Source organism: Hydra viridissima, unplaced genomic scaffold (assembly GCF_058129835.1).
Source record: "Hydra viridissima isolate aposymbiotic clone 2 unplaced genomic scaffold, HvirCarnegie_v1 scaffold_3, whole genome shotgun sequence".
In the NCBI taxonomy this organism is placed as follows: Eukaryota; Metazoa; Cnidaria; class Hydrozoa; order Anthoathecata; family Hydridae; genus Hydra; species Hydra viridissima.
Window position 1 is genome coordinate 1,339,573 of NW_028324302.1, and position 72,089 is coordinate 1,411,661.

Consider the following 72,089-nt stretch of genomic DNA (forward strand, 5'->3'; position numbering starts at 1 on the left):
AATGTAACCTAGCTTTGTTCAAATATCGTAAATGCAAAATGTTATGACACATAATCAAACACAGCGGCCAGAAACCTACAAATGTTGTGCATTTCCTTCAGCCAATTTATCTTATGCAAAAGACACGAAAGATAACAGTATTTAAAAAACTTTCTAGATGAATATTACTGAAATATTATAACAATTAATACAAATAAATCGATAAAAGTTTACCTGCAAACATTAGATGATGGTTTCTTGGCAGGTATTGTTTTTCCAACCATGTTTATATGTTCTTTTCCTGCCACTTTAGCCTTCTTAATTACATTCCTTTTATATCTTTCGGAATTTACAACTCCTTTCTTTCTTCTCTTTAAAGAATTGTCATCTTCATATGAATAACTCATTATTAACAAAGAAATTTGTAAGTCACAAGCAAAATGTTATTATTTTATGTTACTAATGTTTACCGCAGAAAAGGAACAAGTCCCGGACGTGTTTCCTTTCTGCGGTAAACGCAAAATTCAAACTGGTGCCATGCCTATAAAAATTATAGCAGTTTTATCCCTTTTAGCAGTAAATAGTGTGTCTTCCTTTTCAAAACTGATTTATGTTAAAAAGTCATTTTTGAATTTTTTGGACTTGTTTCCTTTCTGCAGTTTTTCCTTTTAGCAGTTCATGTATTATGACAATATTACTTGAGTAAAGTTAAGTAGTTTTATTTTTAAAAAAATAAAAAAAAAATATTTTTACGAATATTTATTGAAGTCAGAAGTGGGATAAAGGCAGCATTTAACCTGTTAAAGTCCTACCACTAATAGAAGTTTTCTTTTTCTGACACCACGATGAAATTTAAGGTTATTTGGCATTACAAAGTAAAATAATTTTTTATTATTAAGTTTGTAAAAGTAGAGTTAATGAATAAATGGGCTGCACTACAAAGGTAGATATTGGGCTTGGGCCATTCGCGCACTTTGAGATTATAACTGTAATGTAGGAGAAAAAAATTTTGATGGGAATTTGTGGGTCAGGCTTTAAATCGCTGCTAAAAAGTAGTTATATGGATTGTACAAAGCAAATATAACAGTTGAACTACTGTTTAAAAATAATGCTAAAAAAAGTTAAAAATAGGTTGCTAGAAATTTCTCAACATCTTTATCTAGTTCAACTTCAGATTTAAGTTCAACTTAATACTAGCAAAACAAACCAGAAGCAAGCACCGGTTTCTTAAGAAAAGAATCACCTTATGTTGGTTTGATTATAAAGTAATACTACCCCGTAGTCCTATTTCAATTCTTTTTAAAGTGTTGAACTGCAAAAAAGATACGATGCTCGGTGCCTAAAATTTCAAATTTATGACGAAAATATAAACAGAAGGGGTATTTTTTGCCGAAAATGTAGGTTAATGTATTTAAGCTTAAATATGTATTTAAGCTTAAATATGCATTTAAGCTTAAATATGTATTTAAGCTTAAATTTGTATTAAAAACAAACAACCATGCAAAAAAGAATGAAAGTTATTTGTAAGTCCTATAAAACAAAATATAATGATAATAGTTTGCGCGGTATACAAAGCTCATAATTCATAAAAGATCATAATCAACTTACTTTGTTATATTATTAAATTCTATAAATTCTATTTATTACTTATTATTTTTCTTATTGATTATTATTTTTATTGTTTATACTTTTTAAATTCTTTGCATTGCTGCTGCTATTATTTGTTGTTTTTATGATACTTTTAAATGCTTTTTTATTGTTAATAGTTGTTGTTATTTATTTTCTTACAAGCTGTTATTACTTAATAATAAGTTGCACATACAAACGGTACTCTCATGAAAAAAAAATTGCTCTCATGCAACAACATCTTAACGAAACTTATTTTCAATTCAGATTACCTCATTTTGAACGCATCGATTTTTATTTCGATGAAAAATCAGAAATTCAAATTCTCTTGGGCAAAAACAAATCGCCGAAGTAATACCATACGCTATCATCATTATGTTAAGAAATAAGCTCGAATTTGACCGTTTTAGCAAACTTTGCATGAGCGCGCTCGATCTGTCTACTCAAGTCATAGACAGCATTAGCATTTAAAGTATTAGAAAAACGTTTGTCAATTCTGTGGGAGATTCTATTGAAATCAAATTGAACTTAGCCAAAGGCAGAGCGAAACTTTGCCGAGAATACGTCTCTTTTTGCAATGTTTGCAAATGCAATAGTTTTACTTGTTTTATTATGTAAAGAAAAAAAATCATGCAACACTATCTAATCTTAACAATGTTGATGATGATAACAACTATGCCTCTTGATTTGATTTTTTTATTATTTATGCCGCTCGTTTTCTTGTATCACTTTGTATCAACAAGCTCAATTCATTGATATTTTGTAGATTGAATGTAATCTTGCTTGATTGAATGTAATCTTGAGAAAGGGGTTTTATTTTTATTTTACTGTTTATACTGTTAAAAAAACTGGCTAAAGAAATCTTTAGTTTTTCAAAAACAATTTTAAATAATTTATATTCCAAATAAAAATAAGATCGAAATTCATCCGTTCATTTCGAAAACATCGCAGAGATACAACCGTATTTTATTAGCGATATTTGTTTATTTGAATGCTAAAAACTTAATAAAATACCAGTTATTTGAAATAAAAAGAATGAATGAAAGAAAAAGATATTGCTTGTCATTTAGAGAATCTTGTGAGGCTAAACAAGTATAACCAATAGCAGTAAAATGCTACATTAAAATTACATTTGGAATAAGGAGTTTTTCAGTAACTGACCGGGATCTTGGTCTTGTCTTTTCTATTTCTTACTTACATAAATTTAACGAACCGTTAGTAAAAAAACTTAAGAGAGATGAAATGGAAATGAAATTTGATTTAAAAATTTTTTAAAATAATTAACATTTCCCTGGATATTTTAGAGGAAAAAATGGTGACTTTTGAAAGCAAAAATGGTTGTCCGCAACAAGATGAAACTTTAAATTAAATTTCCAGCATAAAGATGCTGCTGGAACTAATGCCATTAATTTAATGATCACGTGCATCACGTGACATCACGTGATGTTTGATTGATTTGCTGTGTTTTTTTTGTTTTTTTGAATATTTACTCAGCTAATTTGAGCTTGATATGGGCGGATATTTTGAGTTTGAACGGAAATAGTGTGAATATCTTTGTGCAGATAATACGACGATGGGCATTTTTTGAGTGTGAGAGTTGAGAAGATATTGTTTAGTGTTTGGGGAATGTATTTGGTTATGTTTGAGTACGTTAGATATTTGGGTGTTGGGTTGCCCTAAGTGTGGTGTGGGTGTGGTCCGTGCATAATTTGTGTATGGTTCGTGTAAAGGCATCCAGCACTTTAATCTTACGTTAGATTTAAAAACAAAATCTTAATACAATTAATAACAATGTAGTAATTCCTCAATGAAAATTTAAGTCAAATGATAATTATACTTACTTATGGTTCTTCTCGTTTCGTGTAGAAAATACTCTCAAATATTTAACTCGGATATATATATATATATATATATATATATATATATATATATATATATATATATATATATATATTGAGGGAGTAATATAAAATATATAAAGCATTCTTTAAACCTTTGGAGGGTTTAACACAATAAAATTTAGATTTAATACACGTCTCTAACTTTAGTTCTAAAAAAAAAAACTATTTAGCAGTATTAAGAATTAAGACCATTTAAATCTAAATAAGTTTTACTGTACACCAGAACTTTAATAATTTGAGTACATTTAGCAATACTTTCTCTTTAGAAAAACAAAGAAATTGATAAAAATCTGTGCTAAAGTATATTGCTTACCTTCGCATTCCAGATAAGTCTCCTTAAAAAAGTATCCATGCGGACATAAGCATTCAAATGTTCCATTCAAATTTGTACAAACAGAGTTTACATTTTTGCAACTCAACAAACATTCGTCAACATCTTAGAAAATAAAACAAGAGTGATATGCGTTACAGACAAATAAAACACACTTTTAATATCATTTTCAATAGCCACAATTCAAATGCTAAACATTTATTAGAGAACAGATCCTATTAATTCACACATTACACAAATTATCATTAACCATTTGAGTTTTTTCTGACTTTAATAAGCTAAACTGGTGCTACAAATGATCAGATACTCTTATTTCTGACCGATTTCCCTGAGAATGTCACCTCTATGAGGTAAGTATACAAACTTTGGATATTTACCCCATAGAGGTGGCATTCTGAAAACAAGTAAACGTAAAATGTAAAATAAAAAAATGTGCCAAAGCTAGAGAAATAGTTTTTGAAACAAATTTTTTCAAATGTAATAATACAAACTTTGGTTGTTTTTTTAGCTTCAAGATACTATTTGCAAAATAAAATGCAGAACTCAGTGGCTTTTAAAGATTTGGTTCTCAAAATGAAAAAAAAAGTAATTAATTTTTTTATTTACTTTAAGATTCTGGTTATTACAGGACTGTGCTGCACTAGATCAAAATCTTATACAATCATGCTAACCCAAAATGCTGAACTGAATATTCATTCAAAAACTTGCTGAACTGAATATTCATTCAAACATTAAACTCGCTTGGAAACAACTTTTTGATTTCTACACAAATAGCCTAATTAAAGTGTAGTTTTCTCTCGCAATCAACAAGTCACTAAATAGCAATAATTTTCTCTCCTAACTAACTGTCCTTTTTTACAAATTTTCTCCTTTATATATACCCCATGCTTTTCCCAAAATATCCTTCCACAAACCGTCATAAATCTTCACAAACACGTATTTACAATCATTATTGGTAAAAACTATTAAAGCTATTAAATCCCTAACGTCATCAAATGTTGTAGAAGTTTCCGGAATTACACTCCTCCTTGATCCTTACGGATCATCCAAATAGTAATCAAAGTATTTCGAAGGCATGCGCCGTTCCCGACCACTTCGTCGCAAAAGCATGTCGATTTCTTGGGGTCTATCTTCAGCTTCGATACTTTCCTCGTTCGTCTCTAATACATCTTTAATTGGATCTCCTTGGTTTTCAGCGTTCACTTGATTAGTTTCAACATTCATCTCTACTTCCACATCAGGGATAATGTAGGACTGAGTATCATTTCGAGGTCTAATGTGTTTCACATGACGCGGAATGCCGTTCACTTCTATGGTTTGGTTTAACGCATTCCTAGTTACCGTAGCTGGTTGCCACTTTGTATGGCACCTCGTATTTTGTGGTTTCAGCCAGACTTTATTGCCAATTCGAAATCTCTCGTTCATGACATTTCGTGCAATAAGATTCTCTTTTTTCAATCCTTTCACACCAATGGGATAGCTGTATATTTTGCCCATCGGGCTTGCACCATTTTTGTCGGCTGAGACATTGTACCAATATAGGGCTTCCGGTATCGACATTTTTGATCGTTCTGCTATTCTCTTGATCGTACGGTGGTTTCTTTCCAGAATTCCATTTCCTTCAGGGTAATAAGCGGCTCTATATCTAATTTGCACTCCCCAACTATCAAGGAAACTCCTTATCTCTTTAGTTTTAAATGTTGGCTCATTGTCAGTTAATATCTAAGACGGTGCTCCACGTTCACAAAAAACAAGACGGAGTATTCGGACTATGGCAACACTTCCGTATGAGCTCAATAATTGTCGCAACAACGCGTATTTTGAAGGTCCACAATCAATTAGACTCAAAACTTGTCAGTGCCATAATGCGTGATATCCATGGCCAATCTCTCCTAGTTTCCTTCAAGATCCAATTTCCCTTTTTCCCTCCGTATTGGCGCTGGATCTATTGACTGACATGGTTCGCAATTTTTTATCACATTTCGAACATCGTTTTCAGTAGCAGTCGGAATTGTTTTACGAACAAAGTTTAACGTTCGATTCACTCCAAAATATCCAGTTCTTTTGTGTATATCGGAAATAGATTAAGCCTTTGTAGCTGCGACTCCCATACAACTATTCCGACACTCTGACACAGTCAGTTTGTTGAGCCATCTGCTGCGAACTCTAGTTAATGCGTCGGCCAAATTATCTTTAGAAGGAATGAGTTTCACCTCGACACTAACATCGTATTCTTCAATTAGTTGTTGCAACACGCTCAGTCTTATTCGAATCAGCGTTTCACCCGTCGCTTTTGATTTCAACCTTGATTTTCCCGTAAGAAACCCAGTGGTACACAATCATGGAATCGGTAAAAACAGTCACTTTCTTCAGCTTCCACATCAGAGCCATATTCATTCCCCGTATCACAGCGTCTAATTCTCCCATGTTTATATGAACGTCAGACGTTTATTTTCGCAGCCGTGTTGCATCCTCCACAATAGTCTCCCCAACTTGAATAAGAGCACCAATCGCTAAAAAACTGGCATCAACACACACTTTTCCCTCATCACTACGCACAGCCTAATCACCACAAGCAGGCTCGCAGCGTTTCACCTCAGCAAATACTTCCTGAAGCACCCACTTAACGTTCTCATCACAAACTTCATCGTCCCAACCCGTCGTCAGACTGACAGCTTTTCTCTTCAAGAGACTACAAATCATTCGCAACCAAACACACACGGGTAAATGTCTTACCAACTGTCCACAGATTGAAAACACAACTCTCCTGGTTAACTTTTGCGAGATAGCATCAACTCGATTCCCTCTGGACCACATAAGTTTGTTACCAACCATGCGCACACACAATCCTAACACACGAACTCCATTATCATCAATCTGGTCACCTCTTTACTCTCTAAACCATATTTCAAAGAATGCCTCTTGACATAATCAAGACTCACCAAACTTTCGTCTACGAAAATGTCGTCTATATAAGCAGACGTTCCCCTCTTCATCAATTCGTCTTGATCAATGACGGCACTCACAACGGATTTCATGATCATTGGCGCAACATTCAATCCGAAACCAAGTCGTGTCAAGCAATATCTTTTATTTCGAAACACCACTGTTTGGAATGGCCAAAGAGATTTATCAGTTTTTAGTTGAAGATATGCCTTGTGTAAATCGATGATTGCTGGTTTGTTACCCATCCTTCTCCATTCTCTAAGCTTTTCGACACACACATCTGAATCTCTCGTGTATGTCTCAATGAAATCGTTAGCTTCTCTCCAGTTTAGAACAGGTCGGATTTTGTTGTCTTTGTTTCTCTGAATGACAGCCATTAAGGGAATCTGCCCTTTGGGCGGCCCCAATTCATTTTCGTCATACTCTAACAGCCATTTCCGATCAATCCAATCCTGTAGTTCGTTTTCATTGTCTGCTCTAGCGTATGGTGGAATTCCGTACTGTGCCACTTTATTATACAATCTGTTGGGGCCTTCTCCATCTCTCCATTTCCATTTGACTCTCCATTCAACACCATTAAAAATTGCTTCATGATCATTCTTTTTAATTTCGATTTTCTTGACTTTGTTCTTACTCGAAGCCGATGCTCCACAGTAACTCAGTGCGAACTTTGCTTTTCCCAAAGGAGAAACGGATACTCCTCCTAGTAATTTAATGAAACTCATTCCAAGCATCATATCAACTCTAAACGGTTGGAAATCCACTAAAATAACCTCATCACGTGCTTTAATGCCATCTACCTCAAGAGTCACGACCGCTGACCTAGTGCACTGATGAACCTTTCCTTCAAACGTTACTACCTTTTGAGAGTTTGAGTACCTACATTGATTTTTGGGCAGGAAATTTTTATTCAAAATTGTCTTCAAACACCCTGTGTCTACTAAAGCTGTCGCAACCATACCATTAACTTTCAAACAAACAACAGATAATGCGCTCTTTCCACCGATGTTCAGGTAGCGCAGATTCCTCGCTCCTGCAATCGTTTCCCTGCAGCTTCCAGCATTTCGATGCAATATGTCCTTCCTCCCCACATTTAAAACATCTAACGGTCTTCGGAGACAGGTTCTTCGCAAGCAAACAGTTCTTTGCAATTTGATTCAAACCTTTACAGTTGTAACACACTAATGCAGTTTTTGTAGCATGGCGTCTAGATTCAGCGCCAACAGCATCACTGTCAATCACATTTGCGCAGTTCATAGCAGCTCTCACTCTGGGTAACATTATATCAATCGGGTCCATCACGGCTCGAAATCTTGATGATAAGACTTCTGGCAGACCCACAACAAATGCCAAACGCACAGACTCCTCTGGTAATTTTGCAAGATAGGCTAATCGTCTTAAATCAGCCAAAAACACATCGATTTTTTCTCCGTCACATAATTTTCGTTTTGCAAACAGTTCATATGCAGTGTAGGCATCTATAGAAAACGCCGCTAATAACACAGGCTCTACTTCCACTACATCTTTTTTGACTTCCGCGGTTAAAGCATCGTACACTGCATAAGCAGCTTCTCTGAGAAGAATCGGAAAAATTAGTTCAAGCTTTAAGTTCTGAATTTCTGCAATCACTTTCGTTCGTTGAATCCAAACAGCAGCATCCGAAGTGCCATCATACGTTTCAAACATATCAAATAATCTCGTTCTTTGTTCCATGCCCGCTTAGCTTGTAGTTTTTTCTCGCAATCAAAAAGTCACTAAATAGCAATAATTTTCTCTCCTAACGGTCCTTTTTTACAAATTTTCTCCTTTATATATACCCCATGCTTTTCCCTAAATATCCTTCCACAAACCGTCATAAATCTTCAAAAACACGTATTTACAATCATTATTGGTAAAAACTATTAAAGCTATTAAATCCCTAACGTCATCAAATGTTCTAGAACTTTCCGGAATTACATAAAGTAACAAATTCTAGAGGGGATGGTATTAAATATCATTATGTGATGTATTGGAAAAACTTACCAGTCTTAAGTTACTTGCATTCATTCAAGCACTTTGAAAAGGTTGGAATCAATTAAGTGAAAGGGTTTTGGTAACGTAAATGCTATAAAATTTGTATTTGTCTGAGACATGAAGATGACAAAAATTATGATAAATTACAGTCTAACTCAAGTTCACACTCATGAACATGGTGTAATGTGGAGACTAAAACTCTTAGGAACTTAGAAAACTATTTGAAGAATATGTCTTTATAGAACGTTTGCTCTATAAAGACATATCTTCAAAGATTCAGGAAATCAGCTGGTGAGTTGTCAAATGCAAAAATATCTGGCAACATTCATAAACCAACACCCTGAATATAAGAATACTCTTATTCTGAAAATCATTCCACCAATCAATCTTTATCAATTGTTTGGTTTTGTCAACAATTTATTTATAATAGTAAAAGTAGCCAATTGCACTTCCAATTCCAAAAAGGTGCGACACTGAACTGGTAGCTAACTATGTTGATAAAATCAACTTCTTTTGTCTGGATATGAAGAATGCAAGTGTTACTAAAAAAGCCAATGCAATCTTTTTTCATATTAAGGGCTTCATCAGCCTCTGAAAAGCTTATACACTAGAACTTTCACCATCTTCTGCAAAAGTGTAAAAGGACTATTGATCATCCAGAATACCCAAAAAGACCATATATACTGTAAATAAACTATTGAATATAAAACTCCTCTCATTTAAATTTTGAAGCAAAGATTTTGATTTGTTTTATTTTCGATAAATTCATATAACAGGTTTACATGAGAGGGATGATAGGTTAAAAAATAAAAGTTTAGAAAAAACCAGAGTCATTTTATTATTTGAGTTTTCATTAAGGATTAGAAGTTATTGTTAAAAAGAAATAAAGAATTATTTAGAGATTTGTTATACTTAATTTTCATTTCCATTTTATGTCTTGAGACTGATGTATACTTTTGTATTGAGAAGGCATAGATAAGTATTCTGTTGTTTTATTCTAACAGCCGGAAAGAAAAAGGAAGAAAATAAATACAGTTTTAAAAGTAGTGGCTAACAAAACTGTAAAGTTGACACTTCCCTTATAAATATTGTTATAAACTCTTGAGAGAGTCAAGTTGACTAACCGTGGAATATTTAATGTTTTTGACTTTACACGTGTATTAAAAATACAAGCATTACTTTGAAGTTTTGCATGTATTCTTAAATTTGAATAAAATTAAGAAGCTCATCTTTTACTGATATTTTAAAAACTACTAAAAACAAAAGTGCATGGTTTTCTTTTTTACCTTGGCATTCCAAAACTGTATGGTTAAAAAAGTATCCACTTGGGCAATAACATTCAAATGTTCCATTCAAATTGGTACAAGTAGAGTTTGTATACTTGCAGCTCACAGAACATTCATCAAAATCTAAAAAAAATACAAATAAGCATATATTGCAGAAAAATAGAAAATAAAGAAACTATTAACCATGAACAATTAGACCTATTGCTAGATTTGTCTTTGAAAAACCATTTAAATCTGAATAAAAGGTTTTAATGCAAACTATATTTACAATATTTCAAAGAAACTGTCAAACAAATACACTTTAGGTAGTTTCTTTCATGCAATTCAATTACAACTAGAAAATCTAAACTTATAAAAAAAATGCAGCCATATGAAGAATATCAACTAACCTTGACATTCTCTAATTGTGTCATCAAAGTTATATCCCTGTGGACATATGCATTTAAATGTTCCATTCAAATTTGTACAAGTTGAGTTTTGGTATAAGCAGCTTACTGAACATTCATCAGAATCTAAATACACATAAAAAAAGTAATTACAACAGGCAATACAAGAAAAAGTTCATTCAAATGACTCTTCTAAGTCAACTAGAATTCAGTTATAAAATGAAAATTAGGGGAAAAAACATCTCCGAAAAGTTGAGTCTATTTAGCTTCTCGTAACTTCAGAAAAACAGAAAAAAGTTTAAGTTATCATAAATATATAAGTTTACAGAAGGATTCACATTGGCACTCCAAAACTGACTCATTGAAAAAATAACCTTGTGGACAAGTGCATTTAAACGCTCCATTCAAGTTTAGGCACGTAGAGTTGTTATACCTGCAGCTTACCAAACATTCATCAAAGTCTAAAGTTATATAAAACAACATACATTGTAAATGATTGGAGTAAGTGTTAAAAGTTTAAGCTCTTCAAAGAAGAAAAGAAGTTTGCTTTTAAGTAGAGTTTTTAAAATCTCTCTCAAACATTTTGAGTGTATGAAAATAAACTTACAAGCATATAAACATGAGAAATAAAGCTTATTAAAAATCATAGAAGTAGGGAAGAATATTTATCAACCTTGACAATCTCTGATTGTGTCATTAAAATGGTATCCCTGTGGACATGAGCATTCAAATGTTCCATTCAAATTTCTGCAAGTTGAGTATTGGTGCATGCAGCTTACTGAACATTCGTCAAAATCTAAAAGTATTCAAAAAAAGTATGCAACACAGGTAATACAAATAAATGTTCCTTGCATCCTTGCTCTTCAAAGTTGTCAAATATTATGCTTTAAAACATTTATGCTTAATTGCATTGATCTAAACTTAAATTTAGAAACACAGAAAAAAACCAAAAGAGTAATGTTGTAAGAAATGAAATTTACCTTGGCATTCTAAAAGTGTGTGATTGAAAAAGTATCCCTGTGGACAAATGCAATTAAATGTTCTTTTTAAATTTACACAAGTAGAGTTTGGATATTTACAGCTGAGCAAGCATTCATCAATATCTGAGAAAATTAAAATGATACTTGTGCAAGATAAAAGTTAAAGTAGACAATAGTTTTAAGATAGAGATGCATGCATAATAGGCATTAAGAGCAAAGTATTTATTGCATCAGCTCTTCAAAGCCAAATAGAATTTTGCTGTAAAGCAGAAGTTTAGAAAAAAAATCTTCTAAAACTTGTGTACATTAGCTAGCGTTAAGTTAAGAAACAGAAAAAAAGCTATAGTTATAATAAAGTATAGCTGTATGAACAGAAAATTAATCACCTTGGCATTCTAAAACTGAGTCATTGTAAAAGTATCCCTGTGGACAAATCCAATTAAATGTTCCATTCAAATTTATACAAGTGGAGTTTGGATATTTACAGCTTACCAAGCATTCATCAATGTCTGAGAAATATAAAGTACATACTTGAACAAGAAGTACATATTTTTGAAAAAAAGAGAAAGACAATTATTTTGAACATCAGAACTACATCTTTCAGATTCTTGATGATAATTATGCTTAAAACATTTGAAATCATTCTGCAGCATAATCAATCTTAGAATTTAAATATGCATGTTCTATGAACTGCAATTAATTTAGTTACTAAAGGTCTACTAGAGTTATTAGGTACATTTGATGGTTGATATGTTCACGTAAGCTGCATAGCAACTGCCTAAATTCTATAGCAACACAAAGTTAGAAAGTTTCAAAACCAAATATTACTTACACCAAAATTACTTATATACTGATTTATCTTACTGCCATCTGATGATGATGCTAGTTCTATATTGGTTGCTTGGTGCACCTGAGCTTTAAATTAATACTGAATTTCCTATAGCTACAAATCCTTCTTTGTTTCATAACTTACTGAGCCTTATAATAACACATATATAAGCTAAATATGTTAACAATACAACTACCGACATAGCAGGAATTTTAGTTCTTAAAGAATATTGCGAACACCTTCTGTTAATTTAGTTTTTGATCCTAACAAGTTGAAAATAGTTAGCTCAGATTAGAAGAACAATTGCAAAACAAATCATAGTTGGTTTTGTACCGCAATAATGAGAAAAGCGTTTAGATTTTTAAACATTTACTGTGAGTGTTAACCTTCCTTTAAAGCAACCAATAATGCAGTAAAAGAAACAACATATTTATGACCATTTAACTTGACCAATTGTTTCTTCTACAACAGCAGCTGATATTGAAGCATTCAATTAAATGTTATAAAACTAAGGGTGGAATGCAACAACCGAACTTCAAATTTAAAGTCGAACATCAAATCTGAAGTGGGACTTGAAAGAATGCATAAAGCGAACTTCAACTCAGACTTGAAAACCACCACAAACAGACCGTTTTCAAGTCTGACTTCAAACCAGACTTGAGAGAGCAAAAATTCTGAAGTCTGACTTTAACGGAATTCATGAAGCGAACTTGATCTGAAATCAGACTTGAAAAACGAGAACTTTTGAATTTTTAAGTCATTTTTTCAAGTCTGCTCCAGACCAATCTTGAAATCAAACTTGAAAAAAAAAAAGAAAAATTGCCATTATCATTATACTGATGCGTAACAAAACTTTACTATTACTATATAACTTATTACAACCTTTTCAAATATGAAAATTAGTAACTTGGGTATATTAACGTAAATAATTTAGAAGATTACATTGTGAAAGTAAGGTAAGTATGGGTATTAAGGCCCGGCGGGTAATAAGGCCTACTAATCCAAAGTTAGGGAAAAAATAAATTGTGAAACTTTTTTTCGACATTAAAATATTAGACTTATCTGGTTTTATCACTGGCAGCAAAAAAAAATCAGCATTTCTTTACCGCGCGTTTGACAAAGCAAGATTACTTTGTTAGTTTCGTCAAAAATTGCTTAAGTCTAATTTTTAAGATACATGTTTTTACATTTTAAAATATTTTATAAAGCTTCTATTTTTTTCAATTACATTTATTTGCATTAAGTACTTATTCGTTATCATTACTCATCATGTAATATTTATGCAAGTGTTGAAACAAAAGGATAGATTATCGATAAACGTAACAGGTTCAAAGCGAGTAATAAGGCCCACTAAAAATCGGGTAATAAGGCCCAAACACGAGGTCAGCGGTAATAATAAAAGAAATGCGCTAAACTTTCGTTTAGCGTTACAAAAGAATTTATTAAGAAAAGTAATTAAAACAAACAACTTGAAACTGACTTAAGTTTAGCGTAAATAAAAGAAATAGTTAAGAAAAGTAATTTATACAAAGAATAAACAACAAACTTTAGTGTAAATAAATAAAATTGTTAAATATTAGTTACAAAAACGTTGTTGTTCTGGAATTTATAGATTTTATACTTTTACTACTTTTGAAAAAATTTATTTTTTACTTTTTAATCAATATATAAAATGTTGTTTTTTAAAAGAAAAAATTATATATTTATTTTTATAGACTTAAATACTATTTATTAAAAAAATATATATTTAAAATATTGTCTTTGGAAATGGCAACTGCTAATGGAAAAAGTAGAGCTAATTGGACAGAAGGTCAATTGCAGAAGGCTTTCAAAGCTGTGCAAAACGGAGCATCGCAAAGAGAAGCTGCCATAAAATACAAAATTCCTCGTAGAACTCTACGAAATCACTTGTGTACAGGATCCCAGAAAAAGTCTTTAGGAAGAAAAACTACGCTTTCTAGTGAGCAGGAGCAAAATTTAGTGTCAAGAATTTTCAGGTTGTCAGACATTGGTATGCCAATAACACCAAAACTCTTGAGGGCATATGCTTTTGAGTTTGTCGAAGCAAACAATATTAATCATTGCTTCAATGTCAACAAAAAACTGGCAGGTAGAGACTGGTGTAATAGTTTCTTAAGGCGCTACCCAAAAATTAGCTGCCGAAAGGCGCAATTTATGAACCCAGCAAGGGCACAAAAAATGAATCCGTTTATTGTTAAGGACTATTTCACCAAATTAGAAAAACCAATGTCATTGCATGGCTTTTTTAATACTCCAGAAAGGCTCTAAAACATGGATGAAAAAGGAGTCAGGCTTACAGTTCATCACCAACAAGCTGTTTTAGTACAACGGGGAGCGAAGAGAGTTCATCTTGTTGCTCAGGAACATGCAGAAAATGTGACTGTAGTTGGCTGTGCCAATGCTATGGGAAGTGCTATACCTCCAATGGTGCTTTTCAAAGGTATTCGCCTGAAGAGTGAATTCAGTGATGATTTGCCTCCAGGTTCAACTACATTAATGACGGAGAAGGGGTCGATGACCATCGAATCCTTTCTTATATGGCTTGACCACTTCAATAAATATAAAACAAGTGGAGAGACTCGGTTAATTATTGATGGTGCTGCTTCCCATATTAATATTCGAATAGTTGAAAAGGCGGAAAGCTTTGGGATTCACATCTTTTGCTTACCAAGCAATACTACCCATGAATTGCAGCCCATGGACAAATCTGTCTTTAAAGCTTTCGAGTCCTATTGGGATGAAGAAGTCATGAAATATTTAAGGACACATCCAGATAGAAGAATAACCAAATCTCTATTTGGCAAACTTTTTACACCAGCATGGAACAAGTGCATGTCAATTGGGAATATTACAAGTGGTTTCAGGGCTACTGGGATTTATCCTTTTAACCCAAATGCCATTCCAGATACTGCTTTTTTGCCAAGTATTTTGACAGAAATTGATAGTGCATCTTTTAACACGTGCCTTACTGAATCTGGTCCTTCACCTGCTTCAGTCACCCAACCCAGTCTCTCAACAGTTTCAGTCGATCAACCTGAAATTAATCTTAATGCAAGTTTCAATGATTTAATGCCGAGTCCTGCTAAAAAGAAAAATATGGCTATGGTCGGTCGCAAAAAAAGTTTTAACTATGTTGCTAAAGCCCTAACGAAAGAAGATTTTCAATCTTCTACTTCTAAAGCTGTTAATAATAAGAATAAGGGCAAAGGAAAAGCAAATGTTTCTAAAGACCTGAAAAAAGATTATTCTCAATCTTCCACTTCTAAAGCTGTTAATAAAAAGAATAAAGGCAAAGGAAAACCAAGTGCAAAGAAAAGTAAGTCTGTAAGTGTGGATGTGAATGATTGGTTTTGTTTGTTATGCCAGCAAAAGTCTGTAGAAAGTATGCGACAATGTTGTAAATGTAAAGTATGGTACCACGAGGGGTGCATGGGGTATGATTCTGAAGATGAGGAAGAATTAGTGTGTCCATTCTGCGAAGAATAATGTTTTTCTTTGTAACATTTCTTTATTGAATTTTTTAATTTTCTGTTGTTATTCACTGTTGTATAAAAAATTGATTCTTTTAAAGTATATAAATATGCAAGATTACTTATTTTTTTATAAATGTGAGATAAACTATGCATTAAAAGAATGTTTCCAAACTTTTTTCTGGTTTTTCTTTATTTATTTTTTGTATTTTTTACATGGGCCTTATTACCCCCATAAGGGGTAATAAGGCCCAATTAAGGTATGCTACAAAAACATGAATAACTTTTGTTATAATTATTTCCTCAATATGCAGATAAGATTTTTACATCAAGGAATGATTAATCTTAAGCAGCAATCGAAAATATTTTTTTTAAATAAATTTTTAAAGCCTAAATGACCAAAAGTCTGTTAGGTGGGCCTTAATACCCATACTTACCTTATATCTGTCAATGAATTCATTACAGAAAACTGAAGACCAACATTGTGAAAACGCGTGTCTTTTAAAACATCCTGTAACTCGTATGTAATGATCCAACATGCAGGCCCAGATTTACCCACAGGCAGGCTAGGCACTGCCTAGGGCCCCAAGATTTAGGGAGCCCCCAAGTATCAGGAGATCCAATTCCAAAACAAATAAAAATTTGAATTGAAAACTTTTGATGAAAAATCAACAATTGTATTGAAAACAAAGTGAACGTTTTATATTTTGAGTTTGCACATAAACGTTCATAATTTCAAATTATTCATATGAAAAACATGTTTTTCTACAGGCGCCAACTCTTAAAAATTACTTTCGTAATTTTTTAGTGAAAACATACATCCCTTCCTTGTTTATTCATAATTTGTGAAGTTATAATGTAGGGTATAATCAAATTTTGAAATAGAAATCGAATTTCAACTTAATAAGTTGAAATTTGAATTCTATTTTTACAGAATAAACTAGAAACTTAGATTAAAAATGTATTTTTAAGTATAGTACCATTCAAAAATTAATGTAAGAATTTAATTAGTGCATTATTTCATTCAAAAAGTTACCAAAGCTTGATCAGTTTTTCATTAAAGTAAATGAAAATGCTACTGGATTGGAAACAAATAATTTGTCAGCAATCACTGAAACATCAACTGTAACTTATTGTGAATCATCTCTAATAAGTGCAATAACTTTAAATGATCTGAGTGCTCAAATTAATAGACAGAGTGATGCCGGACTATGGGCTGATTTGTCTATGTAGAATGTTGACTCCTGGATTCAAATGGGGCCTGAAGTCTGTCAGAATATAAATTACACATTTTTGGCTTCAAAAACGTCGAATGCAAAAAACGATCGCTGTTGCTCAAAAAACCTTTTCACTAGCAAAAAAGCCAATGGTGAAGAATTTAAACGAGAATGGTTAATATATTCACCATCGTTAGGTAGTGTGTTTTGCTTTGTGTGCAAGCTGTTTAGAGTTTCTTAGCTCGCTCTAGCAACGCATGGATTTAGAGACTGGAAAAATTCGTTTTCATCGTTAAAAAGTCATGAGAATTCACCCGAACATAGAGAAGCTTTGATGAAATATTTAGAGCGTAAAAAGAATTATAGTGTAAAAGATCAGCTGGAATCTGATATCAGAAAGGAACGAAATTACTGGTGACAAGTTTTGAAACGAGTAGTAGCAGTGATTTGTAATTTAATAGAAAAACACTTGGCTTTCAGAGGATCCAACAAAAGTTTTGGCAAAGAATCCAATGGTAATTTTGTAGGATTACTGGAGATTTTTTCGAAGTTTGACCCTTTTCTATCTGAACATTTGGAAAATTATGGAAATGTTGGATCAGGAAAAAATAATTATTTGTCAAAGACTGTTTGTGACAAAATCGTTGCACTGATGGCCAAGGATGTTTTACAGTAGATTAGCAACGAAGAAAATAGTTCAAAATATTTTGATTTACCCGTCGATTCTACACCAGACATTAGTCACAAAGATCAGCTTTGTATTATCTTGAGATATGTTAATGATACAACATTTGAACCAATTGAAAGATGTATCGATTTTGTTCAAATTGAGGATCAATCGGGTGAGAAATTAGTTGAAGTAACCATCAACTTTTTGGATTCAACTCTCAGCTTGGACATATCCAACTGTAGATTACAATCATATGACAACGCGCCAAACATGTCTGAAAAATATAAAGGTATGAAGACGAAAATTTTGAATATCAATAAGTTGGCCACCTTTTTGCCGTGTGCTACACATTAATTGAATTTAGTGGGTTCATCTGGTTTTGATTGCTGTATAGAGTCAATTAATTTTTTCGGAATAGTTCAACAAATATATAACTTTTTTTCGTCATCAACCAAACGATGGACTGTTCTAGAGAAATTTTCGGATAGGTCTGTTAAATCTGTCTAAAATCCGATGGAGTGCTCGTGGAGACTCTGTGAATACAATATCGAAACTACGAAGGCATAAAAGATTCTTTGAATGAAATTGCGGAAGATTCAAGTTTTGACTCGAATTCGACTGAGTCGAATAAACTTAGTTTCAAAATGTCTACAAGATTCAAAAATTACCCTAGACACTTGTTCAAATTTATACTCATCTCTTGGTCATTTTTTTGATAAATTAGTTGGCAATTATGTGTAATTGGAGCAGAGGCAAAAAAGTTGCTTCCAGACACCGACTACACAATGAAAAGGCAACGAAAAAACAAAAGATTTCCAGATGAATCTCAAACACCACAAACCAAATTGACTCCTAAATAAGCAATTCAAACAAGTATATTTGAAAAAAGTTTGAAAATACTCAGTGTAAATTTAAAATGACGGGCTACAGCTTATCAGAATATTTTCGCACTATTTGGATTTTTGACAAATTTAAACATATCCTATGAGGATTTAAAAACTAACGTCCAAAAAATTATCGAGCAATACAGTGAAGACATCGATGAAGCTTTGTATAATGAACTAGTTCATATACATAATTATATTAAGTTAACCTGCAAAAGTGAAGATTTACCTATAAGTCATTTATCATTATAAAAAATTATAAAAGAAAAAAAAAAAGATTGTGTTTCCAAATTCCGAAAAATTTTTAAGAATCTATATATGTTTGATGTTCACTAACTTTTCTGGAGAACGAAGTTTTTAAAAGTTAAAACTTACGAAAAATTTTTTAAGATCAGCTATGATACAAAATACATTAAATAATTTTTCATTGTTTTCAAAATTGATTTCGACAAATTGATTGAAGAATTTGCTAAGAAAAAGTGTAGAAAAAAGTTAATCTAAAGTTTGAAAATAAAACATATTTTCACATACCAAAGTCCTTTTTTTAAATTTCATTGAGTGTTAGTATTTGAAGTTGCTTTTAAAAGTACATTCTTGATTCTTGAATAAAGGATTATTATATCAATTTAGGGGCTCCAAAATTTTAATAAGCCTAGGGCCCCAAATGAGGTAAATCCGGGCCTGCCAACGTGTCATATTTTGATGCCATTGGAAATACTTAGCTGGTCGAACGTCCTAGCATTATTAAAGGCTGTTTATTAAAGCACGTTAATGTGATACAGTATAAAAGTAAATTCCATTTAGTAATAAACAGTTCCAGTTTTACAAAGAAGTGATACGTGTAAAAGGAGTAAAATAGAGTTCATGAGAAGTAGTTACAACAATATGAAGTATTTTAAAAAACTTGTTTTGAAACGTTAAAAAATGATTCGGTATGAGCTGAATTTTAGAAGAAGAAAAAGAAGAGGAAGAAGAAGAAGAAGAAATATGCCAAATCACATACCAAGGTTTATTATTGACGAAGCCAATCCTTTAGAAGTTTACAACAATCTAATTGGCGCTACTGATTTTCCAAAGAAACCTATTTAAAATTAGCTAATGACATTATTAACTACAATGTTTACAATTAAGATACCCTCTTTCATCTGTACAGCAACTGGCTATTGCATTTCCGTTTTATGCTACTGGTTCATTCCAAGTGAGTAGATATTCAAGAAACAGTTTCAGAAAATGGCACCTTCTCATTGTAGATCTTTTATTATGTTTTTAAATAAAAACATTTTATACCAACAAATGATAATATACTCAAGTAACAATAAATAAACTCTTTTAGAGAGTAATAGGAGATTAGGAGGAGCTGAAAGTTAATCAGTCAACTTTTTGAACACTTAAGAACACTTCAATTCAAATGGCTAACAAAAGATATCAGAACATAAAGTTTCCAACAGAAGCTGATTCTTTAATAAATCACCAAAAGTGATTATAAGTTTTCAAGGATATCTGGTTTTGCTATTACATACAAACTTTGAACTTTTCTTAGATAAAGAAAATATTTATATTTATCAACCATTATTTAGATTTTACTACATTTAAGGATTCCTAGGATGTATAGAAGCAATTGATGGAACACATTTTCCAATAGTAAATTCTGGTGGAGAAAGCGCAGAAATATTAAAACGAAAAGCGATTTTTTTTTTCTGAACTGCCAGGTCATTGCAGGTGCTTTAAAAGAAACTTTATCTGTTTGTATTCAATGGCCTGAAAGTGTTTAAAATTCATTTGTTTTTGCTAACTCAGCTATTAAACTATTTTTAAAAGCTCGCCAAAATATTAATGTTTTTGGTGATTCTGGCTATCCATGTAAACAATATTTAATTACACCTTTTTCTAACCCAAAAACGAAAGTGAAATCAGATACAATTACCGCTTGCGAAGTACGCACATGTTGAACGCATTTGTTGAATATTACTTTGGTATATCAAAAATATGATACACTTATTTTAACATTCCCTTGAGAACAAAACTGGAAAATTCCATAGCTATAATAATATCCTGTTTTGTGCTTCACAACATTGCCCTTCTACAAAATGATTATTTTGGAGGCAATAAAATACAAAATACCAATGAAGAATATGGTGCTGAAGCATTCACAAGAGATATATTTGCAGAAACAAAGAGAAACTTTGTCTGATTATGGATAAAGGTCTAATAACAAAATCATTATTTGCAAATATTTATACTGCATATTATTTCAAAAGAACTACATTTTATATTTCAACTAAGTATTATAAATGAAAAAAACAATTTCACTAAAAAACAAAGTGATAAACTAAAACATTCTAAAAAAATTTTGTATCTGATATTATTTGAAAATAATCATCCTCACATAGAATAATTCTGTTGTGTTGCTTTTTTTAAACTTTGTAAAAATTTTAACCGTGAAATTTTTTTTTGATAAATTTTCATTTTAATTTCATGTTCTTTTTGTTTGTATAGTTGCTTTTTCTGGAGTGAGTTTTTTTTATATTAGTTATTTCTACTTGTTTTTGCATTAGTTCTTTATCAAGAATCATGAATTTCATTATATTGCTCTTATGTATTTTTTTTAATAAGAGATTTCTGTTTAACCTTAATTTTTGTTCTTTTTCATGTGTTAATGAGCAAGATTCTATCAATGATTCAGTAAAAGATTTCTTTCTGTTTATATAAGTGGCCCAATAATTTCAGAAGACCTGTCTCCATATGTGATCTCTATTGACTTACAATTGTAAATGATATACTTACATATGAAAATGTACTGGAATACTAACATATGTAAATGGTATATATATTAGTAGGTATATATATATATATATATATATATATATATATATATACAAAATGTTATGTTGTATTAGCATTGAGAAAATTAATTTTGTTTAAAATAGTTTTCTTAGTATTAGTAAAAAAAAAAATATTATTTTCATTGAAGTATTAGAAAAAAGATAAATAAAAATACATTCTAGAATAGGATCATCCCCAAAAGGCGTCAAAATACGATTCTCTATTTTATAGAACATTTGCATGTATTTTAATTCAAATGGAATCTGTTAAAATGGAGAAATCAAGAGATATTGTCTTGATCACTTAAGTGGTACATACGACCAACCTACAACCTACGAGCACGAACTTGAAATTTTCAAGTCTCGTTTACACATTCGCTCAAGTCAATTTTTCAAGTCTGACTTGACAAAGTCGAACTTGAGATTTCAAGTCGAACTTGACTCAAGTTCGGTTCTTGCATTCCACTCTAATACAATGTAGCAATTATATTCTTTGTTTTGAAAAAAGATAAAAAACTTTTATCTAGACAAAGATGGTAAAAGTATTAGAGAAATTAGCTCCTTCTCCAGCTATGTAGACAGAAGAGGCTAAGTGTGGAATGCAAGAACCGAACTTGAGACAAGTCTCTGTCAATATAAACCTTGGTATGTGATTTGGCATATTTCTTCTTCTTCTTCTAAAAATCAGATCATACCGAATCATTTTTTAACGTTTCAAAACAATTTTTTTTAAATACTTCATATTATTGTAACTACTTCTCGTGAACTCTATTTTACTCCTTTTACACGTATCACTTCTTTGTAAAACTAGAACTGTTTATTACTAAATGGAATTTACTTTTATACTGTATCACATAAACGTACCTTAATCAACAGCCTTTTATAATGCTAGGACGTTCGACCTGCTAATAAGCATTTCTAATTGCATCGAAATAGAACATGTTGGATCATTACATACGAGTTACAGGATGTTTTAAAAGACACAAGATTTCACAATATTGGTATTCAGTCTTCTGTAATAAATTCATTGACAAAAATACTTTTACAATGTAATCTTTTAATGAATCACGTCAATATACCCAAGTAATTACTTTTGCTTGTAAAAAACTCATTTTCATATTTGCAAAGGTTGTAATAATTTATATAGTAATAGTAAAGTTTTGTTACGCATCAGCAAAATGATAATGGCAGTTTGCTTTTTTTTTCAAGTTTGGTTTCAAGATTGGTCTGGAGAAGACTTGAAAAAATGACTTGAAAATTCAAAAATTCTCGTTTTTCAAGTCTGACTTCAGTTTAAGTTCGCTTTTGGCATTCCGTTCAAGTCAGACTTTAGATTTGAAGTCTGACTTGAAATTTCAAGTCGGGTTCTTAAATTCGGAAAGAACTTTTGCTCTCTCAAGTCTGGTTTAATGTCAGACTTCTAAACGGTCTATTTTTGGCGGTTTTCAAGTCTGGCTTGAGTTGAAGTTCGCTTTATGCATTCGCTCAAGTCGCACTTAAGGTTTGAAGTTCGACTTCAAATTTGAAGTTTCTTGCATTCCACCCTATATATGATTGTAAGAATTTTATGAAACATGTAGTAGATATCTAATAAATGCAACAACACAAGATAATAAATGTACAGATCAACATATGCTCAAGTGTACTAGGGCGGGAAACCAGTTTTTTTCTAAAAAAAAAAGCCGAAAGCTTTAGGTAAATTCGATCGGTTGTTTCGTTAATAACTTATGCATACCGCGGTAAGCTTCGCTACCGAGAACTTTATGATTTATGCAAACCGTATTAGGCGTCATTAATTTCTTTTGTATATAAAAGCAATTTTTAAAAAACAGTTCTGTTGCGAATGACGCGTAAGATAATTTATATAATAAATTTACTGAAAACTACAGCCGAGAATATTGAGGAAATATAACCGAGTAAAATACAACCGAGACTCTTTTTTATTACATTTATCTTTGGCGCAACCGAACCATAATTTATTTATTAATTTTTATTACTTTTTAGTGAACACGACTGAAAACTGTGCACAAAAAGTACGTGACAAACGTTATCACTTTTGTTTTTGTTCTATAAAAAACAAAGTTTTATTATTGTAAAACAAAAAAAAGATTTTTATTTAATTTTCGAGCTCTATGTTAATTTAAAAGACTTTGTCACGATGTAATTGTATGGCTCAAAGCTCAACGGATATTCTGAGGCAAAATTTAGCCGAAAACGAGCGCTAATCTCTGTGCGCGGGCAGGTTTTGTAGTAAATATTGGCTACTTTCTAGCGCCTATCCTATCTCGTAGGTTACTTATAAAATATATATTTTAATTACATCAAGAAATTCATCAAAAAATCTTTCCAACGGCACCAAATATGTGGCATTTTGTTTAACTTTTTAACAAAATATCAACTATAGCATAAGTACAGTTTTTGTTTAAAAAACCCTGGTTTCCCGCCTTAGTTCACTTGAGTGACACGTAAATCTATAAAACTACTAATGTTGCTGGCTAAAATACAAAGCTTTTAATAAAATAGTTCTTTGAAAAATATAAGTTTTAAAAAATATTTACAAATATTGGTTTTGCTTTAATGGAGTTTACACTTTCGTGTTCAGAGTATGTTTGACAAGAAAGTGAAAAAAAGATAAAGTACCATACATACATACATACATACATACATACATACATACATACATACATACATACATACATACATACATACATACATACATACATACATACATACATACATACACACATACACACATACACACATACACACATACACACATACACACATACACACATACACACATACACACATACACACATACACACATACACACATACACACATACACACATACACACATACACACATACACACATACACACATACACACATACACACATACACACATACACACATACACACATACACACATACACACATACACACATACACACATACACACATACACACATACATAAGTTAACCATAGAATTGCGTATTAAAAATCATAATTACCTTGGCATTCTAACTCTTTAAAAAAAAATCCTTGAGGACATAAGCATTCAAAAGTTCCCTTTAAATTTTTGCAGGTAGAGTTTGCAAGCTTGGAATTCACCAAACATTCATCAATGTCTAAATTCAAAAACCTACATTTTTATAAAGATTAAAAAAAAAGAAAAAGAAAAAGTGTATTTCCTGGTATATATAGAGTTGTAATTATGTAATTAAAATGTAAGACATTTGTAGCATAGAGATGGTTGAGTTTATTTGAAATCTAATTTAAAGTGATTCTTGATAACTTTTAGTTTAAAAATATGTAGCAAAAAAACTAATTCAATTTTGCCTGATAGTAAAATGCTCTGAAAGGTGCAGCTTAATTATTGGTATGTACTGAATTCATAGTAACAATAAATGAGCACTGCTTTACATCAAAGTTCTTAAAAAATACACTGGATTTACTGCACATAGCAACAATTTAAACTAGTTGTTTAATCCTTGTAATATGTTTCCTAAATCTGAAGCAGCCTGCTTTTTCCAACTACTACAAAGCTTTTAATTTTCTTTTAAACTAACTTTCTTCTAAAAGCAAAACAGCTGTACTGTTTATTTAATCATCTTAGTTATAAACTTAGCGGCATAAGATGGTTAGTTTGGCAAAGAAGTAGTTAAATCAGACTGCTGAAAAGTCTGCTTAACTTGCTAATTATACATCTATTTCAATTTTTATTAGAAGAAATCTACAACAGGAGTAGATTCTATTCCTGTTGTAGATTTCTTCTATTAGAAGAATTTATTTAAGAATTTTTGATAGTATAAATTAAACTGCAAATAAAAGTACTTAGGTGCATCTGGAGTTGAAAAACAAGCTAAATAAAAATTTATTAGCCCACAGCGCTCTCCTTCTCTTGAACTTTTTCATTACATATTACATACAAAGTTAATGCTTAATGTATATTTATAAATACAATTTATGAATATAGTAAATTGCCATTCAAAAAAAATTACATTCTAAATACATTTTAAAATCTTTATGGAGTATCAAAATTCTTGAAAAAAAAATATGAATCATTTTTAACCAATAAAACATTTGATCATTAAAAATAGAAGCTTATTGAGGAATTATTTTTATTCTATTACTGTGACATAAAAAATTAACATTTATTTCAGTATTTGAAAGAAAATGAGGTAAAACATGCATGTAGCTAAAACAAACTATTTAAATTATGGCATATTTTTTGGAGTGCATTTCATAATATTATTTGGAGTGCATTCATAAGACTTTGTTAATTTTTCTATTACATAATAAACTCTGCTAAATTTGATAGTTGCTACTTCATTACATAAATGTTGAAGAGCTTGATACAAAAGGAATAGTTTCAGAAGAATCCAATCATGCTTGTGCCTGATGCAGCTGGTTAGTAAAAACACAAATGATGCTAGATTTATCCTTTACTTCACTTACCCTAAAGATGGCAGTATGCTAAAATCAAAAATTTGTTAAATAGATTTGCTAAAAATCAGTTTGTTAAGACATTTTTTCATTAATCAAGGAGTTTGATTGCTGTGTCACCAATTATCACTTGTAACATAATATTATATAACATTATACAACATTACTTATAAATTTTTTTTAATTATTAGGATCCTACCTTCACAATCTAGTAAGGCTTCATTAAATATAGAACCATTATAACAAAAGCATTTACTTGTTCCACTAAGATTTTCACAAGTTGAATTAGGATATTTGCAGTGCACTTTACAATCAATAATACCTACAAAAGAAGTGTGTATGAATACATTTAATTTATCAAAAAAGTTATATAGGGACCCTAGGACTTAATATTAGAGCCCCAGGTAAATATGTAAAAAGTACCAGGATATTAGGATGATATCTGCATATATTTAATCGAATATCATAAATACTTATCAACACATAAAAATGCTTATTTTAAAAGTAAGTACATAAGAGATTTTATGTACTTTTTTTAAATTTATGCAAATATACCCAATCTATCCATTATTGAAGTTCTAAATTAGAAACAACAAAGCTACACCAGTATTACGTTTCTTCCCTATAATACGTCTACAGAATACAAAATATTCTCAGAAAAAGCTATGCAAATTGTTTTTTACTATTTTTTTCAGGTTTCTCACTAAATCATAATGCAGCAAAAAAAAAAAAGTTGATTCAATAAGGGGTTTGGTCGAAAGAAACCGCCTTCAAAAAACAAAACAATACCAAGAGTTGAGCTTATTTACAAAGCTATTTTGTGTCAGACCAGATCATTCGCAGAAGACTGAAATAGGATTGGATGTGTCTCAACCAGTCAAGAAACCAAAACTTAATCCTTTAATAAAAAAAAGACTGTAGCAGACTTGAATCACCATCATTTTTGGTTGAAGATTGGGAAAGGATATCACAAATAAACTTTATTAACTTCTTTTTTCTAATTTAAATAAAAAATGCTTCTATCACTTACGTTCAAAATTGATTTGGATTTGCTTTTTGGATGGGTAGGGAAGATGAGTTCTCTACACAGTTCGGAAGATTGGACCAGTAAAATGGAGTCCTCAACAATTTTTTCTCCTAATGACAATGTTAAAAAATTTCAAGAACCTTATATACCAATGATGGTGCCAATTGTCACTCAGCAAAAAGTGTTATGGTTTACTTGAAACAGAAAAATATTGATATATTGATATGGTCAATTAGGAGCTGATAAGGCAAGTGGTTGGAAAGAAAATTAAAACTAATAAGATTTTCTGGAAAAAATTATCAAAATCTGAAAAATATGAACTATAAAAAAAAACTATTTGCTGAATATGAAAGGTGCATTGACGCTGTTATTGTTCAAAAAATCAGTTTTAAAAAATGTTTGTATTTGAATTATGAGGTTAAAATAAGCAATAATTATTGAAAATGTTTAAACTTTTTGGACTGTTCTTAATTAAGTGATACTTTGTGAATGAAAGTACATTATTTAAGTTGCACCATTATTTTTCTATTTGGATGAAAATTCACATTTACACAATATTTGTATAAAACTATCACTGGTCTAAATTTTTATCATAACTTAAGCCGCTGTTAAAAACAAAGAAATGCACCTCTTTTTAACTTTTAAAACCTTTGTTTCAGAAACGACACAGTCCTAGGCGTTCTTATAAAATTGCTTGCATCAAATGCTCTTGTATTGTCAGAGTACTAAAAGGCAAATTCAAATCCTGTGTGATCTTGGTAAAAGCATTTTAAAGATTCTATTTAACTTAATAAACAGCTATTTGATTTTTTCTTCCATTTTGATTCTCTTTCTCTTCTTCTTTCATATTCCGATTTGAGCTTCAATAAATTTGTTTACAGATTCTTCCTTAAGTGTGGATGCTTTTCCTCTGTTGTTTTCTATAGTTCATTTTATAGATAACGTTTATAAGTTTTTTAGAAAAAAAAAGAAAAAAAAAAAATCAATAAATGTTAAAACACATATCAAAAGCAGTGCATTAGAATGTATGAGCTATTTTTGAAACACAAAAAACAGTAAAATAAAGTTTTGGTCCATAAAAGTTCTGTTAGCGCGCCTAGAAATAAGTAAAATAACTGTTGCTAGAAATATTTTGCTTCAAAAGCATTTGGAAAACAAAAACAGTTGACACAGAATTTAAAGTTTTTCTCATAATCAGCTAAAATCTCTATGGTTAAGTAGACTTAGCATTATATGGCTAAGGTTATTTTTAAAAACAAAAAATTTATCATTTTAAAGATCTGACTTGTTCAAATCATATTAGTCTCACAAAAAAGTTACCTATGTCTGGATTTTACATCTGATATTTAAAAATAGATAAAAATTTTTATTTTCTATAAACTATGGTTTTTTAAAATTAATGTCACTGTGATGGATAAAAACCTTTCCTCTTGGGTATTATATCAGCCATTAACTGTTTATTGTTTATGTTAACAGTATTGTTTATAGTATTGTTTATGTAATCAGTAATATGCAGTTGATTGGTATTGAGTAAGATTGCACTAACTTTTATTTGAATTTTCACTACCTGGATTTTAACATCAAAAAAAAAAAAATGCCACAGAAGAACTGGAGAAAAAAGAAATTTAAGAGTATCATGCCAATTCCTCAATTTGTCACGATATGGATATGAACATTTTAGGTATTGCAAACTTTGCCAGAACTTCTTAACATTTAGCAAAATAAGAAAAAAAAAATAATATCAATGTTTGGACTAAAACATATCAACAATTACAATGGTAAGAAATTGTTATAATATTTATCAAAAGAAAGTAACTTGGAAAAAATGTGTGCAGTGTGAGATATGTATTGTAGGGGAGGTAGGGGAGCATTGGGCAGTCGGGAGGTTTGTGCACCCCCTCATTTCTCACAATCTATTATAGATATTTTTTGTTTTCTACCATAGCACTATAGTTTTATAACTGGCAACACCGCTCATCAAAAGTGTCAGCTGTCATTTCACTTGGTTGTCAAGTTACATGCGCTTAAAGGTTTGTTGCGTACAAAATATATTTATCTTGTTTGTGATTTGAAGAAAGATAACAAAGAAATCTGCAAGAAAGTGTAAGTATCTGTGTTAACCTCTTCTTTTGAACATTTGATAAAAATAAACTTATTCAAATTTATTTAAAAAGTGAGGTTGTGGGGAGCGTTGGGCAGGAGGGAGGTTTGGGTATGCCCAATGCTCCCTCTTTTTTTAGCGTGTTTTGTGTTTTTTAGGTGTCATAAATTTGTGCTTTTTTGCTATGCCAATTGGATTGAATGGTTAATCATATCTTTTCAGGACAATGCCGTTTTAAAAGAAAAATAAACGACGTGAAATCCCTAAAGATGTTATTTTGCGCGCATTGGAAGAGGTTTCTTAAGGAGGAAAAATTAAAACAACTGCGATTAAATATGATATACCCAGGTCTAACCTTCAAAGATACATAAAGCAGGGTGGCGTTGTAAAAGATATTTATTCTAAATTTGTATCATCCCAAATAATCACGAAAGATGAAGAAGAAAAAATTTCAGAATATCTTGTAACATTGTTTAAATTAAACCATGGAATGTCAAAACTGAAGGCACGCGAATTGGTTTACGAATACGCCACTGCCATTTATAAAAAATACCAGACAACTGGATAGAGAAGAAACTTGCATCCAAAGAATGGCTTAGGGGATTTTTTAAAAGACAACCTCAGCTTTCAATAAGGACACCAGAAGCTACCAGTCTCTCACGTGCCACAAGTTACAATAAGAAAAATGTCGGGGATTTTTTTGAAAATCTTAAAACTGTATATGAACGAGATCGCTTCGGCTCTGAGTCTATTTACAATATAGAAAAAACTGGATTATCAACAGTACAACGAACCCAGAAAGTGATTGCTCTCAGAGGCACCAAGCAAGTTGGGCAAGTAACGTCAGCTGAAAGAGAGACAATTGTAACGGTTTGCTGTGGTATTAATACATTGGGTAACTCAATACCACCCTTTTTAATATTCCCACGGGTTAATTTCAAAACATATATGCTAAATGATGCACCTGTTGCTTCAGATGGAGCGGCACATCCTTCAGGGTGGATGACAGCACCATGTTTTTTAAAATATATACACTATTGTGCAAAACACGCAAAACCTACCCCTTCCTCGCCAGTTCTATTGCTCCTGGACAATCACGAGAGCCATATTTCAGTACCAGTTCTCGATATTTGTAAAGAATCAGGCATTGTTTTAATGACATTCCCACCGCACTGCAGCCATAAACTGCAACCCTTAGATCTGACTGTCTATGGACCACTTAAAACTTATTATAACACTGTTGTAACAGATTGGATGGTAAGCAATTCTGGAAAAACTTTAACAATTTATGAAATCCCAAAATTAGCAACAAAAACCATCCCACTTGCATTCAAGTTGCAAAATATTCAAAAGGTATTTAAAAAACCTGGCATTTGGCCATTCAATTCGAACATTTTTTTTTATGAAGATTTTGTTTGTTCTTCTATAACTGATCGCTGCTTGCCGGAAGAGAATAATGTTGATACAGGAAAATTGATTTCAGACTAACCTAACATGGAACAGCCTTCAGCAAAAGAAAATCTGAGTCTAGAGGATCGTACAAGTTCAAATATAGAAGTCACTGGGTCATCTCAAATGGAATCTCTATCTAAAAGCCAGACTAGGGGCGCTATCAATGTAACACCTGATTTAGTAAGGCCATACCCAAAAGCCAGCCCCAGGAAATTCTATGACATGAAACGGAAGAAAGGAAAAACTAGAATATTGACAGACACACCCGAGAAAAGACTTATAGAAATGGAAGAAAAAGAAAGATAAAGAAAAAATAAGATCTAAGAGCTCAACCAAAATCAAAAATGCTCTAAAAACGAGAAAAGCAGGAAGATTAGCAGTGATGATGAAATAGTAAATGTTTCCGTTTCTGACAAAGCCCTTGTTGAAATCGATTCATCGGTAGAAGATTTTGATGTAGATGATGTGATTGTTTTGGATAGAAATTTCCTTGTCAATAACTTTGTGTTGGTTAAGTTTAACACCAAAAAAACTGTTTATCATTATGTTGGAATAGTCGAAGAGGTTAATCACTCCATGGCAACTGTAAAATTCATGAGAGCAAGTAAGTTAAGAAATACGTTTATGTTTTCTGACATCGAGGACGTAGCCAGCGTCCCCATGGAGGATATAAAGACAAAATTGCCTACACCAACAACATGGATAAAACGTGGCAGCCTAAAATATAATTTTGATAAGTCTCTTTGGGTCATACCAAATTTAAAATAAGTCTTATTAAGCCCAACATCGTGCAGTATTGATTCCAAGTGAGATTGTTTAATTTTTTGTAAAGTCTATAATGATTTATTTAAAGTCTATGATTTGGTTGCTTGTTAAAGTATTTAAAAACAGTACATTAAATTCTTAAAAAATAATTCAGCCATAGGTATATTTACACAGCTTGTCAATAAAACATTCCGAGAGCAAAGATTTAAGTAAATAGGTTTTTTTATTACAAAATTAATTCTATTTTTAAAGCATTTTTAAAAGTAATATTTTGATAAAATAACTTCTCCTGACTCATGAGTGTATAGTTTGTGCAACATGATGCTTATGAATGAAAATATAACGCTTCAAGAAAAATTATACCTATGCAGGATAAACCTTGATTTGCATATGCGTAGCCATTTGTACATGTGCAAATTCTATAAGTACCATTTTCAGATATACACATTTCATTTTCCATAATATCGAGGCTATCATATGGGTATTCATCTAAATATCGAAAAGCATTTATTAGAAATAAAGAAAAGCAATTTTCTATACAATTCTTATAAACAACATTTGTAAAAGAACTTATTATGAAATTGGTATATAGTTTTGAAAGTTTCTTATTAGGGACCCCATCAAGTTTGTTTACACATGTAAAATAAGTTTCTCTGAAATCTAAATATTATAGGAAGTCCCAAACAGACTTCTGAGTTTAGATATTATTGACTAGTCCTAGCTACTGGCTCTGAATTTACACAAACAGATGGTGATTTAAGATTTAAACTGCGTGCTACCAGACTCTTTTTTTAGCTTTGTGACAGTTTTGTCGCATATCCCATGGTAAAAGTAATGAATTTACAATATTATCTTTAACCAGTAGTACCTACCTATAGCCAGACATCTCTAAATCTTACAAAAATTATAACTTCAGTATTTTTATTAAAAGTTGTGAATAATACAACATTATTAAAATTATGACTTAAACAAAAACAATTGTAAAACTCACAAAATTTTTAACTCAAATTTGAACTTAAAAAGTTATAATGTTGAAACTATTTTCTAAATCTTCAATATTTTTCTTTCTAGAAAACAGAAATTACCTAAAAATTTTGCATTACACTTTTTATACAAACCATAAAAATAATAAAAAAAGTATTCTGAGTAACAAGTTATCATCTTATATGTAATCTTAAGATAGTACTCTCATTTTAAAATATAATAACTGAAATAATTGATAAATATTGTTTATCATATGGTACCAACATTTATTTATCGTTTAAGATGAATAGCTATTTAAAAATTGATGTGGAATTTGTAAATAATTTGAGTTAATATCATTTGTTTATACAATATGCTTGATGATAAAAATATTCAGAGCTTTGTAATAATCTTGTTCTGTAAATACCTCAAAAACAAGAACAAGGAGAAAATATGTCTTTTGGCTGATTAGCTAAATGCCACAAGGTCTTAGCTCAACAAAACTGTCCTCACAAAGAGGAAGAATGGCACTATCCTGTTACTACAAAGAGAAAACAAAGCAAACGATTTGTGATGTTAATCCCTTAATGTTTTTGATTTATGGTCAAGAGAAGTTAAGTAACTCATTGTTGATAATGTCAAGCGCGTATGATAAATTAACGAAAATATAAAAAATTATCTCTATATTAATCAAAAAGAACGGGGAAAAATTTAGAAATACTGTTTAACGTAACTCGCGTCAGATTCATGGAGTTATCCTCGTACATGAAGAAAAAGAGTTTCTCATAGTTTAAAACTAAATCGAATGTCGTAGTAATATAGAAAATATTGATAAAGCATATAAAGCAGGAAAGAGATGCATTTGTAAAAAACAAACCTTTTAAAACAAGATACCTCAAAGCAAAGAAAACATTGCCAGAGAAAAAAATATTATTTTTCAAACTTTGTCTAAAAGCGAAATAAATGCAAATATTTTGATAAAAAAACTTGACGATTTGTGATCAGCTTTGCAACTCTATCTTTAAAAAAGTGCTTCTTTTGGTAATCAAACAAAATGGAAAAAAAGTTAAACATAAAAAGTAACAACGTGTATACTATATGGTTAAATTCAGTATTTGAAATCCAGCATTTCTTTTTGTTCTAGCACTCACGCATCTTGGTTATGAGCGTAAAAAGATAAAAGTTTAACTATCATCATGTTTCAGAGAAAAGATAAACATCAAAAACTTGTTTAGAGTTTGTTTTTACATTCACTTTAATGTGAACTCAAACCTGGGTTTCCCTTAAAAATTTATTGACTTTTAATTACCATTAAAGAAATAGTTGACTAATTTTTTATCTTTGAGGCAGCAGTCAATAAGCTTCATTTTATTTAAACATTCAATTGAATTTACAGAAGTTTAGCTTTAGCAGTTTATGAGCAAGCTAGATCTTGGAACATAACTGAGAACTTTGAGAGACTGTTTTGACATTATAAGTGCCAATAGTTGTCTTCAACACGTTTGATTTTTTTTTATAGTCAGTTTTTTTACCTTTTTTTTTTTTTTATTGCTTTAAAGAGTTCAAGCATTAAAAGTTTAGTATATTTTGAAGTAACTATCAAATAGTTAGAAAGACAAATTTAGCGAAATTTAGCAAAGTTTAACAAAAAAAGGAAATTTGGGCATAATCATAAAAGAAATTCATTTCCCATTTCGTTTCATTAGTTTCCAGGGATATTTCTATATTTTCAGAGAGCAATTGTATCAACATCATTTAAATTCAATATCATTTAAACTATTTCATTATAAGCATCAGTGTGACTTTTTAGAGCTAGATAGTGTGATTTCATAGAGCTAAAGCTTGTATATTCACTAAAGGTTTGGATGTTGAGAGAACAGCTCAAGGAGACTAAAAATAAAAAATAAATAGTGAATTGTGAAAGCGCACTTAGCGTAAATTTCATTCAAGACGTTTTTTGAATGAAATCTTTGCAAAATACACTACAGTATGCCCTGGCATTACTTGATGATGGTTTTGAAGAGGACACATACTACAGCTGAGCTATACCCTCCTGACTCAGAGAGTTGAATACTCACTAAAGAAGATTACTTTTGATTATGCAGTTACTTAATCAAAAACGAAAATTGTTATGCAGTTATAGATACTCTGAAATTTTTCTTTATCCAGAAGGTCTACAACTCTATCAAATTGGCTGTTGCAACATAGATTTTAAAAGATACTGTAGGACAAGGAGTGGTTTTAATTTATGAATACATCAAGTTATACATTGTTGAAAAAAAAACAAATCCAGTTTCACCTGCTGCTAACAAAAATACTTGTTAAGGCTACCCAGATTGAGCGCAAAATGCACTTATGTTCATACACTGTAAACTTAACCATTTAAAAATACTGTTACAGTTTTGCATAGTTGCTTTTTTTTTTATTAGGGGAGAGGGGGTAGCTTTGGAAGGCGGGAAACCCCGGACACTTAGCGTGTAGCTGAAACTAAAGAAACTACTTAATCTTAAGTACCAGAATAACATTTGTTTAATAAAGCTGTGGCATATACAAAACATCTGTCTCAATGCACCAAAATAATTGTTTGGGAGTGCCAAACATCATATTTGGTTTACTTTTTGCGGTATCAAATTTTGATTTGTACCTTTAATTTTTTGTCAATTTGTGATCAAATTTGATTTATAATACGTATTTAAAAAAATTTTTTTTTTGTTACCTTTTAAACAATTTTAGTTAAACAGTTATTTGTGAATGAGGTCGGACACATTTTTGAATGGTACTTCCGGACAACTTTTCACAATATGAATTTTTACAATTTTTCAGATAAAGAAATTTATGAAGTGATAAAGTATGATTTTGAAAGTGAAGGATTTCTGTGTGTGCTTGGAGCTGCATTCAACTTGAATATTGTGTTTTTTCATTTTTCTTTTTTTATTTAGTTAACTCAGACAGTGGCATTAACTTGTAAACACCATAAATTTCAAGCTTACTGTTTTCCAATTTGTTTTCAATTAGTAAATGTCTAATTTAAAATTCTAAATTAAGGTGTTTTGAAAATTAATGCATCCTCAAATAATATGTCAACCCTGTATAGCAGAGAACTGAATGGAGATTTTTTGAAAGGAAAGAAATAAGGTCAAAAACTATCAAAAACTAATTCATACAATTTTGGAGACAGATTATGTTACAATTGACTAAGACTAAACTTAATGTTTCGCATATTCATGACTTATAACCCCGCAAACCTGAAGCTGAAAACATTCCCACAACCCTGAGGGATTAGGCACAAAAATTGTGTTAAAACTATTCGTAACAAAGATTATAATAACTGGGGTGTGTTTGTGGCATTATGTAGTTTAAATTATGAATAAAATATCTGCCAATTGCTGAAAAAAGGAACTGAAATCATGTAAAAAGATTGAGTCCGGGGCTGATTGAGTCCCAATTTTTGAAAGTTGATGATTTTCTTATGTAATTTATTTTGAGTTTTGTGCTTTTGTTAAGTACCCTTTCATTGTTTATTTGTTTTTAATTCAATAAGTAAGTGCCTATAATTTCATTAAAATAGATTTTTCACTTTATTTTCCATTTGCATATGGGGAATATCTCTTGTATTGTTAAGTATCCGGAGCTATCAATTTGTCCCCTACTTACTTGCTTATTTAGATTATTCAAAACATTATTCACAATACTTATTTTCAATACTTTTCTTCAGTTTTGTTTAGATTCAATTAAAGTATTTTATTTTTCTTTCAATAAACATTGTAGCAATCATAAATTGCTAAATTTATATCACATGATTCTTTGTAGTTAATCAAAATATCAATAAAACTTTCCAAAGTTTCTTATTTAGTTATTAAACATAAATATCAAACGACTAAGAAAGTGCTCTACCTAAAAAGAAACAATTTTTTTATGTATTCATAAGAGCTGCTTTTTAAATTACATACTATAAACTTATCAGCTACAACAATGTATCATACACAAAGCAAATGGTATAGTATATCTGAAATTAACAATCCTACTTGATCATTTCATATTTTTTATGTGATCAAGCTTCAGAACCATGGCTGACTAATTATGTTAAAGTAAAAAGTAATTTTGCAAATTGATACCCAAAAGAAAGGAAAGATACATTTATAAGATAAAACTAACTTACCAATTCTCATTTGACTAAACCATTCAGCTGATATAGGTTTTAAAAAACTAGAACTTTCATCTGTTTGTTTGAAAGCAACTGATAACGAATCGAGAATATAACCTTCACACATGAGCGCCTCAATATAGTACTTGTTGTTTGCTTTTAAAAAGATTTTTGCAGATTTTTGTTCCTGTCTAAAATAAAATACCAAAAATATTTCTCATCCAAGTTCGTGCCATTACTTTTATAGTTTCACAAAATCTGTAAAAATAGTTTTAAAATGAACTACAGTCTCATCAAAAGTAAATCTAACTTCGTGCATGTGTAAAGAGAATAATATGGAAACCTTCAATAACGTGAGTTTTATTGAAAGGTTTTTCCTTTAAGATTTATTATAATTATTCGTTATGATTTGAAGTTATTAGTTACTTGTTATAATCATTTACCATTAACTCTTCTAACTCTCCATTATCACAGCATGGCAATAACTTATGTAAATACAAGAAGAATTTTAACTAGCACGTTTATTCGATAACTCCAATTTTGATTGTGTTCTATCAGAAATGGAATAAACATTGGTATATGGTACTCAAGTACTGTTTTAAAGTTGAACATGAGCATTTTCATTAAGATGAAAATATAAATGTTAATTGAATTGCCAAGAGCAACTGGAGAATTAAAAATAATCTTGTAAGATTGTTGCTTCAAATAATAAGAACTATTTGAAGAGATTCTATATTTATTTACTAACAAACAAATAAGCTAATAAAAGTAGAATTTAAAGTTATGATTTAGATCTGAAATTTAAAATAGCAATTTAGAAACTAATATATAATCATTGAGAGTTAAAAATACAAGCTTTACTTAATTTTAAAGCTTACATGGTATGAAACCAGTTGTTCAGTATCCTTACAAAACCTATAAGTTTGGAAACAAGAGAAAAGCTGTAAGCAGACAGTGAGAACAGAATATAACTGTGCAAAATAATTTTTCAATAAAATTAATATCTTTGAATAAAATAATATATCACACACTACTTATAAAGAACTTTTTTTTCTCCAATTATTCATTTGGTAAAAACCTAAATAAAATTTTTAAATTTGTCTTTATGGTTTTTAATACCTAGTTAAGATTTTGAAACAAAAAGGTGTTTAAAACACTGCACATAAAACAAATAGAAAAAAGTTAAAGGTTAAAGCTAAGTAAAAAACCAGTTTATCAAAATAGCTTAGAAACAGTTTCAAGCTTTTATATTTTCTCAATATACTTTACATTTAGTTGCTTTAACTACATCGAACATTTTGCTTACATCTAACAAGCGTTTTTTGCAGTGATTCCACTTGACATTTTATTTGATTATTGAAGATGATATACCATGATTAAACAACAGCTTTCTTCAAGTCTTCCTTATTTTGTAAATGCTCTATTACCTGTTTTTTTAATCTAATATATTCCCTTGGATTCAAATCTGGGCTCTATTGGATTCTATAAAATCTCTATTGGATTCAATTCTGGGCTCTGTGAAGGCCATCCTAATACGTTTATGCTAATTTCATCCAAAAAGATTTTATTTATTTTAGCAGTATATTTTGGATCATTGTCTTAATGAAATAAAAAAACTAATTTCAATCTTAGTTTGTTAGAAAAAGATTTTAAATTTCGTTTCAATATATTGTTATAGAAATCAGCATTCATAGTTTTATCAATAAATTCTAGTTTACCGACACCATTCAACCTCATAAAACTACACTTCCACCACCATGTTTAAATGTTCCTGTCGTGCAACTCAAATCAAATGCTTCACCACTCTTTCGCCAAACTCTCTGAGCACCATCAGATTTTTTTCAATTAAACTTGGATTCATCAGACCAAAGAACTTTTTTCCAAAGTGATGGTGGCATTAAATAATACTTTTTTGCGAAACTCATTCTTCTCTTCATATGATTTTTTGTAAAAAACGGTTTTTTCCAAGCTATACAACCACTTAACCCTGCTTTACGAATGGAATTTCTAACTGAAGTTAGTGAAGTTGTGTTTCCTGTTAAGTTTTTCAGATGATTCACTATATTTTTTGCTCTTTCAAACCAATTTTTTTTAAACATTCTTAAAATTTTTCTTTCGTCCTCGTCTAGTAAGTATTTCAAACGTTTAATATTGTTTGTAATCATTTACAATGGCTCCTACTGTTGAAAATGGAATATTTGTAAGTTCTTCAACTTTTCTATTAGTATTTTTTTGATTAACCAAATCTATAACCAGTTTTCATTGATTGGTATTTAAGTTTATAACTTTGGGTGCCATAATGTTCGATGAACAGAGTTTTTAATGACTTTTTTATCAAAAATAGTATTAATTGCTGAAAATAGTATTCTTGAAATATAAATTTAATAATAAAATTGATATTTTATAAATTAAAAAAATTTTAATCATTCAAAAAAATTAATAAAACAGTTTTTTACAATAAATTTTGCACGTAAATTAACACCTGTTTAAGTAAAAAATCAGAAATTGTATAACAAATTTATTTTCTTTTATTTTTACTTATTAATTATAAATAAGAAAAAGATATAGTAAACTAAAAAAAAAGTTGGTTCAGTTATTTTCATTATTGATCAAATAAAAAGCAAATTTTAGCAAAATAAAATGCAAAAATTACTTTGTACGATTAAATTCTGTTCTCAATGTATTAACTATTCCCACAAAAAGATGCATTCGCCGCTAAAGATGACTTAACTCCAAACTTTTACACAATTAAATTGTTGATAACAACTCTACATTTAATTCAATTTTTGATGATACGCTGGATTATTGTTGTTAAAGAAACATTTAATATCCAAATAAGTTCACATCAAGTTTGTATCTAATAATAAGTAATTGGTTCTCACAACTTTTTCATCATAAAAAAACTCCACGGTCAATTTAAACAGAGTATTTTGATATTGATCATCTCTTATTTTAGGTCTGCCTGAGAAAAGAATATTTCTTGGAAAATCGCTTCGAGCTTTACACAATTATACCATTTTGCGAGATAAACTAATTCTAATATAAAGTTTAAGTAAGATGCTATTTGCAACAACCTCTCCATTTGAGATGAACTATTTATAAACAAAAAACATTAACTTGCGAAAGTTAAAGTACACTGATTCCCAAAACAAAGGATAAAATATAAAAAAGCAAAAGAATTGCTGAGGGAAAAACTTTTCCCTCTTTTAAAAACAGAGTTATTTCCAAAAGTTAGCTTTAAAGAAAGTTAATATTGAACATAGAAGCTTTTTATTTTTAAAAAGTTGATCCAGTACTTGGCTTTTTTTCGAAATTAATATTGCTGCTCGTTCAGGCCATGAGTTAATGATTAGAGCAAGTGGTAGTTGGAAAGAGCACTATATACTGATTAAGACTGGTGGGATATGACAACACACAGCAGTACCTTGAAAATGTCTTTTATTATTACATATAGCCAACACACAGCAGTACCTCGAAAATGTCTGACAACAACTACATATAGCCAAACGTTGTTGTGCTGAACAATCATATTTTCATATCATTTTACATTTTGGGGATGGTTGAGCTTCAAAGCTTTGTTCATTTGGGTCAATTGTTTTTGGTATGACTCCAAGCTTCTTTTAAACAGTTGCACAGAACTAGTTTATTGTCAACAGCATTTTGTTTTGCCTTTAAAGTTGATGCATGCTCGGTTTTTACTTTCTGCGGTTAGGGTGGTCGTAACAAATCGCTTTCCGTCCCCCGTCCCATTTTGATGCAAAAAAAACCCTTCAAACTTTGCTGCAGCTATTTGCACAAAAAAAAACGGCATTTGACGATTTTTGACCGGAATTGATGTTGATCAGCAGTATTCATTTATGCCTTGTTGGCAAAAATGTTGAATAAAATATGTTGCTACACTTCAGTAATATGAGACATAGAAATAATTACAAAAAAAATAGAGTTAATACATAATCCAATTCGATTTAACGCTAAATATGCCATCTTTTATAAATTATTCAAAACATTTTTATATCCACGATTTTGTTAACATAATTGTAAGCATATGTACAATTGTATAATATAATATTGTATGTATAAATTCTTTAGCAAAAGTAACTTAATTTAGTAGTTTCCTGATATTTCATGTAACCTATATCTATTAATTAACTCTGCATATTATATATTTGATATGACACACCCAAGGATCAATTTTGATTTTAGGTAATTAGTAAAAATAGCATTTTTTATTTATAGCATTTAGTGCCTCGCCATAAGTATTTTGTACCTTAGAAAAGATTGGTAAAAATGATAAGGACTACTAGGTTTAAATCTGTTAAAATAAGTAATTTTTTTATATGATATATCTCACCTGTCCCAATGCAAATATTCGACCCAGGATTTCTGACTAATAATATTAGTTTTGTTGCCAGGCTCAATGCCTCCACTTAAATACAAATCACAAAAGTTATCACAAGAAATGTAGAAAGTATAACTCCCATCGCATACTACTTGAAACCATCCTCTTACTCTTTGACAATAATTCTCATCAAAATTTTTAGGTGCATCAAACTCATTAATAAAGTGATAGCCATCCGGATATTGAGGATACTTGAGACTATTTACCAATTTAGAATATGTATATATTTCGTTTGAATTGTCAATGTTTAAGTAAATGTCTCGAATTAAAACGCCAAGATCTGTATTTGAAAAAAAAATGTTAGTGAGGATGATAAGATTCTTAATAGGTAATATTACTTATTATGTGAAATACTAATGCAATATATGCTAATAATATTGCATTAGAATTTCTTTTTATCAAATTTCACATTATTTTTACAGCTCAAGTTTGTATTTCTCCCATATTACTAACCTACCCAGCTAGCACTCCACAATGAAATACCGTTGAAACAACTTTTAAACCCTAAAATCTACCATCTATCGACGTTGAAATAACATCGTGTGCCTGCTGGGTACTTATCTAATTGCTGTAAAAATAAAAACTTATGGGGCAGTAATAGCATAAGAATAGATATTGGATTAATATACATATTAAATAAACTAAACTTATATCCGTTTATGGAGGGATGAGTTTACATACAGATTATTAAACTAATCACGCTGTTTTTTTGGCTTTAATTTATTTGTAATCTGATTATTTAAAAAATTAAAATGACATAAAAAAAGGGTTTTATTTATATACTAGACAAACTATTAAAACTGATAATGAAATAGTTCAATATATTTATAGGCACTCTTTTTTATACAGCTTCTCATTAGTCACAATAGCTTCGAGTTAATCTTTATTTCAAAACTATTTCTAAAAGTTTATTGATATATCTCACACATTTGATAGGTAACAACTTTACCCTTAAAAGTAATGTAAATTACGCAGGTATGTTTTTAGCACATTTAAGTTGGCTGAATCATATTGAGAGAGAAATGCAAATACTTATGATGCTTTCTTTCAAAATGAAATTAATAAAAAATCGTCATCAGTTATTAATGATAATAGGTAAAGCATGATGAATATTTAAAATAACATTTTAACACATTTAGAATTTGATTACTTCAGGCTTGTTGAAAATATAAGTGGGGGCCGAGCAATTTACTGTTAAATCAAAAATATCTTGGGATGTAGAGAGGGGGAAGGGGAGGGAAAAGGGATCGGGAGACGCTAAATAATTGTTTTTTTAAAAATTTGTTTATATTAAAATGAATTTTTCTTACTATGTAATAAAAGTTTACAGATGTACAAAAAAAGAAAAAATAAAAAATAGCAAGTCTCATTAGAAAAAAAACTTGATAAGACAAATATTTTAAATATCATTCAAATTTGTGAGGCCTCAGCAACCTTGAGGCCCACGACGAACCTAATATCAAGTAGAAAAAATTTTACATTTCATTTTTTTTACTTTAAGGAACAAGTTTATCTCGAACCACGAATTAGAAAATCATTTTTGAAAAAATAATTTAGTTCTTTATATTTCTTACATTTTCTTGGATTTAGCAAACTCAGCAATTGACGCAGCAATTGGTTTTTATAAAAATTCTCAAGGTTTTATTTATGCTTTTGAGCAATTCTATGTTAACCCAGAAAAAAACCTAGAAAAACAGAATTCCGCACCTTTCCTCACCAAAATCACTAAAGTTTAGCACAAACGTTTGAAAGCGTAGCTTAAGGCCATACACTTCTTTTTTTCCCAAAGTTCTTATCTGTTTAGAATTTAAAGTGAGTTTAAGTTTATTCGGTTTGGACTAAAAAATGATAGGAAAAGAGCCAAAATTTTTTTCCTTTACACTAACTTCTCAAGGAAATTGTATTAATGCTGTGATGTTGAAATTTGGTACTATAGGAGTTTTAAACTTGAAAAATCCGGATATTATTTTTATATCTTTAAAGTCAAAGCAACATTTTTAAATCCATATTATGCAAAATATAATAAGCTTATGATACAGCATTTAATAAATATTAAGTGTATATCTACTTTGAGGGGAGTTTTTTTGTAACATTTAGTATCGATTGATGTTTGATATAAACATCATACTTTGCAATATTATTAAAATATTAACACTGACTGTATTACCACCGTTTCCCCATCAATCATATTAGAAAACACAACTTAGTGAGTTAATAATTTCTTTTCTTTGTACTATTTACTAGAAAATAAAAGATGTAATATACTTTTTTAAAAAAGAAGAACTCAGTTTTAGTTATTTTGTATAATGTTTGGATTTACTTTACTAAAAGGTACAAAAAGAAAAAAGATTTTAAAAAAGTGTTTAGAAAGTATTGAATATTCAAATGTCTAATTTCTACGGAATTTTTTTTTTTCAAGTTGACTTTGGATAAGTAGTTGCAAACTCTTGTTTTTGGGAAATAAGTTTCATGAGCTCGTCTCGCCTTTACGGCACATAAGTTTGATTAGCTCGTCTCTGTTATCTGAATAAAATTGATTAAAGGTATACCTTAAACATTTTCATTAAAATATTTGGAGATTGCTTATTGAGATAAAATGTGATTACCCAAATTTATACATGGTTTAAAAAATGGACGCGGTTTTATTAAACTGCCAATAGTTTTAGCATAGCTTAAAATGCTTCATTATCTGTTAACTGTTGTCAAAATATTTATGAAAATAGGTAGGCCATATACACTTGAACATACTTTAAAGTCTGATTTTTTAACCTCATTTTTTATACTTTGCGATGTTCAAATATAAAATGATGTATAAAACAATGATTGTTTGCTTGTGCTGGTTGAGTTTTTGTTTTTAAGTTTTTTTATTGTGAATTTGCTACACATCCAAATAGATGAGTTTTCAACACTTTTAGCGTTTTTTTTCTATACCCGCACTGAAGTGTTTGTTTAGTCAGTAAAATTTAAGTGAAAAAATCGCAATTAATTGTTTCATAATGCCAATGGAAGCATATTGGATGAAAAGGAGAGAGAATTAATTGACGCTCAAAAAAGACAGCAGTGGCAATTTGAGAAATTGTACGTAATCTCGGTAGATCCTATATGGTGTTAAGAAAATATACAAAGGATCCAAAAATTATACCACGACCAAACGTAAGGCGAAAAACTTAAAGCTAACAGCCAGAGATGAGCGAAGTATTGTGAATCGAGCTTCAAATTCCTTCATAAAATTTTCGAAGATCAAATTTACATTGGACTTAATGGTTTATAAGAAAATAGCGAGTAAGGTTTTACACACTAGTCACAATATTGTTCTATCAAAAGTAGTAAGAATCCAAATTTTACTCCGACGCACAAAAAGAGGCATTTGAAATTAGCTAAACTGAGCAAGCCTCGAAAAATTGATACGGTAAAATCTAAGTAATTTTTTAAACATTAAGTAAAGAAAACTGGTTGATTTTTATTTTTCAGAAAAGTAAAGTCAAATGATTTTACATTTCTGAACTGCATATGATATTTTCAGATGAAAAGAAGATTAATTGGGATAGTGCTGATGGGTTTACCGGCTATTGGAAAAGTATCCGGAAGGAATTAGAAGAACTTTTCAGGCTATCAAAATTGCCAGAGGTTCAACTGACAATTAAAATACTCAAAATTTTCAGCTAATTAAGCATTTTTATTATATTATTGAAATACTGACTTAATCACTATTTTATGAATACATTATAACAAGTAAGAAAATCAAATGTTTATAAAATATTATTTAATAAAAATGGCATAGTTATTTTGTTAACAAAACAAGTAATAAAATGATTAATTTTCAAAATACTGTACATTATTTTATAGCAACTTATAACGTTATGCAACACTTTTATAAATCACAAACCTATATACTACTTTTTGCAAGTTAACTGACTTTAAATAAATTTGTTATCATTTTGTAGGAATAATTGTATTTGGCTTTCTGGAAATCCTATTTCCCTTTAAAAAATTCTGTAGAAAATGTATAAAACAAAAACCTAATTTAAATTTCTGTTCAAGTAACCGCAAGGCCAAATCAAAATAACTCCTTGAAGTAGATTTTCACTTAATGTTTAAAAAAAGTTGTATAAAAATTTTTTTTTTCACTTACTAGAGCTAAAGTTCTCAATGCACATTGTTTGGCTCATTTTCTCTTTCATTTTTAGCCAAAACCGAAAAACTTCTCTCGCTGCAAGTGTAGAAGCTCCTTTTATCAGGATCAAAAACTATGTTTTTTTTTTCAACACTTCATTAACCTTATCTACATCATTCAAAAATATACAGAAAATTGATTCACCTCATGAAAATAAAAAAAAAACTGTTGATTATCATATTGTTAAAGATGACATTTTATATAATGTGAGAAAATAGTTTTGTTGTGAAAAAAATTTTCACAATTTGGTTTCATTCTTTCAAATTATTCTTCTAAAAGTATAAAACTTGTATAATCATATATGATGCTGTTATAAAAACAAAACAAAAAAATTAAAAAAATGAGTTTCATCTTTAAAAAGCATGTTCTGGTAAGAAAACTTTTGATATGAATAATAGAATACTTTTGAAATGAATAACAGAATTCAATGCTTGTATACTGTTCATGCTTCTCACGGCAACTAATCTAAAATTTATTAGAAGCATAATAATCACAAATAGTTTCAACTTATTTTAAATAACCTGAAATATGTTAATTATTATGGTGATTGTGATTATAAATGCTATTACTTTGTTAAAAATACTTATCTTTCTTTTGCAATATGCAAGTTGAAGTGTTTTGTGCAGTCTCATGTACCATCATTGTCTGAAGATAAGTGGAATGCTTATCAATCTGGTGGTTTTAATGTCTGGTTTTGTTGAAAACAGGTTAGATCTAATTCATTCCCTACCTTAAATCCAGGTATTAATATTCCAATCTCAGTCATTTGACATCAAAAGTATATCATACAATATATTACAAGTAACAGTTTGCACAAATGAAGTTTTGTATAAAATATTTAGGTAAAACATGGAAAATATTTAAAGGCATTTTTACAAAAATCTCAACTTTAATCCTCTAAGCTTTCCTCTTAAAAACTGCATGTCCAATTTGCATAAATTGTTTACCAAATAAACTTAAATATTTTCAAAAGCATAGTTTTTTTTTTGATATTTACAAGGTCGAAATTATAAAAAATATGATTCTTTATTCTTCATTTTGAAAATCTTTGTTTAGGATGAATATGTTAATAACCATGTGCTAAAAACTCAAATCTTAAATGCTTGAAGTTAATGAAAGAGTATGGTCTATTGTTAAATTGCTCCTTAATTCAACTTAGTAACTCTGACCAGTGTTGTGCAAACTATAGTCCCAGATTTGTAGTACAAAATTTTTGAGGTGTATTAATTCAAACAGTTTATATGACAATAAAAAAGTCTTTTCTTCCAAAATCTTAGAGAGAACTTCATTTTTACTAGTGACGATAAATAAAACATCGATTGTTAATCCAGAAGTCGCGGAAAATATATACACAAATATGGGACAGAAAGAGTTTGCACACCAACTGAGTTATTTATAACTTCCCCAATAGAGCCCAGTTAGTTAAAAGCTCAAATAAGAAGAAAAACAGAACTTATGATAATGACCAAAGACTTAAGAAAGTACTTATGAGCTAAAACTTTAATACTGACCTTTTCCTTTGCTGGTTATATTTATACTTGTAATAAAACCAGTGACTGGTTTGTTCTGTGAGTTAAAAGCATATACTTTAACATCCTCAAATACTCTGGAAGTGTTATCAATTATAGAATGAACAATTTTCTCATTTATACTAATAGAGCAATTATAACGGAGATTATCAACGTATAAGTGAGATATATTTATCAGTTTATCAGCTTCAGAATTAAATCCAATCCAAAAATTTAAACCATTATTTGTTGAATTAATATAAGGGTCTGCGTTTGACGTAAACCATAATCCAAACACCCTATTTCCATCTTTGGAAATGAAATCAATAATGTTGTACTCAGAACTATAAGATACATTGGTCACTTTAAACGAAACAAAATAATTTGCATGAAGGGCCTTCAACGTTGTGATATAGTTCGGCTTTAATATGCCAAGCTTTCCAGGCAAAATAACTGCATCTATAAAGAATAGCCCATTATATGAAACTTTAAATATTGAAGTTATTAAAGAATATTGAAATTATCTAAAGAAAGTTAAAACTTGAAGAGCTTAATTTAGAGCTTTATTAAAAAAAATTGTGTCCTCATGCTGCAAACCACTTTAAATTGCTCCTATATTTGAATAAACTCTCTTTCTCTCATTTACACAACATTTCACATTTTAAAGAAAAATATTAATTTTTTGTTTCTTTTTAGGGGCAAAGAAACGTTATAAACATCTGGGTAATTGAATTTCCAGAAACCTTGTCTTTTTCGTATCACTTTTATACAACAGGAACATAAATAAGTCTATTTATTTTTGTACGCTTAAAAGTTAAAGCGGCTGCCTTGAAATTTGAATGCAAGAAAGCAATTTTTGCACTTTATTTTTTGATAACTCTTTTGTGATGCAAGGTGACATTCATTTTAATTCATATGTTTCAGAGAAAACAAATAGGCAATCATATTACTTTTTCAAAAATATCTTTCCAAAAAAACTAAAACTCATCATCATATCTAATTGGGTGTCGCTTTAAAATTAGGATAAAGTTCAATATGAAGTAGCAGCCGTTTATTTTTACATTATATTACAATTTTTAAGAAATCATATATGAATTTTCTTATTTCTACTGGTTAACACATTTTCTTTGTTTAAAATTAAACTTTTTAAAACTACCACTTTATTAATTAAAAGGGAAATAAATTCGCTTTTAAATTACAAAAAAGATTTCAAAATGGAGTCAGTAGTCCTTAAAGCATTTCAAAAACCCTATACAAATGCTACATTTTTTGCAAATAAATCAGTTAATTTAACTGTTAGTTTTTTTTTTAAATGTGGTTATCGTATTGTAATGTAAAGCACAAACCGTACTTCGGAAGTAACAGTGCCTCAACTTTAAAAAGTAATTTAAGGTAATTATTGAAAAACAATTGTCGATCATTTTATCATAATTTTTAAAAATGTTACTGTAATTTTAAAGCATTATATGATGCTCCATTATTATACCTACTAAAGAAAAAATTATGTTCATTATTCCATAAAAAAGAAATTTTTTTAGAGAGTAACTCATTAATTATTTAACGATCATCAGTGTGACTCTTTTATCCCCTGGGCGCGACTTTTAAGTAGGCTGCAAATACTTTATTGTAACAAAAATATAAAAAATAGTAAAAAAAAAATACAGTTAAGCACTTACATTGAAAAGTTTTGTTAATAAGCACCATAGCAACCTTATAAGAAAATAAAAACCATTTCAAACTTTTTAGTCATGTTATTAGTATCTTTATGATTCATTTAAAAATATTAAATTTGACTAATCTAATAAACTCAGTGGCGTTATCATGCAACTGCATGTGGGTTTTTTTCTTAATTTAACGACTAAATTCTTGCATAAATATACCTAAAATTAATTGCGTGATTGATAAACTGTTCTAATGTAACCCTACAATTAGATGTTAAACTAAAAATGACGTTTGATAATATTGTGAATAACTTAATAACTGTAGGTATTAAATAGTTCGCGAAATAATTATAAGACTATGACTTAGGACTCATAAATTCGTTGTTAAGTTGCAATTGAATAATTTTTGGAGAAAGAAATTCTCCTAGTATTGAATAAGCTTAATCAAACTAAAACAATCTGGCTTGATTCGATTGAATATTATCTTTGATTCGATTTAAAATCAATGTTCTAAGCGAGATACCTTAAATAACTTAATAAACAAGATTAACAGTAAATACTACTTATTTTTATGTTAAGTTTTATGGTTTTGGTTTAAATTATTTAATTTGAAATTTAATTTTATTTAAAACTGCTTTTATAATAATTTCAATTTCTTTAATTGCCGGATCAAAGATATACATTTTTTTTTTCTTTTCATTAAGCGCTCCTCAGCAAATGTTCAAGAAATGACTGAAAGTAACGCCGAGAGTGAAAAACTACCTTTTTCTCAGAAAAAAAAAATGTAATAACAGTTTTTGGCATGATCAGGGAGTACGTAGCAGCAATAAGAAGATATATCGGAGTTAAACTCGAGATTATAAAAACGAAGCAAGGTTAGAAGTTCCAAACACGAAAATCAAAAAAAACGTGCCTTTAACACTTGGTTGTTGATTTTCGCGTTTGAAACTAGTTATTTGACTTATTCATTTTTACTTACGGAAAATAATTTGCTTTTCATATTGCAATTAGAAGAAAAATTTACTTGTCTTATTCAACTTTATCTTTAAAAATTTTAAACTAAACTATAAAGTTATAAATGAAAAAAAAAAAGGTTTTAAATAAAAACTTTCGTACCAGAATCAAAAAGTCCTCAAACATTTTATTTAATTAATAAAAAAGTTTTATCTTTAATACCCATCTGCTGTAAGTTGGCTCGACTATACTTTTCTTCATTCAATAAACATTTTTTGCTGAAGACCTGAAACATTTATTTGATGTTTGTTACAACTTAATACAAAATTTAAATTTTAAAGAAAGATTTTTCAAAATGATTTTTCAAAGTTTTTTATGTTAAATGTTACTGTTTCATGAGAGAAATTTAAAAAAAAAGGAGCTTTAGTAGATTTTTGGTCGAAATAAAAAACAGCTTAGTATTTATTACAATAAGAGGTTCTTTATTGATTGTATCTATTTCTTGTGTTTACTCATTTGATCATTTTTAGTAACTTTAAATAACAATTTTGTTGGCAACCATTTTTTTGTTATTTTAATTTCACAAAAATGGTTTCTCTCAAAATGATTACGGGAGAGAGGGGCAGTTTAGGACAGGGGTAGTTTAGGACATTGCGAGTAATCCAAAAAATACTAACTCTTCAACAAAGTTAAATATATTCGTCGACTGAAAATACTTTCACACGTTAGCATCATAGGATTTTTTTCTCAAAGGCAGTCAGGTAGCTTTCCTTCAAACTTTTTGTAGTTTTTGATATTTTTTCTGATTTTTTTAATTTTTAAGTGTAAGGATTTACAAAGAAATTTACTCCACTCATGGAATTATTTTTTGCATTTTTAGTGAAAGGGATATTTTCTGCGACGTAAATAAAAAACTCAACGATAAAACATAAATTCTTCACAAAAAAATTGTGGAATGTTTCCTGAGACCAGGGTTGAGGCAGCATTGAACGATTTTCACGGGGCACATTAGGACGTGTTGGGCGGATCTTTACAAACTTATCTTCAAATAAAATTATAATACGAGTATTTTAAGTAAGTTTAAAAATGGTGCGCAATTAGAAAAAGAAATGTGAAAGATTTATAAACGAGGAAAATTTAAAAACTGCAGTTAAACATGTTTTTGATAAAACAATGAAGTTAAGAGAAGCTGCAGGTGTATTTGGGTACTCTAAAAGTACGTTAGCTTACAGAATAAAAATGCTCAGAAATAATAGAAAATCGAAAAGTAATAACTTTTCAACCAAATATTCTGTTAATCAAGTAATTACTAATGCAGAAGAAGCTATGCTAGAAAATTATATGTTGAGATCATCACAAATAAATTATGGTTTATTTTATTACCAAGCTAGAATTTTAGCATGAATATAGTAATGCTTTGAAAAAATGTCCTGAACTATGGCGCCAAAATAAAATTGCTGGCATTAAATGGATAAAAGGATCTATGATAAGACATAAAAAGCTTTCTCTTCGCAAACCAGAAAATACAAGTCTATCAAGAGCAACTAGTCAAATTGTAAACGAAAAGCAATCCGTCAAAATGTAAACGAAATTCAAATCAACTTAAAAAGATTACTCTGTAAGTCAAAATGTTCTCCAGAACGCAAATTTAATATAGACGAAACAAGTGTCTTGACTGTTGTGCAAGCACCAAATGTCATAGCTCAGCGTGGTCAAAAGTAAGTTGGTCAAAGTTTCTCAGCTGAAAGAGGGCAGCCTGTAACTATGTGTGCTATTATTAATGCAATTTGAAACACTATACCACCCGTTTTTTATTTATCCTAGAGCAGGATTTCAAGAGCGTATACTAACAGGAGGGCCTAATGGTTGTGTTGGATTTGCTAACAACCCCAGTAGTGGATGGATGACAGGAGAACTTTTTATATATGTGGTTTTACATTTAAAGTTTCATTAAAAATGCAATAAATAAAACAAGATTTTTTTATCACTAGATAACCACGAAAGCAATAGTACAATTATTGCAATCAGCTTATGCAGAGAAAATGGAATTGTTTTACTCACATTCCCACCACATTGTACACATAGACTTCAACCTCTTGATGTTTCAGTATTGGGTCCTTTTAAACAAAAACTTTCTGTATCTCAAAATTACTGGTTGTTAAAACACCCAGTGTAGTAACCCCTGCATATAATAGCTCATTTGCACCAAATGATAATACTGCAGGGTTCATAAAATGTGGTATTTTTCCTTTTTCAAAAAATACATTTACAAATGAAGATTTTGACTATTCAGAGGTAACAAACCGAAGCCTTAATGACATCTCTCATCAATCGAGTAACAATGACAATAATAAAAAAAGCTTTGTAGATTTTAAAATTTCAAATGTTAGAGATCATTCTATAGTAAAATCCTTTCAAGCTACTGTGCCAAATAATGAGTCACTTAAAAACTCAACTGATGAGCTGTCACACCCATCTGCACCAGTTTTATCTCCTGAAATGATTAGACAATACCCAAAAGCACCTCTAAGAAGTAAAAGGTCAAGAGGCAGAAAAAAAGGAAGATCAAGAATTTTAACAGACACGCCAGAAACACCACCAAAAACAGGATCTATAGCTTAAACAAAACAGAAAATATTCAACAAGCGTATTCACCCCTCAAAAAAATTACTGCTACAGTGTCTAGCTCTACCTGCATGCACAATAAAAGTAATTCTTGTTTGAAAAATAAGTGTAAATTTTAAAGACAAGGCTGTTGTATACACAGATTAATTGAAAACAGGTGCATTAAATCATGGAGATTTGTGTTTAATCCAATGTGCTTCAACAGTTAACAATGCAACACCAGCTTTGCAGAATTGAAGAAATAAATGGAAACATTGGGTTATTAATTTGTTGAATAAAAGTAGGATTTAATATATTTTACTTTCCTAATATACAAAATAAGTGGGCGGTGCCAAATGCAGAAGTCTTCGCTAAACTTTCTATGCCAAACAATGCAGGAAGCATTTCAAGAGATTCTGGTATAATATTCAAATTTGGTTTTTCTTTATTTAAACTTGGTTGAATGTTATGAATTCTCTCAATTTGAACAAAAAGAAACTTTTCATGTTTATCTACATCCATTTTATATTCACACTCTTTTTTTTTTATTAATGTTTTTTTATTAACAAGAGTGATATGTGATTGAATAGAATTTTCATTTTAGTTTAATTGTATATACAAAAAAACTTGGTTTGAGATTTTTATAAGAATAAGTGTTACTCCTCATAATTCTGTTGATTCTGTTATGGTTAATAATTACTGCTAAACGAAAAAATTAGGTTTTAAGAAACATTCCTTGTCTTTTTATTATATTTCCTAACCTGCCCCAACATTGTCCTAAACTACACCCTCTTTGGGGTAGTTTTGGACAATGGGTAGCTTCGATTTTAAGAAAACAACTATAATTTATTTGAACTAGCTCGACTTTGTTTTTTTTTGAAGAACAAATACCTAAATTACCTTTTTCAGCAAAAAACTCAATTTTTTGTCAAACAATACGAAATCTGTAATATGTTTTTAAAAAATTGTCCCAATGTGCTCCCCTCTCCCCTATTTTGTCAGCAGAGATTTTTGTAAAACTTATTGAAAAGTTTTTAAAATGTATTTAACAAGTTACAGTGCCAAATTCTGGAAAGGTTTCCATTTTTTATAAGCATTATTTTTTGTAAAAACGAAAAAAGATTATTAATAAAAAGTTTTTCATTTAATAAACTTTATCATCTCATCTTTTTTTCAATTTATATAAATTAATCAAAACTTCAAACACAAAATAAGAATTCCAGCAACAAATTTATATAGGAACTTATTAAAAAGTCACATTTTAATAATTGATTTCCAATCTTTCTGTCAAAAAACCGACAAATACTCTATTATGTTTAAAATTTGACTCAGTGAGTCAAACTAAAACAACCTCACATTATTAAAACCTCGTTTTCTGGTTCATTGTCCGATTGATACTAAAAATAATTGAAAAATAATATACACTTTCTCATCCTCCAAAATGTTTTCTTTTGCTTTAATAGGTGCACAACTAGACTAAGTTTATAATCTACAGTCCAATGTCTTTCTCTTTTTGCTATCTTTCTGAAAAAAACGAGAAAACATTAAAATGTTGGTATATTTTTCCTATTTTCTAATAATTTATGATTTGAAAGTTTGTGATATGCAGAAAATTTAAATAAACTTACATGTTGTTTACTCTGCTGCAATGATAATTTTTCGACTTTTATAAACTGTTACAACGTTTTTATAAACAGCTAAAACTTCAAAGTGTTTTAAAACAATTATGCATCAATGAAAAATTTTTTTTTGGTTAAATTAACGGAATTTTTACTTCGCGTAACTTTTTTTCTGCTGTCTTTTTTACTACATTAAAAGTTATTCCAAGAGTTGCTATCTGTTAAATATGTCAAAGACATGTTTTCTGTCTATAAAAAATACAATCTATTAACATAATTTGAAATAAATTTATGTCTGTGAAAATTTCTGCCGACATAAAATGTCTATATACATGTTTTGACACAATTTTACTTCTAAAATATTATTTAAAAGCAGCACCAACGCTAGCTTGAAAGTGTTTACATCGATTTAAAATCTCCCGTCCGCTTAATGGTGAGCCAATTAGTTATATATTTAGAGTATTAGACAACGTTGCACCAGACATTTCGTTGTAAGTGATGCATAACGGGAAAGCTTCGTTCAATTGAACCTTTAGGTAATCTTTTAACTAAAACAACTTTTTTTGTATTTGTATCACACACACACAAACACACACAAACACACACACAGAGGTTGCAAAAAAGAAAGCAATTAAGCTTATTTTTATTTCATGACATACAATAAAAATATAAACAACATTTTCAACATTTTTTGGTATTCTTTGAAATCTATTTACAGATTAAAAACTAATTCAATAATAATTAACATATAAAAACTGATATCAATAAACGAACATTGTGTAAATAACTCGATATCAATAAACGACACTCGGTATTTATTGACTTCTTTTTTTTCACCACGAAAAACCCTATGCTAAAGGGGTTTCTAATAGAACCCTTTCAAAAAACCTTTTTTACACACCAAAAGGTTTTCTAGTGGTAGAAAATCATGTTAGGAGATATAGTAGGAAAAAAAAATGAAGATGGAATCGTTGTATCAAAATGGAAAGATAAACAAGAAGTGTTGATGTTGTCTACGTATCACAGATTGGATAAAGTAAGTACAGGTAAGTAAGACACAATTTACTAAGTATGAAAATGTTAACAGCAACAACAACAGCATTAAAAAAATAAAATTAAAAACAATTTACTAAGTATGAAAATGTTAACAGCAACAACAACAGCATTAAAAAAATAAAATTAAAAAAATAACAATAAAAAAGCAACAATAAAAAAACAACAATAAAAAAACAACAATAAAAAAACAACAATAAAAAAACAACAATAAAAAAACAACAATAAAAAAACAACAATAAAAAAACAACAATAAAAAAACAACAATAAAAAAACAACAATAAAAAAACAACAATAAAAATGAAAACAAAAATCATTTTCATGTAATATATATTTTCTGTTAATAGGTTTGAATGTTGTTTTAAAGATTATAATTTTCATTTAACACATTCTAGTGAACTCTTTTAATTTCTAATACAATCCTAAGAGATGCTTGAGCGTATTCGAAACTATGGGTGGACGTCAAGAACTTAATATTGAGAAAGGTTGCTAATATAAAGGCTGATCATCATTTTATATATTTTTTCTTCTTAGAAAAAGAACATGAGCAAAAAAATGTTTGAGATTTTTCTCCTAAAATTTTTATATATATACACATATTAAATAGTAATAGCTATTAAACTTACTTATATATTACATGAAACATAAGGTTTAATTTTAGATGATTGTTTTTAGCATCTTGTTTAAATCATTATACAAGCATGTCTAACATTTATTTCTTGTTTAGATCCTACCCAGCTTTTTGTAGATTTTTTAAGATTTCGTAAGTATAAGTCACATAAATATTGGGTTTATTAATTAAAAAAACATTTACATAATCACAAAGAGAAAATAGTTAAAATTAAGTAAATATAAATAAAACATTTATAATATCTTCCTATATATAGAAACACTTAAAAAACTTAAGTTAATGTTCTTTACTTATTGTATACTTATCTTTATCTGTGTTTATTGTTTACATAAGTTTATAACCATTCCTAATTTTAGCTTGTTGCTTATAAAAATGTCTTTATATTTGAATAGTTATATTTTCATTGTTTATTTTCATTTTTTTAGTATAGTTGTTGCACCTTAAGCAGAACAGCTTTAACGATTGTTGCATTTGTAACTTGATGTTGACAATTTCAAATTATATTGTGTAAAATTTTTTTAACATTTTTAGTCGAATCTACACGGCCTACTGCTGGTAAGTTTGTATCAGTTTGTATATGTTATTTATTATTGAATTAGTTTTTAATCTGTGAAGAGATTTCAAAGAATACCAACTTCAAAGTCATTATTTTGAAATATTTATTTTTTATTACAAATTTTGAATTTTAGTTACATCCTCGTCTTCAACAAATGGTAAGTTTAATAACTATTACTATTTAATATGTGTATATATTTTTGACGATTGCAATATAAATTTTTTATTAAATAATTTTTTACCTTAGTTCCTTCTACATCTGCTATAAGTGGAATGTGTACAAATTTTTACCTTTCATTATGTTTATGCATATCTTGGCAATTACAGTATTTATTTTTAATTACAACTTTGATAACCTATAGTTACATCTTCATTGGCTACAACGACTAGTAAGTTTAAAAACTATTATTTGCAAACATGTACACACCTTTCCTATAAATTGTAAATTTTTATAAAAACTTTTTTTATCTTTAGTTACATATGCACAACCTTCTGCTGGTAAATTTATGATTTAGAAATGTTTCTGAATGATTATTCAATTTATGTTTCTATTTATATACATTATTTAATGGATTAGTATTGTGTTATCCCTCAAAGTGCAGTAGAATGAAATGACCAATCTCATTAACATTTTTTGAGATATCATAGATTAATATGTTGTTCATATTATTTATTCAGCCTATCACTTTCACAATTAATTTTTTTATGTTAAATTTTACATAATGCTTTTAAGTACTAATCCACTACAACTAGTAAGTTTAAAAACTATTATTTGCAAATATGGTACAGCAAGTTGTGTAGCTTGCAAAACATTTTTGATAGACAGCTCTGGCTTACCTTCACGTGGTGTCTATTGTTAAAAATGATTTATTTAGTTTCATTATTGGAATTTTAAATAATATCATTTACTAAAAGCCAAGACATAAATTTGTTATATTTTGTATTTTAAAAATTTTTTAAATTTATTTTATCTTTGGCTTATTTTTAGGGTGGATACTCCAACTTGCATCTTGTAATGTGGTAAGATTTGTAAAGTTATGTCTCTCTTTTTAAGTAAACACAATTTAAAAACATTTTCAAACTTAAATAAGAATTAGAGGGGGGAATTTCGGCGTAGCATATGCCCCTTCCCTAACTAACATAGTAAAATAATCTTGAATACTTATTTCTCTTTTTCCATAAACTCTATTTAAAACCTTTATTCATATATATTTAAAAAAAATATTTTTGATTGGATAAGACTGGGCGGGGGGCGGGGGCGGGGCGTTAAGCGTGGCACATGCCCCGCCCCGAATGTCAATTTATACACCACTTGTATATGATGTACAGTAAGAAAATATAATTTAAACTTTTTAACACAAAATATAATAAGAGTTTTTTAGGTTTAAATATGTTTAAGAATGTAACATTTCACTACGAGGGTGTTAAAACATAACAAAGACGTCCACCCTTTAATCTAAAAAAGATCACTAATATTTGGAAATGGAATGGAAGCAAATTAGATTAACTTTTTGTGTATAAAGATAACATATTTTATCAGAAAAACACTCTTTCGTGTGAAAAACTTGTATTTTTTAAGGTTACGATGGTGTTCCAGATTTTAACATTGTTATAATCTTATAGCTATAAGTATAGCTATAAGATTATAACAATGTTAAAATCTTATCCGAAAGCAAACTCTGGATTTGTGTTGGCAAAACTATGTATCGCCATGTGTTTACCGAAGCTGGCATGCTGATTTAAAAAATATCCACAACGAAGCGTTTCGCCGTTTTTCAGCCAACGGCGGTAAGCCAACACAAATTGAGATAACGTTCCATCATCGTTTAGCCAGCAGCGACAATCCGCATTAGGCATCCGCTGAAAGCATATTTGCTGGGATTTTGTCGTTTGGATGTGGCAGCATTATATCTTTGATTATTCCTTTATAAATGTTTTGGTCCATAATACCTTGAACTGGATAGATTTGACCTACTCCATCACCGCTAAAACAGGACCAAACCCTTACTGAACTACCACCATATTTTATTGCATGAACTTGGTACTTAACATCATTTCGAAGACCTATTGGACGTTTTTTGCAGAAAAAAAAAAGATTTTTTAACAGGACGACTGCCAAAAAGGTTGTTTTGTTTTAAGCGACGTTTTACTGTTGCATAAGAGCAAAAAATTTGGTGCCACTCTGTAAATTCTCTATGAATTTCTTCGGCACTCTTGCGCGGATCTACCTTTGAAGATCCTACTACAACATTATCTAGGCGAAAAGTTGTTGATTTTGGACGTCCTGACTTTGTTTAAACTTGGAAGTGATTCCGTTGTTGAAAAACTTTTAATGTATAACTAACTGTTGATCGCGGAATGTTTATATCTTTTGAACTTTGTCGCACAGTCTTACCGTTTTTAATTGCTTGTACAATTAACTTTTTACTGCCTCGCGTAAATATTTATTATGTCCCATAGCAAATTATTGATCATTGAATATTTTATAAAAATCTGCCTTCAGAAAAAAAAAGTTAAAATAGTCTAAGTTATATCAACATTGTTAGAATTTAGTTTGTCCAATTACTTTTGAGTCAATCATTTCCATTATTTTAGCAAAATTTTGAGTAATTACTCCTAAAAGGGAATTTTTGTTTTGTTTTTCATAATTGTAGTAAAATTTGACACACTTACGCGAAAATTCATTTTAAAATGTTAATTTATTGAGAAAATATAACAAAAAAGGTGTTAGTCCAATCTTAATCTCAAGCTATTTTCCTAGTCTAAGAATAAAAATGTCTTGGGTAAAAATTTTTTAATGGCTTTTTATTCTTTTTAGTAAATATGATAATTCGCTTTTAAACATAATTATAGATATTTTTTAGAAAATCCGACGGTAAATAACAATAAAATCAAAAAAATTTTTAAAAGCACTACATTTGACTCAATACGCAACTTTTCTTCTCAAACAATCATGTAAATAAGAAGCTTATGAACTTTGCAGATAAATGAATAAAAATCATTAAGTTGTAAGTGAAAAGGAAACCAATCATAATCTATTACGCATTTTGCGACTAACAACTAAAAGTGCTCGAAAAGATAAAAGTAAATTTCCTGTACATCAAGTGAATACTATGCATAGCCAAAATCCAATATTGGCTATCCAATAACATTTAGAAGTTTTATGAAGAGAAGTTTGCTACTGAGTTTGATTTCTTCTTAAGTTGATTGGCTAAGCACGCTAAAAGTGCTGACAAAAAGCTTATAAACAAAATCAGATCAAAAGAGCCTTAGCATTTAAAAAAAATAATAAAAAATTATTTTTTAAAATTTGCCTAAAGCATTTCTAAACAATCACAAAAAGTTGTTTTTTAAAATTTGCCTAAAGCATTTCTAAACAATCACAAAAAGTTATTTTTTAAAGTTTCTTTACTACGCCATATTGATTTCAGGCGATAAGTTCAAAAAACAGGACCGCTTGGTCATAATCTTCTTCAAATAAGTATACAAGCTTTTTCATATCATATATCTTACCTGTAAAGTGTTATAATCTCAAACCATGATTTATCACTAATAATACTATTTTTGTTGCCAGGATCAATGCCTCCACTTAAATACAAGTCACAAAAGTAATCACAAGAAATGTAGAAAGTATAATTCCCATCGCATACTACTTGAAACCATCCTGTTACTCTCTGACAATAATTATTATCAAAATTTTTGGGAGCATTAAACTCATTAACAAAGTGATAACCACCCGGATATTTAGGGTACTTAGGACTACTTTCCAATTTAGAATATGTTCCCAATGAATTATCAATATTTAAGTAAATGCCTCGAACCAAAACACCAAAATCTATATTTAAAAGGAAAAAGTCAGTAAGGTATTAACAATAGATAGATTCTTAAAAAGCAATATTTCTTATTAAGTAAAATGCGAATACAGTATATACTAATTAGCATAGAGAGCATTGGAACATTTTTTTTTTATAATACAAACCAGGGCTGTGGATTCGAAGTTGGAGTTGTGGAGTCGTAGTTGGAGTCGGAGTTCATTTTGGCTGGGGTCGGAGTCGGAGTCGGAAACATTGTACCGACTCCGACTCCGGTATAAAAAAAATCTTTCAAAGTTTCATAATTTTCCTCAGAATTTTATATATGTTCTTCATCAAAATATTTTAGTTTCAGTCAGTCTAAAACACAAGTATCAAACTCTAGCCCTCCAGTTGTTACAAAACTACAAGTCCCAGGATGCTCTGAAAGCTGAAACAATGGGAATTGTAGTTTGCAACAACTGGAGGGCAAGGAGTTAGACATGTTGTTTTACAGCCTTTAAAACAGTGGAAATCAATAGAATATTTTGCTGCATATAACTGAGAATCATAAATCACCTCTCTTGCGCTCTCCTCTACCTTCCCTTGTAATAGATAACTTCATAATCCCCCAACTCCCGACTTAAATTGTCTGGCACTATGCTACATATTTTTATTAGAAAGCTAGCACCAAAGAGCTGCTCTACAAACAGAAAGACTGTAAGTATTCAATTAACTTTGTTTCTCTGGAGAGAGAGAGTATTAGAAAATTAGTGATTGAAGAAGCTAATAAACAAAAAGAAGAACTTAATGAATCTCTCAAGGGATGCTTTGTGTTTCTTAACATAGTGAACTGTTTTGCAATCAATATCTAATTTTTTTTTGAAAAAATGAAATAGTTACCAAGACATTGGCAGTAAAAGACACCAAAGCTAATCAGATCAGTGAATTTTTTCAGGTCTTAGTAGAAAAGGTTCTTAAAGAGTATGAACCTAAAGAAGAATATGTTCTTTCTGTCCAACTGACAGTATTTTAAACATTTTGACAAATTCATAATGTTATTAGTCACTGCATAAGAGTTTATTGCATAACAAGAGTTAAGAAAAGTTGTTTGTTCAGAAATTGTTTTCTTATAAATATTGTTTAAAGCACTTAGTGGTTGGATTATTTGTATCATAGTGATGAAATAACCAATGTTGAAGCTGCACTTCGGTAATTATGGAAACCTTAACCTAAAAGCAATATTTGCTTATCTAGGTCAAGCTTGCGTTTCTCTCAAGGAGCTTTCTTACTCACTTTAAAAGCTAAAATTTTTGGGCCAGTGATTGCACTGGAATATATTTTGGATTGAAAAAAATATAATATATAAACTGAACTTTTTTGTGGATGATTTTAACTTATGTTGAATGTTTTCTGTTTTTGGTTATGATTTATTTTAGGCCGGTACATAATAAAAGTCTAATTGATGAAATCGCAAAACAGCTCAGTTTAAATATTTTAAACAAATTTAATGATCAAGTTTAAAAGTGTTTTCTTCAATTCATTTGTTATAGTTGCCTTTAAAAAATGTAATATACAGAAAAGTTGTATAAAATTTCCAATTATTGGGAGGCATAGTCATAATCATGCAGTTAGTTGTTAATTGTGTACTATCAATAACTACATTTTTTAAAACTCAGCTGTCACCACTGTACTTCACAAAGATAAGATTACAGAACTGGTTCAAAATAAATACCTAGAACTCTATTATAATCAAAAATGTGTTTAAATGTTGATTTTAGTTGCAATAAGCACATTCTAAAAACAATTCGTTAGAAAAAGTAACGGATTGCGTGTCTCCGTTAAATTAACGAAGTAATTCGTTTCCAAAAACAACAAAATTAACGGAATAAAGTTAACAAAATTCCATTAATTCAACGAATTAAATAATAAAATTTTTTTAAAAATGGTTTCCGAAAGAAATTATGAAATGCTTCCTCTGTAGATTATATTTTTCATCATTACATATCCTTTTTTCTCATTTTCGAAACTTACATGAAGTCAAATGCACTTTTTATAAATGCAATAGAGTTTTCATTAGTTTCATAAAGTTAAGAAAACATGAAACCCAGCAGTCAACAATAATTCCTGATGAGATCAAGCTGCAAGTTCAACCACCACTAGTTAGTTTCATTTTATTTTGTTCAAGTGTATGTATGTATGTATGTATATATGTGTGTGTGTCCATATATATATATATATATATATATATTAGGGCCCTGCGAATCGGCATTTTTAGTTTCAAATCGAATCTCGAATCGAAGCAGGTCTTGATTCGCAAATCGAATCAAATCACGAATCGAAACACTAGTTGAAAGAAATTTAATCTTTTTATCTTTATTTTTATGTATACTATACAAAATATTACAATTTCCGAGTAAAATGCGGAACGGTTAATTTGGGCTAGAAGTAACAAAAAGAATTTGTTCAAATGTTATTTGAACAAACTCTTTTTGTTACTTCTAGCCCAAATTAACCGTTCCGCATTTTACTCGGAGAGACTATTGCGTTTACTGTCGATCACTCCTCCTCCCACAGAGTTAACTCTTTTAGACGAACAATTTATAGCTTGAACAGCAAGAAAATCAGTTGCAACTTTTGATAATAAAAGGAAAATGTTACGTTTGTTTTTCCAGTACAGAATAGAACAATCTGAACGTCCCAACGTTTTCTCTTCGATGTATGTAGTAGTTTCAAAATATAATTGTTGATCTAAAGTTTTTTTCTCTGGTACAGTACAATTTTTAGTGATATGTTCAAACAATTTATCAAAAACTCCATTTGCTTCAGATGACAAATTTGCTACTTTAAGTTGAATTTCAGCGGAATATTTAAATCGTGTTTTTCTTCAGATGACATCAGATAAGATTTTACGATTTTTTTCTCTAACAAAGTAAACATTTCTGATTTAAATTGAGGGTCTAAGAAAGTAGTGGTAAGAAAAACGTGTTCACTTAAATCAAACCTCATTTCCAACTGCGTAATAAGATCGTCAACAAATTTACCCATCCCTCTTTTATCCATCAAGCGAAGATAATTTTTCAAAGTTGTAATGCACGGATAAACTAAACTAATGCTTACGCTTTTTTCCGCACTTAGTCTAGTAGTGGCTTCAGATACTGCATTTTTTATAGGAGCGACTGTTGTTAATTATTGCACTTGTGTTTCAGTTGGACAAGTCGGTGGCACTTTCATACAGTTTTTTTTTTGTGAACACTTAACTAGAGCAACCTCTATAGAATTATTATTTTTTTAAATCCATTCCAATAAGCTAGAAGTGCTGTTAAAGCGCGTTTCCACATCCATTGGAGGCTTTGACTCAGGTTTTCCTTGAGAAATCTGATACTTTTTGAGAGTTGTCTGTCCAACTGATGATGAGTGAAAAAATCCTACTATTTTATGAGCCTTGCTATTTAATATAACAAGAATTGGTTGGTTTTGTATAGCTGATCTCACACAAAGTTAGAGTTTATGAGCACAACAGCCTAGCCAATCAAACCCAAGAAGTTTAAGTGTGCATGGCATACTGGGAGTTGTATCGGTTGTAGCTCGGAAAATATTATCTGAAGTCAAGTCAAATTTTGACAGCACGTTTCTTAAAATTTCTTCAGTGGAAGTAGCTTTGTGACAAGCATTTATTACTTCCAGATTTACAACTGATAAACAGCATGATTCTAAAACCCAAGAGGATGAAATAAAGTGGCAAGTAGAAACAAGAAAGTTATCGCCATTGTCGGCTTTAAAGTGATCAAAAGTGATGCTAGGTTTGGAGATTAACTGGCTTTTTATACTTTGTTGGAAGTTAATATATAAATCATCGACCATGTCACCTAAATTTTGAGATAAAGTGGTCGGATGTGGAGGATAGTATTACCCTTGAGTAAGCACCGAGCACAGATTAATAAAGCCAGATCCAGAAGTTGTCTCAAATGATCTTCCATCTTCAATTACAAATCTAAGCACTGCACGGTCGTAGTTTTTTTTAATAACTGTATCTATTGGAGGTCGAATAAAATACGAATTTAACAAAGAACTTAATGATTGCTCGATTGTGTTATCGGAATTCTTTTATCTTTTAGTAGCAGATGTGCGCTTTTTTGTTGCTTCTACGTGTAGTTTTTTATGGTCACGTTTTAAATGGTTCCAATATACTTTTTGTTGCAATTTTCTTGTTTGCATTGCCAGAATACTCCTTTTTTTTCAAAGAATTCTTTAACTGCCGATATTTTAGAAGTCATTTTATAGCTTGATGCGAAAATAGCTTAATGTAGCAGAAACAAAAAGTATCGAATTTAAAATTACTTTAGTGAAAGCGAAGTCAAACATTAACGACGCAAAAAATAAAACCTAACTTTTGCGTTACTAAGTTGCGTTCCCCTCTGTTTAAATCCCTAATTGACAATTAATTTTAATGAAAAGTATGTTTACGTTGCAAAATTACTCTACCGCTGAATTTTCTGATAACATAAATATTGATATTTTGAAAACTTTTTAACGCCGTTTGTATGAAAACATAAAGTAACTTAAATAAAAAAATGATTCGAGAAACTCGAATCATTTTTTTGGAATCGATTCTCGAATCGAAGCGACATTTGATTCGCAAATTGAATGGAATCGAAGCGATTCGCAGGGCCCAAATATATATATATATATATATATATATATATATATATATATATATATATATATATATATATATATATATATATATATATATATATATTTATATATAAAACAGGCAACTAAACATGGAATAAATTCCATTACATATCAGGGTATCCTTTCTTGGAACACCCTTCCGTACACCCTAAAAACAGATTTTATCCTTAAATCAAAGAGTCTATTCTTAACGTCACTCCATCATTTTTACCTAAAAAGTTATGCTTAACTTCATCCTTTACCTCTATAACTTTTTTCTTTATGTTTATGTACATATTATAATTTCCTATTTGTGTATATGTGTATATATATGTATGTATATGTGAATACATTATAATAGCTATTTGACCTATATTTTAACTCTTTTAAAAGTCTGTTTTATAAGTGTTACTTATAAATTTTTGTAAAGTTCCACTTTTGCTTTGTGACTAGTTTATTTCTTATGTTTTTCTCTTCTCTTTTCTTTATATTATTTAGGTCATTGTGTTTTATTATTGGATTACTATTTGCAATGACCTATGCTTTTTGTAATATCCTTAACACAAAATATATTGATATTGATATTGGTATTGACTGATATTGATATTGATATTGATATTGATATTGATATATATATATATATATATATATATATATATATATATATATAAATATATATATATATATATATATATATATATATATATATAGGCCAAAAGTTTCCGGAAACTTTTGGCCTGTATATATATATATATATATATATATATATATATATATATATATATATACAGGCCAAAAGTTTCCGGACATTTGATATTTTTTATATAAAAAGCTAAAATCTATCCTTTATCATTAAATTAATCAATAATATTAATTTATAATAATTAAACTTACTAATTTTAAGTGTTTATGTAAGTTTGAGGTCAGTAATTGGGTTTAACTGACGTAAAACTTACATAAATAAGTTTGTTTTTTTAATTGTTTATTTTAACTTAACATATAGCGCTACATTACTCTTAAGAGTTTGGTCTTGTTAAAGTTAATTATTTCTTGAAACATGAAGTAAATATTTATAATATTATGATATTATAAATATTTACTTCATGTTTCAGCTAGAATATTTAGTTTTGTTTAGTTTTCATTTGGTATTAATGACGGTTGCATTAAAAAAACTTTAAATAAATTTTAAAGTTTTATAATTTGACTATTTAGTTAAAAATGTGAGTAAAAAACCTTCTTTAGCGGTTGCAAAACTTTCTGAAATAATTACATTACATAAAGAAAGTTATTCAGTTCTTAAAATTTGCAAAAAATTAAAAGTGGCCAGTTTTTGAAAACAAAAAAAGATCTACTAGACCACGGAAGACAACAAAAGAAGAAGATAATAGTATAATATTGGTAAAAGAAATCGAAGACTTACGGCCCCGGAAATAACTTCAGGCTTTAACAGGAGTCATTCAAAATCTATTTCATTAACCACTACGAAACGACATCTTAGACAAGCAGGACTTTCAGGCCGTATAGCGGTCAGAAAACCGCTGTAACGGAATAAAAAGAAAAGGTTACAATAAGCTATAGACCACCAAAATTGGACAGAAGAAGAATGGGGAAAAGTGTAATGGACCGACGAGTCCAAATTTGATCTGTTTGGGCAAAGACGAAAGAAAAAATGATCATAGAGTGTTTAGTGCCAGCAATCAAGCATGGTAGTGCCAGCAATCAAGCATGGAAAAGGCGGTTTAATAATAATAGTGTCAGTTTAGTGCCAGCAATCAAGCATGGAAAAGGCGGTTTAATAATAATAGTGTTGTTAGTTGTTTTTTTATTTCATATTTTGTCTTTTTTTTTTCTTAAATAGTAACTATATGTATCTTTTATAAAATAAATATGATATTTGAATTTTTGTGAAATAATTATGGTATTTTTAATTATAAATTAAACAAAATCCAAGTGTCCGGAAACTTTTGGCCAACATGAAAGTTGAAATTTAACTTTAACAGTGTACTTGAGTAGCATACATAAATGCTCATTCCAAATATGATTGAATTCAATAAGGAAGAATTAATGGTAAATCAGTACTTTTAGCGACTAACAAATCAAATTATAACGAATTATCCTTACCAATCTAAAAGGAAAAGCTTTTAAATTTAATTTTCATATTAGTTAGTATATTTCCATATTATTTTACTCAGACCAAATAGTAAATTGTTCAGTGACGTGTTTTATCGCATGATTAGTCAACTCAAACTTTATTTGTGGCTTGTAAACTGCTGATCGCGCGATTGCTTTGAGAGCCATTGATTTGAGAGAGTCCACTTTTCTCTTCACTTCGTTCCCCAAATTGCTCACTGCATTTTTCACCGTTGTTGGTACGTATGGATCAATGGCAGTAAGCACTTGGTTAAAACCGTTGGAGACAAATGTCACAATTCTTGAAAGCCATCTCGGAGCAGGAACCGGTTTTGGAGTAATGACGTTTGTTGAATCGACAACAGGTGTGTCAAGGATGGATGGTTCAGTTCTTGTTGTCCTATTTTGCAAGCGAGCAGGACCGAACGAGATCGAGTTGTTGGAAACAGGTCTCGGTGCAGGAACCGGTCTAGGTGCAGGCAACGGTCTTGCCTCAGTCGTTCGTCTACGAGGAGCAGGCAACGGCCTTGTCGAAGGACCAGATCCAACGGTGTGATTTTTAATAGCTGCAATGAGATCGGCTTTTCTAAGCCTTGAGATGCCTTTGAGACCTTGCTCTTTGGCCATCTCTCTCAGATTTTTCATGTTAAACATTTCCATTTTTTATATAGAGAGAAAAAATTCTTTAAGCCAATTCAATTTGCCGAGATTTTAAATTTTAATTTGCTGAAAATTAAAATTTCACGGCGCAATCACTTCTATTTGATAACCGTGTTTATTGTCAAAGTATTTCCAGTAGTGACCCGTTTCTTTTCTTAATTGGTAATGAGACTTGTATTCAATCACCTCACCCGTTTCCACATGGGTTATCTTATAAGCGAAAGGATTATTTCTAATGGCAACAAGTCTTTTCCATTCAGGATCGAATGGTTTCTTTTCTTTTGGTGCATGTATTCTCGGTCTACCCACAGGTCTTTTTTCTTTCACCTTTTCCATTAATTCGTCTCTATCAATCAAATGGTTATCCAGCGCGATCAGTGTCAAAGTCAACAAATTGTTTGATGTTTTAATAATACCATTTTCATTCAGCAACTCTTTCAAAGCCTTTTTCGTGTAATGCATTTTTATTACTGAAATATTTTATTTATCTTCATTCATTTTTTTAATTCTTCGAAAAGAATTAAAAATCTTGTACATGAACCCCAGCATGTTCGCAATCTATATATGAAGATCTACGTTTTGGAGTATTTTTCTTAACAACATATTCCATAATAAGCTTGTCACCCAATTCGTCAAATACAATGGTTTCGTCAATAACCTCCATCTTTTTTAATCGCTGTCAATGATTTATCTCGATTCAATTTTTTTTCAGCAAACATCTTTCGATTCTCCGAAGAGAATTTCAAGGTCTTAATTCATCCAATTCGATTAATGAAATGATGAGGTCGATTTTATTTTTCATCTCTTTTAGATGCTCATAGTCTTCCATCAGCAATTCCTCTTCACCAAAGAGTTGAATTATTCGGTAATGTTCTCCTTCAAAGGCACCGACAATATCACCTGCATCAACCAAATCATCAAACACTCCACTTTCTTTACCTAAGATGTATTTTAGTTGATCAATATCGTGATTAAAAAGCCTTTTTATTTTGCATATCTCTTTTTTACTAAAATCACTCCTCATGATTTCATCAAGCAGCTGGCTTCTTGGAAGGTAAAGGTCTTGAATCATTTCGTGAATTGGCATGTAGTTCATTTCAAACGCATCTTTCATCAATGGTCTTTTCAGTTTCAAATAAACCTTAAGTTCAAGTTTGTGAATTTTTTCAAGCATTTTTCCAGACTGTCTGAGCTTGTCAATGAGCTGATCCACTTTCATCTTTTTCAATCCCTCAACAAACTTATCATACATGCCGCCATATTTAACATCTGTTATTTCCTCAATTAATTTATCAATAACATTTATGCTTTGCATATTATCCATCTTTTTTAATCGCTGTCAATTTCTTTAGCTCGATTCAATTTTTTTTCAGCAAACTTTCAAGCAGCAGGAGCACAAGAAGATTTTTCCCATTCTTCTGCAATGTCCAACATTTCTTCAGCCTCATAAGCTTCAAAATCTCTTTCCATCCGTCTTCTCATATCTTCCAACTCCATTTCTTCTTCATCATAAGAATCACTGCTCATTTTTATATCCATTAACATTTCTCTAACTCGAATTCATTTTTTTTCAGAACTTTTTCAATTCTTAAAAAAGAATTAAAAATTCTTCGAATTTTCATGGATCTGAAGGATCTAAAAATCATTTATGATTTCCACGGATCCAAAGGATCTAAAAATTCTTCGAATTTTCATGGATCAATAGATGATAACCTAAAGCGCCTTATAGCCATCTAGCAACCTACCATCTTTATTTACATATATAACCATACCAGAGCATGTATTGCTGTTTATCCCATGAAGATTAACTATTATTTTTTCATCACCTGGCTTGTAAAATTCATACCCTCCAAAAAATTCATCTTTAAAAATTTTGCTTTGATTATTACCCATCTTTTTTAATCGCTGTCAATGATTTCACTCGAATTCAATTTTTTCAGCAAATGGAAAATATTCATATTTTTGGAGCATCGTTTCCGTTTTCAGTTTTGCTGATCTTTTTTTCTTTTCTTCCCAATCGCAGTCCATTTCAAGAACGCATCTGTCGATCGCTCTCATCTTTTCCTGCTTGTTCAAATGACACCATTCCTTGTTGTGCTCTTTGATTTTCTTTTCCATACGAGAAAAGTCGTCCTCTTTTTTTTCTTCCCACAACTTCGCGTAAAGCTCGTCTCTTTTTTCGTCGCTGTACGTTTCAGGAACTTTGAACGCAACATCCTTAAAAATTCTTCGAATTTCCACGGATCTGAACGCAAGAACCTCGAGCTGCTTTTTCTTTTTCTTATCCGTCTCTCTTTGACTGCACTCCAGAAAAAACGGGTGAAACGTCATTTTTTATTTAATGATCTCGATCTTTATTCCTTTTTCATCTATTTTTCCGTTTCGCTTCTCAAAATAATTGTTGCCGTGTCTCGTCTCTTTCATCGCTTTGTAAAGAGATCCATATTCGGTCACCTCCCCTGTTTCTGCATGAGTTATTTTAACAGTCACGGGATGGTTTCGAATCGATCGCAGTCTTTCGTATTTGGGATCGATCGGCTTGACATCCTCCATCATCGCATTTTTGTCGATCAAATGGTTCTCCAGCGCAATCATCGCCAAACCCATTTTGCTTTTCGACGTTTTCGAAACGCCATTCTCGATAAGTAAATTTTTCAAATCCTTTTTCGCATATTTCATCCTTTTATTAAAGGTCCATTTTTTTAAAAATTCGAAGAATTTCCACGGATCCAAAGGATCTAAAAATCACTTGTGAGTTCCTAGGATCCAAGGATCTAAAAATTCGAAGAATTTCCACGGATCTAATAAATGACGCTCATCTTGTTGCCGTCAGATTTGAGAGCCAACAGCTTGTCTGAAATAACGATTGCAAAGGCTTGAGTGTCTGCAGGAACGTTGGCGTTAAAGACAGCCTTAATTTGCACATCCAACACGGTTGATTTTAACCTCTCAGCCTGCTTGCTCACGTCAAAACAGAAAAGAGGACAAATATACCTGTAATTTTGAGCTGTCAAATTGGGTTGAGCGAGTATTTCGTGAACACCAAAAATCTTGTGGAAAATCTTGCACGAGTCTCTGTAGATCCTTGAAAATTTGTTGTTGTTAAATTCAATGTCGTAATCCACAGCAGGATACCTCTCGCTGTTTAAGCTGACATACATGTTCTTCAAATTGCAGTGGTCAAAAACGGATGGATTTACTTCTTGCCGTCTTTATTGGTCTGGAATCCAACAATGATGTATCTCGGTCGTTCGCTGGCCGATCTTGCACTCAGTCTCCAACTGAACGTATTGGACACTGGAACAGCAATGGTGTCGCACTGTCGAGATTTAAACACTAATGGAGCCTCCACTTTGGACTCGATAAGCTTGCACAAATTGTTGCTTGCCATTACGGATGGGTTGACATGAGGCATGAACAAAGACAGTTTGCTCAAGGTGACTTTTCCTGCGGCTGTGTCTGCGCTCTTGAAAATGGCATCCGTGTCGCTTTTTCTTACAAGGGTTATGGTGTGCTTGAATCCGTAAAGAACTTTTTCGTAATCATCGCAAAAGCCAAAGATGTGATTCAAAGGAATGCAAAATGAAAAGGTGCCTTTATCCGCTGGCTTCTTAATGATGTAGTCTTGTCTTGCGTTAAAACCGCTGTTGTTTGCAAGATCAGCAAGGGCAGTGGTGTCTCTTTGCCACAGCTGATTCATTCCTTCTGACACTTGAAACTCTACAGGATATTTTATGAAACCCAGCATGGTGCTAGCTTGACCTGGACTGTATACGGTTTCAATCTCCTGATTCGACAACTGGTAAGAAATCTGACTGAACAGGTGCATGATACCATTGTTGTCTAGAGCAACTGCATCTGCATCTGCATAGGAGGTTCCGCCTGCTTTGGTCAACCTTCCTTCAATCAAAAGGTACGACTCATAAGGATGCGTGAAGAAATCTTGCTGCTCAATGTTGATTCTGATCTCACCGGGAGTGTTTAAATTAATGCTGACAGGCTCATAATCGTGAAACTCATTTCTTTCAATGGTTTCATCAACGATGACTTCTTCTGTAATGTTTAAAATATCTGCCATTTTTCTATACCAAAGAAAAAAATTTTTCATCAGACCATCTTCAGCCCTCTTCCCATCTTGACGAGGTCTTGGATCCGGATGACGTTTCTCTTGGACAACTTTTTCGGATAAAGAGACCCTCCAAGAGAGGAATAATCGCTGCTGACGCTTTGAGCTTTTGGAGTTGCTGCAACCATCCCTGAAATAATGTCTTTGCTTTTTTGAGTCAGCTTTTGAGGTTTTGATCCAGTCTTGGCATACACCTTTTCTAAAGCCTTCTTGCCTTTATCAATAGCCACATCCTTTGCAGTCACAATCGCCGAAGAAGCCAATTCTTTACCAGCAGATTTTGCAGCGGTGATCGCTTCTCTTCCCAACTCGCTTTTTGCCATTTTCTGAGCCAAAGTGGAAGCGGCTCTCGATGCGCTAGACGCTGCTGCTCTTTTTAAAAAGTTTCGAAACGTATCCATGATTCCGCTTCCTCCAACAACGTGTTTCTTAACATATCTGTTTCTGTAAATGATCATTTTTAAACACACAAGAAAAAATTTTCCCTTAGATAATCTTCATCATTGACTTGTACTGGTTTTTGCTAATCACTTTTTGTCTCAACAACTCTTCGCAAATGCTCACAGCTTCATTTCTCGATCCTGTATTTCCAGCACGACAAGCACGCTCAATTCAAGCTTTTCCACCAACGCATTCGGATCGCTAGGAAGAACAATCACTCCTAAACCTTTTTTCATATTCTTGTATTTTTGTTCCATGTGAACTTTAATATTATTGTATCGATCAATACTTATCTTATCTTTCTCTTTTTCAAGTATCTCCATGGATTTTAGATAATCCTGTTTCAACAGTTTCTTTTTTTCTTTCCTTTCTTTTTCAGCAAGATTTCGATCAAGCATTTGAAGATCGTGACTAGTAGGAGCTGAAACAGGATCTTCAGCCGTTTTGTGAGATTTAAGCTCATTTTCAATAGGGATGATGATTTGATTGTATTTTTCAATCTCTGAAGCTCTGGGTTTGTTATACCTCGCATCCGGCTTTACGGCTTCACTCTTCACTAAAATTTTCGAGTAATTAGCCACATCTTCTGCTGTCACGTCCTTTGAAACGTTTGGATTAGTCATCAGCTCCCAAAGACCTATTGTGCCTTCATACTTTTCACCTCCAACAATCATGTCGTTGCCTTCAAACATCACTCCCATTTTTCCAATCATATATTGACCATCGCTTTTGCTCAATTCAAACTTGTTATTGAAGCTTCTTTTAAATTTTGCTCTTGTGTCCAGAGCAAACAAACTTTTTATGAACTGATCGTTCTCAGGAAAAATAGACGATTCTAAAAATT

General features: G+C 30.4%; 3 protein-coding genes, 2 long non-coding RNA genes and 1 pseudogene across 5 annotated transcripts in view; 3 read left to right on the top strand and 3 right to left on the bottom strand.

Annotated features, from left to right (window-relative positions):
* Window positions 1–3,488: 3,488 nt before the first annotated feature.
* On the bottom strand, window positions 3,489–49,228 carry LOC149890540 (uncharacterized). The gene is made up of 16 exons (XM_090081151.1): window positions 49,121–49,228; window positions 48,020–48,053; window positions 46,347–46,802; window positions 40,614–40,941; window positions 36,278–36,453; window positions 31,519–31,644; window positions 26,010–26,132; window positions 24,376–24,492; window positions 11,835–11,957; window positions 11,449–11,571; window positions 11,142–11,264; window positions 10,843–10,929; window positions 10,472–10,594; window positions 10,083–10,205; window positions 3,820–3,942; window positions 3,489–3,655 (listed from the first exon to the last, which is right to left on the bottom strand). Exons 1-16 carry the CDS (start codon window positions 49,142–49,144, stop codon window positions 3,489–3,491), a joined length of 2,376 nt encoding a protein of 791 aa, XP_089937277.1. The 5' UTR covers window positions 49,145–49,228.
* LOC149890541 (uncharacterized) lies at window positions 29,887–31,219 on the top strand (annotated as a pseudogene).
* A 170-nt stretch (window positions 49,229–49,398) lies between the features above and the next one.
* LOC149890542 (uncharacterized) lies at window positions 49,399–52,292 on the top strand. Its single transcript, XR_016450990.1, has 2 exons — window positions 49,399–49,719; window positions 49,839–52,292. It is a non-coding gene; the product is annotated as an uncharacterized LOC149890542 (long non-coding RNA).
* Window positions 52,293–54,933: 2,641 nt separating this feature from the next.
* LOC149890543 (uncharacterized) lies at window positions 54,934–56,661 on the top strand. Its single transcript, XR_016451081.1, has 6 exons — window positions 54,934–54,997; window positions 55,397–55,420; window positions 55,555–55,578; window positions 55,668–55,809; window positions 55,895–55,918; window positions 56,409–56,661. It is a non-coding gene; the product is annotated as an uncharacterized LOC149890543 (long non-coding RNA).
* A 13,213-nt stretch (window positions 56,662–69,874) lies between these two features.
* LOC149890544 (uncharacterized) lies at window positions 69,875–70,756 on the bottom strand. The gene has a single exon (XM_090081187.1). It carries the CDS (start codon window positions 70,754–70,756, stop codon window positions 69,875–69,877), a length of 882 nt encoding a protein of 293 aa, XP_089937313.1.
* A 450-nt stretch (window positions 70,757–71,206) lies between these two features.
* LOC149890545 (uncharacterized) overlaps window positions 71,207–72,089 on the bottom strand; it is a 4,061-nt gene continuing 3,178 nt past the window's right edge. The window contains exon 2 of the mRNA XM_090082736.1: window positions 71,207–72,089. This exon is cut by the window's right edge and continues 1,038 nt beyond it. Coding sequence (XP_089938862.1) covers window positions 71,365–72,089 — 725 coding nt within the window. The 3' untranslated portion in view covers window positions 71,207–71,364.

Bases quoted from the DNA above. Each gene is read 5' to 3' on its own strand.
- LOC149890540 (XM_090081151.1), bottom strand. From the start codon at position 49,144: ATGTTTGAGGACTTTTTGATTCTG. The intron at 40,942-46,346 runs GTCAGTATTAAA...TTTCAAATACAG, and splicing joins TATAACCAGCAAAGGAAAAG to ATCTTGGCGTTTTAATTCGA. The intron at 10,595-10,842 runs GTTATTTTTTCA...ATGTGTATTTAG, and splicing joins TAAATGCACTTGTCCACAAG to ATTCTGATGAATGTTCAGTA.
- LOC149890544 (XM_090081187.1), bottom strand. From the start codon at position 70,756: ATGGCAGATATTTTAAACATTACAGAAGAAGTCATCGTTGATGAAACC.